At 43.5% G+C, this 72,089-nt stretch overlaps 1 protein-coding gene across 1 annotated transcript; it reads left to right on the forward strand.

Annotated features, from left to right (window-relative positions):
- The first annotated feature begins 2,465 nt into the window (after positions 1-2,465).
- On the forward strand, positions 2,466-41,112 carry CMPK1 (cytidine/uridine monophosphate kinase 1). Its single transcript, XM_021683890.1, is given in 7 exon segments — positions 2,466-2,765; positions 32,308-32,454; positions 36,797-36,928; positions 36,930-36,950; positions 38,247-38,323; positions 38,567-38,663; positions 39,570-41,112. Coding segments are annotated over 7 exon segments (687 nt in total). The 5' UTR covers positions 2,466-2,594; the 3' UTR covers positions 39,612-41,112.
- Positions 41,113-72,089: the final 30,977 nt, after the last annotated feature.

Below are 72,089 nucleotides of genomic sequence, written 5' to 3' on the forward strand. Positions count from 1 at the left end.
AAGAGAACATGGTGGGGAGAAGGACAGAAAAAGAGAAGAAGATGGGGAGAATGGGAGGAACTTAGAAATGGGAAAAGAAAGGGAGGAGAGATGGGAATAAGTAAAAAAAAAAGAGAGAGAGAGAAAGAGAGAGGAGGGAGGGAAAGGTAGGATGAGATGGGGAGGAGGCTGGAAATAGTGGGTGGGGGGAAAGGAAAGGAGTAGTAGAGGAGAAAGAGACTGGGGGTAGGCTATATCACCCTCTCCCCCTCCTGTTTGCTATCATTTACCAACCTTCTTGTCACCTTGTCTTCAACAACTTAGTTCTTTTGTAGTTTCTCTCTTCACTCTAATGCTATCTGATATAAACTTCTCCTTGGATGACAAATCTAACACCCTGGCCACTCGGTTCCAACCACAGGGCATGCTCTTGCCTCAGCCTTCTACTCCTGCAGTCTCACCCAGCTTGGGCCCACTCTGAATCTCAAGAGTATCAGAAACTTACAATCTCTGAAATCTCAATTCGAAATATCCCACTCAGAGCACTGGCATCTGTACTGCCAGTTCACTTGCTCAAATACCCCACTGCAGTCATTCTTCAACATTGATGCTTCTAATACCTTGGCCCCCTTCCTGGCTCTCCTCCACATCCCCACTGTCAGCCCTCATATGCCATCATTTGCTTTCTTTCTTTCTTTAACGATTTTATTTATTTATTCATTAGAGACAGAGAGAGAGAGGCAGAGGGAGAAGCAGGCTCCCAAGGAGCAGGGAGCCCGATGCGGGACTCGATCCCAGGACCCTGAGATCATGACCTGAGCCGAAGGCAGACGCTTAACCATCTGAGCCACCCAGGCGCCCCATCATTTGCTTTCTATATGGTTTTGATTCCATATACATCATTGCAAACATTCTCGTGCAAACACCATGCTGGTCCTCTCTTCCTCTGTTGTGCTTGCTTGGCAAAAACCCATCGCTGGATGACCTCAAGAATCTGTCTTCTCTCTGCCTGCACCTGAACAAACACCTTCAAATTTAAAATCCATGATCTCAAATACCAAGTGAGCTCTTAATATTGCTCAGAAGTCCTGATTATTTTTCTTTAGAAAACTTTTCCAATCTTAAAAAATGTCTATTTCATACCTTCTCTCTCCTCAAACATCCTACCTCAAAATCTTTACCCTTAGCTGATGTTGCCTTTTCTTTACTGAGAAAATACAATTTTCAGAAAGGAACTCTTCCTATCTTCAAACTTTCTTGCAACTGTGCCCTTCTTGCAACTCCTATTGCAAATCCATGTCTTTGTCTCTTAAAACCTTGTTTTAAAAACATTTTTAAAGATTTATCTATCCACGAGAGAGAGAAAGAGAGAGAGAGGGGAAGTGTGTGTGGGGGGGAGGGGAGAGGGAGAGGGAGAGAGAGAATCTCAAGCAGACTCCCTGCTCAACCCCACCAACCTGAGCCAAAATCAGAGCTTAACCAACTGGGCCACCCAGGTGCTTCTGTCTCTTAAAATCTTTGAAGTCATCTAAGGACCTCCATTTGCCCCTTGAAGCCCATCTGATTGTTCTTCTCAGGGGGTTGCCTGTCTCCCTTTCTATCAAATCATTCCCAGGAGCTTAAATACAAGCTCTACTACAGCACTGCCCAGTAGAACTTATTGTAGTGGGTATGTTCTGTATGAACGCTGTCCAATACAATTGCCACTACCACATGTGACCATTGAGCACTTGAAATGCGGTTAGTGTGACTGAAGAACTTAATTTTTATTTGTATTTAATGAGATTTTTCTCACATGCAGGCAGCAGAGAAATGGAGTTAAAGTTAAAGGGCTTCCCAATGCAATTAGAATATAATCCCAACTCCTTTCCATAACCAAAGGGCCTGAACGATCTCCCTGGGCCTACCTTTCCCACATTCCAGTCTCTGCCTCATTCCCACAGCTCTGGTCTCTCCGTCTTTTTCCAACACAAGCCGTTTTAGGTTTTTTTGCACGCGCTTTTGTTTTTGTGGGACACACTATTCTAGTCTTACCTGCTTTTGCTCTTCCCTATCCTTATGTCTGGGCTTAAATGTCACCTCTTTACAGGCTTTCTCTGACTACCCTCTACAAATCACAACCACCCCTTGTTATTCTTCCGCTTTTTTCCTTCAAAGCCTGTGTCGCTTTCTCCCTTCCTTCTTGACTATCTACCTCTTCTTATGTTGGCTTGTTCAGCTCGGCTACCGCCCCATTGGAATTTAAACTTCTCGCGAGCAGACAATAGGTTTCCTCTCGCGTGCGTCGCGTTGCAGACGCCAGCACAAGCCCGACACAAGGCGCGCGATGAAGGATCTGCGCACTGGACGAACTACCAGCGGAGGGATGAATGAGCCGGCAGAGGGGCGGGGACGAGAACAGGCGCGGGCCCGCACGGGGGGCGCTCAAGCGCAGCCCCTGAGGGGGCAGCGGAAGCCCCGCCCCTTCCGGCCGCGGCGCGGACACCTCGGCAGCCACGGCGGCGGGGCCGCGGCGGGCGCCGACTCGGCCCGCCCTCTTCCCCCCCGCCCCGCCCCGCGCCGCCGCCGGCCGGGCCGCTGTCAGCTCTCCTCAGCGTCGGGCCGAGGGGCTGTGTATGCTGAGGCGCTGCGACCGCAGTCTGCTGCACGTCCTGGGCCTTAGCTTCCCGCTGCTGACCCGCCGGCCGCTTTTCCTCTGCCCTCACCGCCTCATGAAACCGCTGGTCGTGTTCGTCCTCGGCGGTCCCGGCGCCGGCAAGGGGACCCAGTGCGCCCGCATCGTCGAGGTGAGGCCCGGGCAGCTGGCGCGCTCCCTGGGCTTGACGGGACGCCGGGTCGGCCTGTCCCGCCGTGCCGGACCGGCCTGTCCCGCCCTGCCGGGCGGTCCGCGCCTCCCCTGCCCCCCCGGATCCGCGGACTACGAGTCCCGGCGACCATTGCGTCGCCGGCGTGGCGGTGGTCGAGGGTCCTGAGGCGCGCGGCCTCTCGGGACTCGTAGTCCACGTCCGCCCGCCTCGGGGGCGCCCAGAATGGAGGGGGACCTCTTGGGGTCGCTTTGTTCCCGCGCCCCTCTTCCCTTAAAATTTGGGGACCAAGTTCGTCTTGAGAGTGGTCTGGGAGGGGGATTCAGGAGGATCAGCTTCCGGGGACCCCCGGCGCCCGAGGTCAGTGTGTCGCTGGCTGTGAGGTGGTGGGTGAAGGCAGCAGGAGCATGGGTTCAGGTTAGAGGCAGTGCGCGCTTGCAGCTGTCTGGAGGGGAGACCGGTTTATCCACTCCGCCCCTTCCTGCAAGCCCTCTGTAAACACCAACACCTCCGCTAACCTAACCCTGGTCTTAATCCTGGAAAGGAACCCCGGGGGGCAGGGTGTTGCTTAAGGTATTCTGTGATCTGCCCGGAGCACTTTTCTGACCCTGTCAACGGGCAGTACCAGCTCTAAGGCTCAGCCCGGATTCGTGTGGTCGAAAAGCCGAGGAGCAGAGTATGAGTTCAAGCTTCAACCTCTGGTCCCGCTGCCAACTCACGCTTTGTCCATGGCCAAGTCACTTCCTCTCTCCGAGTCTCAGTTGCACTCTAGACCATAAGAGCTCTGCACCAAGATTTAAACTCAGTGTAGAATACCCCCCAGCTCTAAAATTGTGTTACTTTTTTTGTTGTTGCTTCACGACGCGTTAAGGTTACCGGTTCAATTCTGTTAATTTTCGAAAGATAGACGTGGTTAGCTGCAGTGACACTGTGAGGAGAAAGGCTTATTGGAGAATCTGGGGAATGAAGTTGAAAGGAAAACAGGATATCTAGAAACAAGAGGCGACCAGTGGTCCTGTAAAACACCCAAACAATACCTGTAAAACTCGTGGACCACAAAAGTTTTGACCCAGAACTTCTAAAATAATGCCCTCCTCTGTTCCAGGACGTGGCTTATATTAGGGTTGGACTTTCGTTCCAATCCTGTGTTTGTACAATCCACTCCTGTCCTATATTTTATTTTTTAAAAAATTTTATTTATTTGTTTGACAGAGAGAGCAAGAGCAGGAACACAAGCAGGGGGAGTGGGAGAGGGAGAAGCAGGCTTCCCGCTGACCAGGGAGCCCGATTCCTGTCCTATATTTTATTCTCTAAAGAGCATCCAAAGAAAGTCAAATGGTAACATCTACTTCACTACTGTTTTACAGCTGTATTGATAATTACTGATCATTTTTAGGAATAAAAGTGGAACTAATTCAACCAAAACCCCCGTAAATATTTTTCTTCTTGTTTTTGTTGATTCTTTTAACTTTTTAAGACAAGTGGCAATTGAATGATATCGGTGTTTTTTTTTTTTTAAATATCTGAGATGACTCTTTCACGTATATAGCATAATAGGGGACGGAGAAAAGATTTCAAAGTCAAACACATATGGGTTCTAAATATCTGAGATGACTCTTTCACGTATATAGCATAATAGGGGACGGAGAAAAGATTTCAAAGTCAAACACATATGGGTTCAAACCCTAACTCTGTCGTTTACTGTTTTTCTTTTTTTTAAGATTTTTTTTTTTTAGGGGCGCCTGGGTGGCTCAGTCGTTAAGCACCTACCTTCGGCTCAGGTCATGATCCCAGGGTCCTGGGATCGAGCCCTGCATTGGGTTCTCTGCTCAGCGGGAAGCCTGCTTCTCCCTCTCCACTCCCCCTGCTTGTGTTCCCTCTCTTGCTGTGTCTCTCTGTCAAATAAATAAATTTAATTTTTAAAAAAATTTTATTTATTTATTTGACAGAGAGCACACAAGCAGGCAGAGTAGCAGGTAGGAGGGAGAGGGAGAAACAGGCTCTCCGCTGAGCAAGGAGCCGGATATGGGGCTCAATCCCAGGACCCTGGGACCATGACCTGAACCTAAGGCAGTTGCTTAACCAACTGAGCCACCCAGGCACCCCAGATTTTATTTATTTTTTAAGTAATCTCTACACCAACCTGGGGCTTGAACTCACAACCCTTTGGTGAAGAGTTGCATGCTCTACTGACTGAGCCAGCCAGGTGCCCCCACCCCCCCCCCCCCCTTCCTTTCTTCAGACCTAGGGAAGTTGTTACTTTTAGCTGGCCTTTCTCTGTGAAAAGAAAGAAATAATACCTATCTAGTATGGTATTTGTGAATATTAAATGAGGTAAAATATCTGGCACACACAGATGCAGATAATTTTTTTCCTCCATTTTAGACTTCCTGTTCTTAATTTATGAAGTTGGTTATTTCTACTTTGAAGTAATATTACTTTAAAAATTGGTTTATGACTGCTATATTTGAATGCATTTAAATATTTTGTTTCTGAATCATAATGTGGCTTTAAATATCCACACCCAAACTAATAATACTCAAATTACTCCACTGCTTTAAAAATAATCTATACATTCTGTAACTAGCATTTATTCTTTACTCTGTTCAGTAATGGCTAATAATGTTTTAAACCTGTTAATTATCAACTATAAGATTTCCATGATTAAATGTTTCATAATGTATTATTCTTTAATATTTTGGCAGTTATATAAGCTTAAATTGTTTTAAACTGTCATCTTCTTTAATGAAAATCATTGCTCTTGATTCCAGTTGCTGTAAACAATTAAATTGATTTCTACAAATTCCAAATAGCTTATAATTTAGCAATTGCTATCTCCTAGCTGACTAAACAATGGAATGTCCACAACAGTTAAGTCAGAGGTTTTTTTTTTACTCCTCCTGAGTCTTTTGAGATTTTATTTATTTGACACAGAGAGAGATACAGTGAGAGAGGGAACACAAGCAGGGGGAGTGGGAGAGGGAGAAGCAGACTCCCCGCCAAGCAGGGAACCTGATGCGGGGCTTGATCCCAGGACCCTGGGATCATGACCTGAGCTGAAGGCAGACGCTTAGCAACTGAGCCACCCAAGCGCCCTTCCTCGTGAGTGTTTTGTATTTTGACTCAATTTTTATTTCATAGGCAAATAGAAACTGAATCCTAAACAATTGTAATTTGGGGGACTAAGTTTTTTTCTGTAGGGAAAAAGTTCTGTAACTCAAGGTTAAATTCCCTATCATGCCAATGCTAATTTAGCTCACAGGGTACCTGAAATATGGCTGAAATAAAATTTGGGAAGGTGGGGAATTACATTGATTTCCAACTCAGGCTGCCAGAAGTACCTATTTGGGCCTGGCTATAGAATCTGAGAATATCTGGCCCTCCAGTGTCCTGGGGCATTGCAGTTAGTTATGAGCGTATAACGGGAGGGAAGCTGGTTTGTATGTATATATGTATTTATTTATGTATTATCTATCTCTTTCTTTTCTCTCTTCCCTCCCTTCCCTCCCTCTCTTCTTTCCTTCCTTCAGGTGAGTTGTACCTCTGTTACTTACTCTCCCAGACCTTGAGGAAGAAAAGGCAAATCTGATTCAGTATTTTGAAAGTGTTCTGAACTGGGATGGGAGAATTTGAGGGAGATTTGGGTGTTGGCTTCGCCCATTTATTTGTACCGTCTTCCTCAGTTTTGTTTTATTTTCTAATTGTTTCTAAGTCTGTGTCGTCTTGTACTCAATTTGTTTTTGAAAATTAGCAGTTTTCCAAATCAGTGCAATCCTTTCAGAGTTAAGTGCTTAGAGTTATTGTGGAATAACTTGTTACTAAAAAATCGTGGGGATACTAAATTTTTTAATTTCTAAAATTAAGCTTTATTTATATTGTTTTGGCTCAAGAAAAATAATGGTGCCATAACCTAAATTTTTCTTTCACAATAACCACAATTTTGCATGTGTTAGCTGGAAGGATATTTAAACCTCCCCTCTCTCTTTTTTTTTTTTAAGATTTTTTATTTATTCATTTGAGACAGAAATACAGAGAGAGAGAGAGCATGAGCAGGAGAGGGATAGGGAGAAGCAGACTTCTTTTTTTTTTTTTTTAAGATTTTATTTATTTGATAGAGACAGCGAGAGAGGGAACACAAGCAGGGGGAGTGGGAAAGGGAGAAGCAGGCTTCCCGCAGAGCAGGGAGCCCGGATGCAGGGCTTGATCCCAGGACCCTGAGATCATGACCTGAGCCGAAGGCAGTCGCTTAACCGACTGAGCCACCCAGGCGCCCCGAGAAGCAGACTTCTTGCTGAGCTGGGAGCCCACTCCAGGCTGGATCATAGGACCTGGAGATCATGACCTGAGCAGATGGCAGATTCTCAACCATCTGAGCCACCCAGGCGCCCCTTAAACCTCCTCTCTTTTAAAGATTTGCTTACATAAACAAATTATGCTGAAGCTTATCTCAATGCCAAATTGCTTTCTTTAGTACCCCAAAAGCATTCTTGTCATCTTCTGTGTCATAAGTTTCTCCAGGGACTATATGGGTAATTCATACTTTGTATGATCTTCCTACCTACTATGCTTAGAACTTTTGGGATGGTATTAACTTTAAGCATGTAGAAATCAGAAAATTGATTTTATTTGCCTTAGTGTTTCTAGTGCTGAACATTGTGCCTGGCACATAGTAAAGGCTTAATAAGTATTTTTTGAATCAGTGGTTTTAGAGGACACTAGTTTGTACTGTTGTAAAAAAGTTTTAAAAATTTGGTCCCCAGGGGGCGCCCAAGTAGCAGTTAGCTCTCCCAGTTTCAGGACAGAAATGCTTGAATGAGACCTAGCTCTGTCATACTCAGATTTCTTATGTAACACTTCTGCTTACTCTCAGTGAATAAATGGTATGGTTGTGAAAATCTGCTGAGTATTCTAAAATATCCAAGCTCCTGATTATAAATCCCCAAAGCAGATTATGGCTCATAGAAGAAACTTGATAGGAAGATCCACTGAACATTAAGCTTGTTTAAGAATAGGCCTTTCTCTCCTTTTGGTGGGATAGGATAGAGTAAGAGAGGTTTTTTTAATAATAGAAAGTTTAAATTATCTGTAAAAGAGATAGTCCACAGAATTCTTGACTCTTCTGCAGTACTACCTTTTTATTAAAGGTGGTTGTAACTTAGAATTTTTTTTTTTTTTGGTTAAGAACTTGTAGAAGGGGAGAATATATTGAGATATTACTATCATTACTTTTGAAAACTTCCTTTTTTTTTGCCTTTCTGTTTTTAATTACAAAAGTAATACATACTTGGTTGGGAAAAGTAAAATCCCCTCTAATTCTGATGTCACTCATATTGGCTGTCTAGCTTTAACTGCTTCCATGTCTCTTTCTCGATATTCTTAGAAATAAAAATGCCAGTGTATATATATTTTTTTACCTCCAGATGGGATTCTTCTATTTTCTACTGAATGTATCATGGATATCCTTTCAGGTCTTTACATATAGATTTAATTCATTCCTTTTTTTTTTTTTCTTTAAAGATTTTATTATTAGAGAGCTTGAGCTTGAGAGAGAGCTGGAGCAGGGGGGAGGGGCAGAGGCAGAAGCAGACTCCCCGCTGAGCAGGGAGCCCTAGGCAGGACTCCATCCCAGGACTCTGAGATCATGACTTGAGCCAAGGCAGACGCTTAATGGACTGAGGCACCCAGGCACCTGATTTAATTCATTCTTATTAGTAGCTGTAGAATATTCCATAATATGCATGTTCTATAGCATGGTTGTACCATTCCCCTATTGATGGACATTCAGGATAGTCTCCAGGAATTGTTTTGCTATTGCAAACAGTACTTCAGAAAACTTCCTTGTAAATATAACATTGCATATGGATACTGTTTTTGTAAGTAAAGTCCCTAAAAAGGAGGATTGTTGAGTCAACATTTTTAAATTTTAATTGATAATTGTCAGAATACTTTTCAAAAACATTATACTTATTACATTTCTGTCAGCAGTGTATGGTTTTTTGTTTTTGTTTTTTTTAAGATTTCATTTATTTATTCATGAGAGAGAGAGAGAGGAGAGAGGCAGAGGGAGAAGCAGGCTCCCAAGGAGCAGGGAGCCCGATGTGGGACTCGATCCCAGGATGCTGGGATCATGACCTGAGCTGAAGGCAGACGCTCAACCATCTGAGCCACCCAGGCGCCCAGCAGTGTATGGTTCTTTATTAGCACGGGATGGTTATCAGTCACTTTAATTTTTGCAAACTTGTAAATCTCCTTTCTAAAATTTTTCTGAGTAAATTCCTCATTTTTTCCAGTAAGTCCACAAAGGTGAAAAGGCATTATTTATTTATTTATTTATTTATTTAGAGATTTTTATTTATTTATTCCTAAGAGACAGAGAGAGAGAGGCAGAGGGAGAAGCAGGTTCCCTACTGAGCAGGGAGCCCAATGCGGGACTTGATCCCAGGACTCTGGAATCATGACCTGAGCCGAAGGCAGACGCTTAACCATCTGAGCCACCCAGGCACCCCAAGGCCTAATTTTAAAAATTTCCTTTTACTTGTCATTTATTCAGAAAACAGTTTTTTGAGAGCTAGGCACTGTGATTGTTGCTGAGATGAATAAAGCACAGATCCTGCTGTTGAAAGCTTTTAGTTAGTGTGGAGGCAAGAAAGTTAATTGGTGACTACATAGAGTGGTAAGTTCTATGATACAAATGTACTAAATATACCATTTAGATAAGGGACATTTAAATTTCAGTCCAGTGGGTCAGGGAGGTCTTCCCAGGGTAGGTGATATGTCTGAACTCAGTTTTGAGGGACAGTAGGAAAGAAGCAGCTGGGAGATGTGGGGGAATAGAGCACACTTAAAGCAGAGTTACCCTTGAATATGGTGATTGGAGATTTCATTTCTGAGAAAAGCCTAGTGAGAGTAAACCTATATGAGGTTGACCCAGAAAACACTTCCTGAGTGCAGACTGTGCTGTTATCTGTGTATGGGGGTATAGGCTTCTAGGGGCTTTCGATTTAGTAAAGATAGATAATACACTTAATAGAATTTTGTGAGAAAAGATAATGAAAAACTTTTGCAAATATTCAAGTTTAACATTACATTGTTTTATTTCTTTTTTAAAGATCTTATTTATTTGACAGAGAGAGACACAGAGAGGAAACACAAGCAGGGGGAGTGGGAGAGGGAGAAGCAGGCTTCCCGCCAAGCAGGGAGCCTGATGTGGGATCATGACCTGAGCTGAAGGAGGCTCCCCTAACATTACATTGTTTTAAAACTGTTTATCTTGTAGTTTTGCTTTCTGAACTGTATTGTAATGTCTTCAAGGGTGGGGACTCTGTCTTTTACTCCTCCTACCTGGTGTTTGAAATGCTTGCTCATCTTTAAGATCTTAGCTTACAGAGATTCCCAGACGTCTCAGTTCATGGTGCCCTTAGTGCTCAGTAATTTTTTTCGCAACTAAATAAGTTATATTTGTTAAGTAATTAGATCTGAACAATACTTAGGTATTTTCAAACAACTTGTGATCTTTGTCCATAGCTCCCACACCTCCCAAAACCCTTGGAATTTCCCCAGTGTTGAGAGTTAACAGAAGTGTTTCTTGTTATGTTAATGAGGTGGGAGGGGGTGCTGGTTGACAGGAAAACCAACTGTTCATTCAGAGGTTTGGAACGTTCAGTCTCACCCCTCCCCCTCACCTCCAGGGAGGGGAGTGAGCCTGGATGTTTACTCAATTGCCAATGGCCAGTGATTTAATCAATCAAGACTGTGTCTTGAAGCTTCCAAAAATGAGGACGGGGTTCAGAGAGCTTCTGGGTTGGTGAAAGATTCAGGGGGAGACCACTTGTCTGGAGAAGCATTAAAGCTCTGTGCCCTTGTGCTATGCATATATCTAGCTGTTCCTGAGTTATATCCTCTTTATAGTAAACCAGTGATCTAGAAAGTAAAATGTTTCTCAGAGTTTTGTGAGCCATTCTAGCAAATTAATCAAACCCAAAGAGGGGGTCTTGGGGCCCTCTAATTTATAGCCAGTTGGTCAGAAGTACAGGCAATACCTTGGACATGGGACTGGGCTCTGAAGTGGTGATGGTGGGGGGGCAGTCTTTTAGAACCAAACCTTTAACCTGTGGAAGTTGACCATATCTCTGGGTAGATAGTGTCAGAATTGAGTTGAATTTTCACACACTCTGCTGGTGTTCCGAGAATTGTGTAAGGGGATCCTGTCCCTCAAGTTGGAATTGGGTCCGGGAACCCCAAAGACTACCCCATTAGACCATAAACTCCATATCGGTGGAGAACCCTGAATTTCTGATTTACTCTCATATTTTTAGTGCCCAGCACAATGTCTGGCATAAATTGATGCTCAGTGAACATTTAAGTAGATTTTGAAGCCATTCAGATCTGGGTTCCTGCCCCTTGGTGAGTTACTTAAATTTTTGCTTTTTTAGTTTCTTCCACTGAAAATTTGGGATATTAATTTACTTTTCATGGTGATTATGAGGTTTAACCAAAAATGTCTGGCAGAGTGCCTAATACATGTTATTATTATTTCATATATGTTAGCACCCCCCACACACACTTTTGCCTACTCTGTGCTTAGCCATAAATAGTCAATGAAGGAAATGCTTTGAGCAGTGTAAGTAGCTATACTTTGGGTACATTTTGGTACAAGTAGCTACATTCTTAGTCATTAGACTGAAGAGAAATTGAACTGAAAGGATATGAATTAATGTCAAAGTGTCATACCTATGTATTGTCTGTTAGGCAATATGTAGAGTTCAGATTCTAGAGTCAGACTGCCTGGGTTTGGTTTTCATCCTAACACCTACTGTGTGTATGACTTCAGCCAAGTCATTTAATCTCTCTGGGCTTAAATTTCTTCATCTGTAAAATGGGAATAATAATATATAGTATCTACCTCATGGGGTGGTGTGCAGATTAAATGAGCTAATATATGTAAAGTTCTTAGAGTGGTGCCAGGCCCGTGGTATATCATACATAAATGTTAGCTGTTTTTATTATTATCATCGTCTTTTTATATGTTAATTTTATATATCCCCCTCCCTCATCTGCTTTCTTTGACTTGATTGAGATGCCTACCCCCATTTACTCCCTCCTACTTTGGTAGCTATACAGTCTGTTTTTAGTGTTTGCCCTAGAAATTTTAAGCATACATGTTACTTAACTTAAGTCTAATGTTGATTAATATTTTTACTTCCCCCCCCCAACAATAGAAATACCTTAGGATGCTTAAATGCTATAGTGATTTTTTAAATCCCTACAAATGACGTGTTAATGTTTTATAGCAATGATGTAATGTTTGTGTAGAATAACTCACATGTATACCAATTTGTCTATTCACCATTTGTTTTTGCATCTCAGAATTTCCTTCTCTTTTCCTTAACAAGTTTCTTTAATCTGTATGGGCTTGTGGTTAGGAATTGTTGCTGTTTTCTCTGCATGGTGGGTTCTCTTTTCTAGTAGCCACTAAGAATATCATCCTTTTGGGGTTATGACTTTTTAGCTCTTTGATCTGACCTCCAAACCTATTTAGGCCTCGGTCTTTTCCCTCTTTCCCCAGTCTGTGGGCCATTAAATCCCAGGTTCTAGCCATCAGAAATTTAGGGGTGGGGAAAGACCCTAGGGCGGCCACAACTCTAACATGCACTCACTCTAGATTTGTGCATCCTCAGTTTAGCTAAATCTGAGTTACTCCTTTAATTTTCTGCCAGCTCAGTCATGCATTGAAAAATAATATATCTATATGTATGTATGTATACAGGGTGCCTGGCTGGCTTAGTCAGTAGAGCATGAGATTCTTGATCTCAGGGTCATGAGTTTGAGCCCCACATTGGGTGTAGAGATTACTTAAGAGAATAAAGAAAAAATATTATAAAAAGTACTCCATTTGGGGTGCCTGGCTGGCTCAATGGGTGGAGCATGTGGCTCTTGATCTTCGGGTTGTGGGTTCAGGCCCCATGTTGGATATAGAGATTATTTTAGAATGAAATCTTAAAAAATACACACACACACACACACACACACTCACACATATCCAACTACATGGGTTTGCTATGCAGGGAGGAGTTTCTCTGAATGTACATGTATATCCTACCCCCAAGAAAATTAGATGCCTCTACCTAAGTCTTAGCTCAGAGCTCCTCTTCAATATCCGTTCTTTCCCTTATCCTTACTCTCTTTGAAATCTACTTGATGTACACCCTTTGGGTTAAAGTTTCAGTGACAGTAATGGGTTAATCTAAATACCACATTCTAGTTAAGATTCTGATGGGGAGAGGACTTCATTCCCTGAGGACCTCCCAAAGTCATGTAGGAGTACAGTATTTTTTCTAATGGTTGTCCTGAATTGAAATTCAGAGCACTTCAGAGAAGTTCTCTAGTAGTGGAGACTTTTAGATCAGGTAAGAGAGAAGGGGTGGGCATGGGTGATAACCGTCTTATTCTTCATGTCATGTTGGCCTAATCATACCGACTCTTGTTAACCTTAAAGCTGATACCAGTTGCCTTTGAAAATGTATTTGCTCTAACATTTCTGTTGCTTTAACCTGGCAAATCAAGAACATTTTTAGACTAAACATGTGATAAGAGCATCTAGAATTTAATAGAGATTTGAGTGGATGTATTGTTTGCCAACAGTTTTATGCTGCCTGGTAAATAAAGCTAACAAAACATGACTTTGGTAAAGGAAAAAACACCAGTTGTTACCTACCATTCTCAGAAACTTTCACTTTGAAGGACTGGGTCCCATGAATTGCTTTCTATGCCTGGTTTCCATGTCTTTTCCAGAAGACCCATAAGTTGGTTTTATTCATCATTAGGTTATATCTTATATCAACAAACAATTAAATATGCTTAACTTGGGGCTATACAAAAGACTGCTTCCCTGCCCCCTATCTGTTTGGAACTTCTATCATGTATTTGTCACTGGTGTGTGCCATTGGAAAGTATTATGTGTTTAATTTAACCCATAAGATTTACCTTTATAATTATGTATGGTTTAGGTAGATAACATGAATTAATATTTTCTTGGTGTCTACAGGGAGTAGAGAGACAGCCCAGAGGCTTTGATTATGTGATTGGGAATTGACTTAATGGCTAACATAGGTTTTTATATAGTGGACAATTTTATTTGCTACTTATTTAGTGATTATTGGGTGAGGCAGGTGTGGCAAGTGGAAATGGTAACGGTGTCAGAAGCGGTAGTGGTGTCAAAAGGCAAGAAGTGAAGCAGGGATGATCAGAATCTGGCTGAATGGTAGATAGGCCAAATATGCCTGGCTCTTTGTGTGTGGATAAAGTTCTCCTCTCATCCTATGCTAGGATACGACCGAATGATAAAGTACATCAACTCTGAGTTTCCTTTTTAATTTCTACCAGCAGATTCTGTTATTTAAAGGCAGTAAGTAGCTTGAAGGTGAAAGACTGTCTCTAGGCCTGTCACGTAGGAATTGCCCCAGATGCCCACTGTGGATTAATAGTCAGACTTGGATTCAAGTGCTGATTTCCTCTCCACTAACTGGCAGATCGGTTTATCTCAATGTTCCCTTTCGTAAAAGGAGGGGTATAGAAGTAGGTGGTCTTGCCAACTCTGAAACAAATCTGTATCCCAGGGCTTCAGTATTAGATAGCATGTAATCCAGTGTAGTCACACTCAGAGGCAAATTATCCAGTTGCCATGAATATGTATACCTTCTGTGCCATTCTGTGCTGTATGAATTGTGAGCGTCAAGGAATTGTATTTAATAAATTCCTGTGTATTTCATGTTTACATAGAGCTTCAGGCTGGTAACAAAGAATGTGTAAGGTGGGAAAAGGAATAGCTTTCTGAAATAGAATTGTGTATGTATGTATTTTTTAAATTACAAATATGTAAGAATTGGGGTATTAGGACCAACTTTCTTACAATATAGCATAGAATTAGAAAGCATGTAGACTTTGAAGTTAGATGTTGGTTTGAATCTCAGTCTACCACCTACAGCTGTATTCGCTAACTTCTGATTCTGTATCTTCATTTGTAAAGTGATGATAATGCCAATCTCACTGGGTTGTTAGGAAGATGAAATGAGGTGATGCTTCTACAGTGTTCAGCACAGTACATGATACTGAGTTTATAGGTGGTAACATTTATTACTTTAGAAAAGATCTGTAGGAAAGAGATCAAAAGTAATTTGGATAAAAGTAGTTTTGGGAAGCACTATATTCTCATTGTTGGCTGTAACATAAAGTGATTGCTCGTACTGATCAGTTTATAAATTTTAGAAAATCTGATACAGTATTTAGAGTCTGTGGAATATGAAAGATCTTTGTACTTGGAGAAAATATTTGGAGTTAGCTTACATTTAAAAATCCTAGAAAGGGGGCGCCTGGGTGGCTCAGTTAACGGTTAAGCGACTGCCTTTGGCTCAGGTCATGATCCTGGAGTCCCGGGATCGAGTCCCACATCGGGCTCCCTGCTCGGCGAGGAGCCTGCTTCTCTCTCTGACCCCTCCCTCTCTCATGTACTCTCTCTCATTCTCGCTCTCTCAAATAAATAAATAAAATCTTTAAAAAAAAAAAAAAATCCTAGAAAGGATGAGTGGATTTAAGGAAGTTTATAGTATAAATGCTATTTATATTCAAAATAGATTATTAGATGCCAAATGGAGCTAATGACCTAATGATGGGTTAAGTGTCATAAGCTAATACTATATATATATACTTTAAATGTCCTGTTATTAAAGATGTGCATATTTCTTATTTTGATTACTTTTTTATTATGCAAGTAGTATAGACACATTATTCAAAATTCAGAAAATACAGATACATAAAAATAAGAATACAGGGGCTCATGGGTGGCTCAGTCAGTTAAACATCTGCCTTTGGCTCAAGTCATGATCTCAGGGTCCTGGGATCAAGCCCCACATTGGGCTCCTCACTCAGAAGGCAGTCTGCTTGTCCCTCTCCCTCTGCCCCTACCCCCGCTCATGCTTTCTCTTCTCTCTCTCAAATAAATAAAATCTTTAAAAAAAGGGGGGGGGGGCACCTGTGTGGCTCAGTCTGTTAAGCGTCTGCCTTCGGCTCAGGTCATGATCCCAGGGTCCTGGGATCAAGCCCCACACTGGGTTCCCTGCTCGGCAGGAAGCCTGCTTTTCCCTCTCCCACTCCCCCTGCTTGTGTTCCCTCTCTCACTGTCTCTGTCTGTCAAAAAATAAATAAAATCTTTAAAAAAAAAAAAAAAAGTATAAAAATTACCAGTGATCTTACCATCCAGAGAAAGCTACCATCAATCACTATTTTCGGGCATATTCTTCCAGACATTTTTTTTTTTTTTTTAGTAGGCTCATGCTATCTGGAAGCCTGCTTTTTCACTTATAATATCATAAACATATTACTATGTTAATAAATATACTTATATAATCTATATAACAATATACAGTATAGATTAGATACGTTATATAATTAATTGCCTATTTTGGAAATTTTGTTGTTTGTGATTTTTCAGAAATTGTATTTTTTTTTAAAGATTTTATTTCAGAGAGAGAGAGGAGGGAGAGCATGCATGCATGAGCAGGGGGAGGGGAAGGGGCAGAGGGAGAAGCAGACTCCCTGCTGAGCAGGGAGCCCAATGCAGGGCTTGATTCCAGGACCCCGGGATCATGACCTGAGCTGAAGGCAGACGCCTAACCAACTGAGCCACCCAGGCGCCCCTGTATTCTGTTTTTTTTTTAAATAACTTCATTGAAATATAATTTCCATACCAAACGATTCACCCATTTGAAGTGTATAATTCAGTGGTTTTGGTATATTGCATTGTTAATTTTTTTAAATTGTGGTAAAATACAACTAAGATTTCTCATTTTAACGATCTTAAGTGTACAGTTGAGCAGCATTAATCACATTCATCACATACATTGTGCAGCTGTCACCACTTTTCTAAAACTTCTTTGATACACAAACAGAAACTGTGCCATATAGAGATAAGTTCCCATTCCTCTCTTTTCCCAGTCCCTGTTAACCTCTGATCTACTTTCTCCCTTTATGAATTTGCCTATCTTGGGTTCTTCATACAAGTGGAATCACAATATTTATCTTGTTGTATCTAGCTTATTTCGCTTAGCATACTGTTTTCAAGGTTCATACACATTAGCATGTGTCAGAACTTTCTTCCTTTTTATGGCTAATGTTTCATAGTATGAATATCATATTTTGTTTATCCATTTATCTGTTGTGGGACAGGGCTGCTTCCACCTTTTGGCTATTGTGAATAATGCTGCAGTGAACATTGGCATACAAGCATCTGTTTGAGTCTCTGTTTTGAATTCTTTTGGGTATATAGCTAGGAATATAATTGCTGGGTCATATGATGAGTTTCTCAACTTGTTGAGGAACTGCCAAACTGTTTTCCACAGTGGCTGTTAAGATTTTACTTTCCCATCAGCAATGTGTGAGGGTTCCAATTTCTTCACATCCTTACCAACACTTAATTATTTTTGGTTTAATTATAACCATCCTAATAGTGTGAAGTGGGATCTCATTGTGGTTTTGATCTGTATTTCCCTAATGACTAGCATGAGCATCTTTCCTGGACTTGTCGGTCATTTGTGTATCTTTGGAGAAATGTCTATTCAAGTCTTTGACCCATTTATTAATTGAGTTGTCTTTTTGTTGTTCAGTTATAGGAGTTCTTTATTCTAGATATTAAGAAGCCTTTGTCAGATAGATGATATGCAAACATTTTATGTTTAACCTTTTGAGGAACTGCTTGACTTTCTCAAAGTGGCTGCACCATTTTACATTCCTACCTACTGGGTGTAAGGGTTCCAATTTCTTGACGTACTGGCCAACACTTCTTATCTTTTTTTTTCATTCGTTTGTTTGTTTTTTTTAATTTTTTTTTATTTTTAATTTTTTTAAATTTTTTTAAGATTTTATTTATTTATCTGAGAGAGAATGAGACAGAGAGAGCATGAGAGTAGGGAGGGTCAGAGGGAGAAGCAGACTCCCTGCTGAGCAAGGAGCCCGATGCGGGACTCGATCCTGGGACTCCAGGATCATGACCTGAGCCGAAGGCAGTCGCTTAACCAACTGAGCCACCCAGGCGCCCGTTTGTTTGTTTGTTTTAAAGATTTTATTTATTTGTCAGAGAGAGAGAGCACAAGCAGGGGCAGCGGCAGGCAGAAGGAGAGGGAGAAGCAGGCTCCCTGCTGAGCAAGGAACCCCGATGTGGGACTCGATCCCAGGACCCTGGGATCATGACCTGAGCTGAAGGCAGACGCTTAACCGACTGAACCACCCCGGCGTCCCTGTTTTGTTTTTTTTAATAGCTATACCAGCGGGTGTGAAGTGGTATCTTACTATGGTTTTGATTTGCATTTCCCTAGTGACTAATGATGTTGAGGAACTTTCCCATATTTACCAGGCATTTGTTTTGTTTTGTTTTTTCTTTTTAAAAAATATTTTATTTATTTATTTGACAGAGAGAGACACCACGAGAGAGTGAACACAAGCAGGGGGAGTGGGAGAGGGAGAAGCAGGCTTCCCGCCGAGCGGGGAGCCCGATGCGGGGCTCGATCCCAGGACGCTGGGATCATGACCTGAGCCAAAGGCAGACGCTTAATGACTGAGCCACCCAGGCGCCCCTTGGAAGACTTTTGTATATCTGCTTTGGAGAAATGTCTGTTTGGATCCCTTGTCCTTTTTTTCTTTCTTTTTAAAATTGCATTTTAAAAATTGTCTTTGTTCATTATTTTAATTGGGTTATCTTTTTATTATTGAGTTATAAAGTTGTTTACGTATTTTAGATACAAGTCCCTTATCCAGATAGATATATGATTTGCAAATATTTTCTCCCATCCTGTGGGTTGTCTTTTCATTTTCTTGGTAGTATCCTTGGAAGCACAGTAGTTCTTAATTTTGATGAGGCCTTACATCTTGCACTTAGAACATACGGTATGCTTTCTATTGCCTATGATGCAGAGATTAAAAGACTGATAAGTAAGTTTAAAAAAGGACAGCTGGTAAGTGTATGTCTTGTACTTGGGACTGAGAGTAGGGGATGGATGAGAGCGGGGGTAGTGGTGGATGCAAAGGAAGAGTGGGTGTAACAGATTCTTACTACTTTCTTGACTGATTCTAGGGTGTAATTGAGTCCAAGTTAAGTCAGACTAGTGGGGTGGGCAAGAGAAGTTGCCCATTTGGCAGAATGGTTTCTAGCATTCTTCCTGTTGTGTAGTTATGGCAGGAAAGAAAATTTGCCATAAAATTTCCCATATGTTTACCACTTTTTCCCTTATAGGAAGAAATTAGTCTCTAATCAAGAACTGGGAATCCCTTATATTCTGCTCTACATTATAAAAATGGGTACAGTTATCTGTGGCCAACATTGAATTCCAGGCTGGGCTAGGATTTGATGGCTGTGCCATCAAAAAAGTGTATTCTTAGACTGACTTTGATTGATTGATTGTTGATGCACAATGTTACATAATTTCAGGTGTACATAGTGATTCAGCATTTCTATAGGTTATGCTGTGTCACAATAAGTGTAGTTACCATCTGTCACTGTACAATGCTATTACAGTATTATTGACTACATTCCCTATACTATATCTTCTATTCTCATAACTTATTCATTCCATAACTGGAAGCTTATATCTCCCACTTCCCCTCACCCATTTTGCCCATCCCCCTTCCCTCTGGTAACCATCAGTTTATTCTCTGTATTTGTAGATTTGATCCTGCTTTTTGTTTATTCATTTGTTTTTCTGACTTTAATTTTAGATTCAGCAAAATGTAATGAAACTACACTTTATATCCCAAATTTTAAAAACATGTACTATCTTTAAAAGCCAAATAAATAATAGTTTTGGGATGCCTGGGTGGCTTAGTCGGTTAAGCGTCTGCCTTCAGCTCTGGTGGTGATCCCAGGGTCCTGGGATGGAGTCCCGAATTGGCCTCCTTGCTCCACGGGGAGCCTGCTTCTCCCTCTGCCTGCAGCTCCCCCTGCTTGTGCTCTCTCTCTGGCACATAAATAAATAAATAAAATCTTTGAAAAAAAATAATGGTTTTGCCCACACTTTCTTCTATTAGCACAGGTTGGTGGACTAAAATGAAGATGATTCTTTGTTAAAGTTAAGCAAGATTAATTATGTCTAAAAAATCAGTTGAGAGAGGTTGCTTGGCACAATAAAGTTCTGAAAGTGCTCCAAAGGGTTATTCTGGAGACTAGAAGTAGTATGAGTATATTGTCTTTGCCATGAAGGTGTCATTTCCAGAACAACTTGCTTATAATTTTGAACTCTAGTGCCTAGAGTAGGGCTTCTTTGGAATCGGTTTCCTTTTAAACCTTTGCTGCTGTGCCTTTTGGATTCTCTCAACTGAGTGTTGTCTCTAAATTTTCATCTGCTTCTAGGCTATAAAACTGAACTGTTTTCTGTCTCCTTCTGTAACTCTTGACTTCATGCCCACGCAGTATGTTTTTGTGTTGCTATATTATACTTTAGTTTCTCTTTTGTTTAAGGAATGGATCACTTTACAGAAAAATGTTTATTCAAACATTTGAATTCGTTTTTGCTACTCTCTACAATGATTTATTTATTTTTTTAAAATTTTTTTAAAGATTTTATTTATTTGCGAGAGAGAATGAGAGACAGAGAGCATGAGAGGGAGGAGGGTCAGAGGGAGAAGCAGACTCCCTGCTGAGCAGGGAGCCCGATGTGGGACTCCATCCCGGGACTCCAGGATCATGACCTGAGCTGAAGGCAGTCGCCCAAACAACTGAGCCACCCAGGCGCCCCTCTCTACAATGATTTAGTTTTAAATTTTAAATAAATATTTGATTGTACAGGTCCTCTTTCCCTTTTTTCTTGAAATTACATTTTCTTTTAAAGATTTTTTATTTATTTATTTGACAGACAGAAAGAGCACAAGCAGGCGGAGTAGCAGGTAGAGGGAGAGGGAGAAGCAGGCTTCCCGTTGAGCAGGGAGCCTGATGCAGGGCCTGATCCCAGGACTCTGGGATCCTGACCTGAGCTGAAGGCAGTTGCTTAACCAACTGAGCCACCCGGGCGTGCCAAATTACATGTTTTTTTATATAGGGATTTTATCCTTCGTGTGAGGCTTTTTGAATTTCATTTTGCTGTTTTCTTAGAATTTTATATATACATATATATGTACTTTTTTTTTTTAAGATTTTTATTTCTAAGTAATCTCTACACCCAATTTGGGGCTTGAACTTATAACCCTTAGATCAGGAGTTACATGCTCCACTGACTGAGCCAGCCAGACGCCCCAAGGATTTTATTTTTTTTATTTTTATTTATTTATTTTATTTATTTTTTTATTATGTTAATCACCATACATTATATCATTAGTTTTTGATGTAGTGTTCCATGATTCATTGTTTGCGTATAACACCCAGTGCTCCATGCAGTATGTGCCCTCTTTAATACCCATCACCAGGCTAACCCATCCCCCCACCCCCCTCCCCTCTTGTTTCTCAGAGTCCATAGTCTCTCATGGTCTAAGGATTTTATAGTAATAAAACATTTAAATCATTAATTTTTCTTTGTGGTATTTGCCATTTAGAGATGTGTAGGTAGTATATATGCTTTATGTAAAAGCATATATATTAAATTAAAACTTTAAAAAGCTTATATGTATATGTGTACATTATAAAAGATTCAAACATTTTGAAAGTGCATAAAGTAAAAATGAAAGTTCTCCTTAATCAACCTCAGAGTACTCCTTATGTAATCACTTAAAAATTTTTTTTGTGTGTTTCTGGTCTTTTTTTAATGTAGGCTCCACGCCCAACCTGGGGCTCCAGCTCATGACACTGAGACTAAGAGTAGTGTGCTCTACCGACTGAGCCAGCCACGCACCCCTCTGGTCCTTTTTTTGATGTATCTATACACAGATATAATGCATGCACACCTATGTGCACACACCTTGCCTGTTGTTTTGTGACTTGCATATTTTTGCTTAACAGTGTATCTTGGATAGCTTTCCATATAGATAGCTCTACTTCATTCGTAATACATACAGTGATCTATTTAACCTCTTGTACATTGGTGAACATTTTGATTTTGTTTACAAATGATGCTGTGAACATTCATGTACAGAATGTCTTTTTTTTTTTTTAAGATTTTATTTATTTGACAGAGCACAAACCGGGAGCAGCAGGCAGAGGGAGAGGGAGAAGCAGGCTCCCCGCTGAGCAAGGAGCCCGATGTGGGACTCGATCCCAGGCCCTGGAACCATGACCTGAACAGAAGGCAGATGCTGGGGGCGCCTGGGTGGCTCAGTCGTTAAGCGTCTGCCTTCGGCTCAGGTCAGGATCCCGGGGTCCTGGGATCGAGTCCTGCATGGGGCTCCCTGCTTGGCAGGAAGCCTGCTTCTCTCCCTCTCCCACTCCCCCTGCTTGTGTTCCCTCTCTCGCTGTGTCTCTCTCTGTCAAATAAATAAAATGTTTAAAAAAAAAAGGCAGATGCTTAACGGGTTGAGCCACCCAGGCCTCCCTGTACAGAATGTCTTCATGCGCATGTGCAACTCTTTCAGTAGCAACAGCTCCTAGAGACAGAAGTACTGAGCCAGAGGGCGTGTAAACTTAAATTCTGATAGATTCTGCTACTCTCAGTAGCAACAGCTTCTAGAGACAGAAGTACTGAGCCAGAGGGCGTGTAAACTTAAATTCTGATAGATTCTGCTACATTGCCCTCTAAAAAGGCTGAACCAGTTCACACTCTTACAAAGTATGAGGATGCTGTTTTTTCCCCACCCCACCCTCCATTCTTGCCATAGCCAGATAGAGCAGTCTTTTTATTTTAACCAATCTGATGGGTGGAAAATGGAATCACATTGGTTTGTTTTTGTTTTTAAGATTTTATTTATTTATTTGATAGAGACACAGTGAGAGAGGGACCACAAGCAGGGGGAGTGGGAGAGGGAGAAGCAGACTTCCCGCGAAGCAGGGAGCCTGGTGCGGGGCTCCATTCTAGGACCCCGGGATCATGACCTGAGCTGAAGGCAGACGCTTAACAACTGAGCCACCTAGGTGCCCCGGAATCACATTGTTTTAATTTGCATTTTCATGATTACCAGTGAATTAAGCATCTGTTCTTTTCTTTTCTGTGAATTGTTTATTCTTATTGTTTGCCCATTTCTGTATTGAGGTTTTTTTTCTTTGTTAGTATGATCTCTTTATGTACAGTATGTATTACCCTTTTCACCTTTGTATGGTGAAAACATTTTCTTCTAGGCTCTTGCTTGTTATTTGATTATATTTATGATATCTTTCTTTGTTCCAAAGTTTTTATTATTTATGTGGTCAGACATAAGTCTCAGCTGACTTGGTTCTTGTTTTAGAATGCCTTTTTTATATCTCAAGATTATTTTTCTCTAGTACTGTCATAGGGTTTTTTCCTTGTGTTGTTTTAGTTTTCATATAGTATGATGCAGGATTCTGATTTAATTTTTTCCCAGATGGGTAGGTAGTTGCACAAGTATCATTTATTAAATAGTTAATCTTTTCCTCATTGATTTTTATTTCATTTAAAAATTTTTTAAAATATTTTATTTATTTATCTAACAGACACAGCAAGAGAGGGAACACAAGCAGGGGGAGTGGGAGAGGGAGAAGTGGGCTTCCCACCAAGCAGGGAGCCTGATGCGGGGCTCAATCCCAAGACCTTGAGATCATGACCAGAGCTGAAGGCACATGCTTAACGACTGAGCCACCCAGTCGCCCTTAAGTTTTTTGGTTTTTTTTTTTTTCAAGATTTTATTTATTCGAGAGAGAGAGCGAGAGCGAGCACAAGTGGGGGGTAGGCAGAAGGAGAGGGAGAAGCAGACTCTCAGTTGAGCAGGGAGCCCAACGTGGGGCTCAATCCCAGGACTCTGAGATCAAGACCCGAGCAGAAGGCAGATGCTTAACTGACTGAGCCACCCAGGTGCCACTTCATTTAAGTTTTCTTTAACTTTTTTTTTTTTTTTAAGTACTCTCTATGCCCAACGTGGGGTTCAAACTCAGGACCCCAAGATCAAGAGTTGTATGCTCTACTGACTGAGCCAGCCAGCCACTCCCCTTATTGGTTTTTAGATGCTAAGTCTATCGTTTCTTTTTAAAGATTTTACTTATTTATTTAAGAGACAGAGCACGAGAGCAGGGTGAGGGGCAGAGGAAGAAGCAGACTCTCTGCTGAGCAGGGAGCCTGATGTGGGGCTGGATCCCTGGGACTCTGGGATCACTACCTGAGCTGAAGGCAGCTGCTTAACCAGCTGAGCCACCCAGGCGCCCCAAGTCTATCATTTATTGAAATCCCATTTACACCTGGGTCAGTTTTGGGACTGTTGAGTCTCATTGTTCTGTTTGCGTATTTTTATACTAGTGTTATACTGTTTTAATTACTATAGTTTTATAATATGCTACCTGGTAGGACAAGTTTCCACTTATTGTTATTAAAATTATTTTCAGGTTTGGCCATTCTGCTCACAGTTACTGTCTGATAAACTTGAGGATCAGTTCATTCTGTTTCATTAAAAAAATTAATTCCAGTTGAATTTTGATTGAGGTTGCAATAAATTCATAGATTAATTTGTGGAATTTTAAAATATTTACAGTATTGCGTCTTTCTGTTCAGGAACACAGAAGCACAGAATGCCTTCTTTTTACTTATTTATTTTTTTAAAATATTTATTTTTTTAAGTAAACTCTTTGCCCAGTGTGGGACTTGAACTCATGACCCTGACATTGAGAGTCACACGCCCTTCCAATTGAACCAGCCAGATGCCCCAAATGCTTTCTTTTTGTGATAATGGTTTTAAGGGTTTTTAATTTCTTTATATGATTTTTATACATTAGTTTTAGGTTTAATCCTAAATTTAAGTTTTTATTGCTGTTTTGAATAGGATCTTTTAAAATGTATATTTTCTAATTATTGCTAGTTGATTGGAAAGCTATTGATCTGTTTGTTTATAAGCAAGATAAATTCCTGTTCTCATAAATTTTTAAATGTACTCAAATATATCTCTGATGCCAATTTTTGGAGCCTCTGTGTTTGAGGCTATTTGCATAGTGGATTGGATTGTCATTTATCATACTATACTTGTTCTGTAGTTATTCGTTGACTTTGCTCCTTTCTTGTGTACATTTGTATGCTGTTGAGCCTGTTTGGTAGTTCTTTTCCTTAATTAGTATGTGATTTGTAGTTTAGCCGCTGATTATTTTGGACTTTGCTCCAGGAATAATCTGAATGTGTTTGTTTAACTTCTCCCTGACGTGAATGCTCTCATAGTAGGTCTTAAATCTAGCAATGTAGACCATGTATTTAGGAGTATGTTCTTAAGGAGATGCCTCTAGTTGTAATAGCTAATAACAATACTTTGCTGTAGCTGATAGTGTAGTGTAGATATTATTTCTGATAGTAGAGATATTGTGTTTTAGAAATGAAGAAGCTGAGATCTAAGAAAGGTTACATAATTTTCCAGTGTCACACAGGGTTGTGACAGAGTTTAGTCTTAAAACTAATCCCTTAACTTTCAGTTCAGTGTTCCGAGGATGTGACTTCATGCAAAGTTCTTATGTCCTTGTGGTTCTTGCTGAATTCTTTGTTTCTCTAAGTGCATTTCTCCATTAGTTTGATAATTTTGCAGATGCTCAAATGCTATGTTTGTATATATTATTGAATTCAGAGTTTGGTATCCTTTGCACATTTTACTCAAGAGTGGATTTGTAAATCCAAATAAATTCTAGCCCTTAAGGAGAACCTGAGCTGTTAAAATGTTGTTATTTTGTGATGAGGCTTTTTACAAATTGCATTCTCAAATAGTTATATCTCTTAGGGTGACTTTATTACTTTTGGTATTCCGTAGGTAATGATATTCTGATTTTAATGTTATTTACTTTTTAAAAATAATATATACAATTAGGCTTGCTTAATATTTTAAAAGCCTCTCTTTTCTAATGTGAAATAGAGGCAAGGGCTTCATATGAATGGTTTGATATATGTCCTCCAAGTGTTTTCACAGGAAATGACTTAACTGAACTCTAGGTTCTTATGCCACCTGCAACAATATTTGGGTTGTAGTGGTATGAGTGTATAGCTTGTAGACCCTACAGTGACTGTATGAATTGATCATTCAGTTAACAAGATCAGAGAATGTTTTCTAAGATTAACAAGACTTCTGTGCCTGTTCATTAGTGTTGAAAGTTTTCAAATTATTGCTTCTGAGCTCCTGGAATCCCAGGAGGTTTCTGGGCCTGGTCTTCATCTTTGACCATTTTCCATCTCCTTGTAACGTAGGGAATACAGATTGATTAAGAATGGGTGAGATGAATTAAAAGAGAAGTACTGGAAATGACCAACTGGAATGAAATTGGAGTGTGAAAATTCCAATTCACAGGCTGTAGGGGCCATTCGGTATGTAAATCAGGTACCCAAATCCTCAGTTATCTGAGAGCCTTTTGCAAACTGTTGGAGGGATATGCAGGCTTACACAGGTGGGGAAACAGTGTTGGGTGGCTTCTAACTCCCCCTTGCTTTAAGTTTTATATATTGTTCTGTCTTCTTGCCACCCCCTCTGAAGAATCAACTTCTTCCCCAAGCAGACGGTGCTGGTAAAGACTGAATTCCTTAGGAAAAGTTGTTCAAGTATGAAGAATTACCTTATTAGTTCATAGTAGGGCTCCGGTCACTTTATATATGCAGGTCACTATTACATCCTATTTACCTTCCCTGAATCAGCACATGACCTGGCACTTCCTAGACACTCAATAAATATTTATGGGTTTAAAGTAAGTTCCAGGGGCGCCTGGGTGGCTCAGTCGTTAAGCCGTCTGCCTTCAGCTCAGGTCATGATTCCAGGGTCCTGGGGTCGAGCCCCACATCGGGCTCCCTGCTCAGTGGGAAGCCTGCTTCTCCCTCTGCTTGTGTTCCCTCTCTCGCTGTGTCTCTCTCTGTCAAATAAATAAATAAAAATGTTTAAAAAAAAAATAGAGTAAGTTCCAAGGATTGCCTGAATTAAAGTTTTCTTATATGAAGAGCAAAACATCGAGGAAAATGAATAGTGCTATAATTGTGTGCAGCTGAATGGATTATATCCCTCCTCTTTTCAGAATATAAGCTTTTAAAATATCACTCTTTAATTAGAAAAAGAAGTATGCTTCATGTTAATTTAAAATCTGTCTGTTAAAGCTTTTTGTTTAAGAAAAGATTTAGCTCAGTTTATAACTTCCATAGTTTATAGTTAATATGTAGATTTGCAATTAAATAGGCGTGTGAAATACAATGAATACATTTGGAAATACAGTGAGGGCACACTAAAAATGAGATTGTAAATCCTCTAGCAACTTAAGTCAACTATTACACTCAGCTTTTCTCACACTGGATAGTCTTTTTTTTTTTCTTTTAATGCTAACCTTTCTTTAATGGTGATTATAGGGAAGACCCTTTTTCAAACTCTCTGTGGGTGAAACTGGAAGGAACCTTAAACATTTGACCAGTTTTAAGCATCTGGGCACTGTGTCGGTTTTTACATTCAAAGTAATGTAAGTTCCGAAGACTGGCAGATTCTGTTCTTGGAAGATCCTTACCAATTTAGAGTAATTGGAAAAAGTTCTATTGGAAAGCCTTTGAAATGAATGATAGGCGTACATAAAATGTTGCTGGGAGGCTGTAGGCTCTAAAGCTGTTGTTTGCAACAAGCACCAGACTGGTGAGTATGGATGGCTTTGGATAGTCCTTGCAGCATTTCTAGGTGTTTTGCTGAAGGTGCATTGTTGATAGTACATAACCAAAATTAAGATTTTAAGGTTCACTAATATTCTAGGGAATGCAAAATACACTTAGCCTTAAATGCTTCATAGATGTGTCCACTATTTAAAGGACACCCAATAATTTTAACGCACACAGTTGCATTAAAAATATATTTATATCTAATATATCTGCTATGTGCCCTTTCTTGTGAGGCTCAGAAGCAGTCCCGTGGTACTTTCTTTTTTTTTTTTTTTTTAAAGATTTTATTTACTTATTTGACAGAGACAGTGAGAGAGGGAACACAAGCGGGGAGAGTTGGAGAGGGAGAAGCAGGCCTCCCGCCGAGCAGGGATCCCGATGCGGGGCTCGATCCCAGGACCCCGGGATCATGACCTGAGCCAAAGGCAGACGCTTAACCGACTGAGCCACCCAGGTGCCCCCCGTGGTACTTTCTAATTGCCACACTAACTGGAGGAGGTGTCTGGCATCTGGATCTCTTCTTGCCTCCAAGGACTTGTCATTTATGCATCATTTTTACCCTTTTTTTTTTTTTTTTAAGATTTTATTTATTTATTTGAGAGAGACCACGAACTGGGGCGGGGGGGGGAGTGTAGGGGGGGAGGCAGAGAGGGAGGGAAAAGCAGGCTCCCTGCAGAGCAGGGAGCCCTATGTGGGGCTTAATCCCAGAGCCCTGGGATCATGACCTCAGCCCAAGGCAGACACTTAACCTTAATTGACTGAGCCAGCCCAGGCACCCCGCATCAGTTTTATCTTGAACTCTTTTTTGTTGTTGTGGTTTTGTTTTTGATCGTTTTTATTGTTGTTTTTGTTCACATAGAACCACGTTACCCAAATTAAGAAAGAAGGATGATTGCTAAGAAGTGAAAGAAGTCCGTCAAGATGATTGGAGATTTGATATCATAAAGTTGTCAACATTCACCTAGTAAAATAGAGTGCCATTCTGTCCTTATTGAGAACATGGTGCTTTTTTTTTTCTCCCTCCAAATCTTAGTATGTGGTTTATGAAAATTTATTGAGTTGTTTTTTTCAGTTTCTTAAAGGAGAAAATGAAAGTAAAAAGTTTAGACCATTACTCTAAATGAATTGAGTTTATATATTTGTCACTAGAAAACTATTTTTATTTTTTTAGTTGAATAGTAGCTTGTAATTGTATTTATTGTATTTTATAGTATTTATAACCTGCTGTGGTTTTGAATGTTATTCTTAAGACTGCAGTTAGTGACCCACTAGGTTTTAATTGCTAGGAAATTTCAGAGAATGTGAAAAAGTTTTGGTTAAGCCTAGGAAATAGCCATTCTTGCTTTCCTCAAAATTGGCATCCCTGACTACTTAATGACAACAGAATGCTTTAAAAACATGCTCCTTAAAGTCTAGCTGTTATTAAAATACCATAATAGCTAGTGTGTAAGTGATAGTTGCTTTTTTGTTGTAGAAACTCTGTGGTAAGAGGAAAGCTTCAGCAAAATCCTAAAGAAAAATATAGTATAAAAAAGCAGTAAATAGAGGATTTTTAAAAATGGAATGTGGATGAGAAATAGGAAGACACATGTATAGATCTGACATGGTTATATTTATTTAGATTCCTTGTTTCCTTAGACTTTGCAGATAAGGTTGTTTTCTCTCTTTTTGACAAACTATGTGTAGTTGTTTTTTAAAATATCATTTGTATACCTCTACAGTTTACGCCTGGTTTCTCTTTTTAAAAAGTAATATGCCAAAACCCATTTTAATGCAATATAAAGCTTGCAGATTTGAGTACACCAGTGTCAGGAAATCAACACCTATGTACTGATTTCTAGATTAGTAGCTGGACTTCTAAATGTATGTTGTTCATGCAGCAGAGGCAATCCCTACAGAGCAGTCTGCGTAGTTGGGTGGTTCACTAAGCATTTGCCATTGTTTAGTACTGTTTGTCTCTGCATTTATTCAATATTACCATATGCTATAATCTCTAGACCAGATGAGAATATCCAGCAAGCATAGACTTCCAAGTAGGAAACAAAGTAAACTGTAGAAAATGGAGCTGCTATAAAATTTTATAGACACTAGTTGCAAAATGCTTTTTGAAAATTATAATAGTGAGTGGGAACGTGGGTCACGCCTCATTTTTTATAGTCTTTTCTACACCCATCTTTCAGAAGTTTCCTTATGCTTGGTGATCAAAGTAGCATTTAGAAATGGTGTGGTGTGGAAATAATTTTAGAATAACAGTTTAAATAATTAAAAATTTTTTATTTCCATTTTTTTGTAAACATGGGGGGGTTTTTTTTTTTTTTTTTAAGCCTATTACAACAACAAAATACACTTTTGATTATTCTAATGGAAGGGGCTGTATGACTAAGAGACACGAGTGACACTGTGGTTTTGTTACTTCTCATCCAACGTTATGCCCAATTTTAGTCAGCAAATAAACTGTTTAGAGTTTGTTTTCCTTTGCTGACTGCCTTGCCGCTTGCTTGCTTACTTTAGTCAGTGAGAACAAGCTAGCCAACAATGTTTAGAATCAAAAAGGGGGTAAAGAATGTATGGCTTCTGCAATCCAAAGAAAGAAGTCTCACCATAATCTGTGTAATTGAGAGCTTTCATGAACTGTGCGATTGAAACATTCTACTTTAAAATGGGAGTGGGAATGTGGGCTTCATCAAATCTTAATATTGAAATTAATAAATTTAAGACATTAAATTTTTATTATGCACTTAACTATGGATGAGATAAAAACCCATTTAGGGAGTCTTAAGAATTTGGGGTGAGATGATTGTTGTAACTGAAAATTGAATATAGTTCTGAGTGCTCTGATATTTGAAAGTAAAAACTTTTTTTTTAATATAAAGTGTTCTTTTTATTTACTTATTTAAAAAATCTCTTTAAAGATTTTTATTTGAGAAAGAGTGAGATCGAGCAAGTGGTGGGAGTACAGAGGGAGAGGGACAAGCAGACTCTGCGCTGAGCATGGAACCAACTTGGGGCTCAATCTCATGACCCTGAGATCATGACCAGAGCCGAAATCAAGAGTCCTCGGCTTAACTGATTGATCCACCCAGGAGCCCCAAAAACGTTTTCTTTCTTTTTTTTTTTTTAAAGATTTCGTTTATTTGACAGAGACACAACGAGAGAAATAACACAAGCAGGGGGAGTGGGAGAGGGAGAAGCAGAGTTCCCGCGGAGCGGGGAGCCCAATGCGGGGCTTGATCCCAGGACCCTGGGATCATGACCTGAGCCAAAGGCAGACGCTTAACACCTGAGCCACCCAGGTGCCACCCCAAAAACGTTTTTAAAATAGATTTTATAGTTCTTTTGATTTAATAACAGGGAATGTGTATGTTCATGTGGCGGAAGAAGCTTTTCATTATTCAGGATTGTTTCTTAGATCTGCATTGTTTTTTCATTCCAGTCATGGGGAAATGGCAGAACAACACTACAGCATCTCATATGACTTAGTTCAACTATTACCCTATACCCTGACCTAATGCATCATTTGTAGTCCTACATAATAATGATCGTCACAATCATAATAATACTATTCTACTGACCTTTCATAGGCTATTCATACCTGTTATTTCACTTAAGCCTCTTGATTGGTCTTTCCATAGAAACCATTAAAGTGAGTACATATGCAGGTCTGTGCATGTATATGTGTGTGTGTGTGTATGTATATATAGAATATAAAAATGGCATATATATACATATAATATAAAAAATGCTTCTAGATTATTTAAGATAAGTATCTTCATAACGGCAAGAAGGTAATTGATGACTTTTATCTCATACTATGCGTCAGGCTCTTGGTAGGCAGTTTATGTACGTTATCTCATTCAGTCATCACCACTAACTTATAAAATAGGTATCTGTATTCCCATTTTACAGATGAGACCTCTAGTTGCAACTAGAGAAGGAGGAGATGGACTTTTAAGAATGGTAAGGAAGGTACTGGTCTAGATAGACAGTGGTACTTGAAGACACTGTTTGATTATGTGACCACTTTCAAGAGTGGTCAGGAAAGTTAATTTTGTGGAGGAGGTAGGACTTGTGCTATTTACCAAGAAAGGGAACAGACCAGAAAAACAGGGTTAGTGTAAATGCTGATGAATTCAGTTTAGATGTGCTGAGTTTAAGGAAGGGAAGCATTTTGTAGAAGGTGGGTATAGCCAGCAGTGGTGAGTTTTTGTTTTTTTTGTTTTTTTTTTTTTTGCCTTGAATTATATAGGTTTTTGTTAGGCATTTCTTTGGACATTATTAATGACATTTAAACTTTGTGTTTGTTTCTGAAGGATTACAATGAAATGTTAATGCTTGAATAGTTACATAAATTTTGGGATGATTTCTTGGTGTGTGAACATTATAGCTACCATGCCCTACCAGGTTAAGAATGTTTTTTAAGCAAACTTGATTGTATGAAATCTCTTAAAATTTGTTTATTAGTTTAATATACAAGCAAATCTTATTTATTGTAGAAAAGTTAGACTGTAGAAATTAACATGAAGGAAAAAAATTGATAGTCCTACCACTAGGTTGAATGTGTTCTTTTTTTTTTTTTTTTGAGAACGAGAGAGAGAGAGCGCGTGCGTGTGCGCACGTGTGAGCTAGGGGAGGAGCAGAGGGAGAGGGACAAGCAGACGCCACACTGAGCGCAGAGCACTGAGACGTGAGGCTCGATCCGAAATCATGACCTGAGCCGAAATCAAGAGCGGGATGCTCAACCGACTGAGCCACCCAGGCATCCCTGGGTTGAATGTATTCTGATTTTTTCCCCTATGTGTTGTTTCTTTCAGAAATACGGTTACACACACCTTTCTGCAGGAGAACTTCTTCGTGATGAAAGGAAGAACCCAGATTCACAGTATGGTGAACTCATTGAAAAGTACATTAAAGATGGAAAGATTGTGCCAGTTGAGATAACCATCAGTTTGTTAAAGAGGGTAAGGAGTGTGAATGCCAACCAGTTTAAACCAGCAAGGAAATAAGAAACTAAATCTGCCTTTCCTTTGAGTAATGAAAAAAAAAATGAGAGTACTAAATTTCTTTCTTTTGGTAGGTGGTCATGCTGTTTGAGAATGGTAGTACTGGTCATTCTACTTTCACTTGGGAAGAAATTGGACAGTAGCAAGCATTCTCTGCCTTGATCTAGGATCAGCTAGCTCAGCTTCACATCCATGTGTGTGTCCTTGATCCTTCCCCAACATGCAGTGTCTCACTTCCATTTCTGTTTCTTCTTCCTTTTCTCCTTCCCCTCCTCCTCTTCTTCCCGCCTCCTTTCCCTTCTCTGTTTCCTTGTAAGCCTTCTTTCTTCCCTCCCTCCTTTCCTTCCTTCCTTCCCTTTCTTCCTTTTTCAACCATGACCCTCCTGTTGCCGTTTTCTCAATTTTGTTGTCCTTTTGTGGTGAATGTGTCACCATCTTCAGTATGAAATACGGAGATTAACAGCTATCAAAATATGTCCCATCTTAAAAACAGGTATCTTGCATTTATGTGGCATCTCTCCATTATAGATTCCCAAGACGAATTATTAACAGGTATTTTCACATATAAGAAACAATGAAAGAGAAATGCAAGAGCGAGAACAGCAAGAAATAGTTGAAACTCAATGGAAGAGAGATATATGAGCACCTGGATGGAACCACAGAAACTTGAGGAGGAGGAGGAGTGACTCATTTACACACATTCTTACCTTTTGTTTCAGAGATGGGAGTAATGTGCTTCTATTCCAGAATATATCCTCTCTCCCTATTCTCTCTCTTTTTTTTTTTTTTTAAGATTTTATTTAGTTGACAGGGAAAGAGACAGCCAGAGAGGGAACACAAGCAGGGGGGAACAGGAGAGGGAGAAGCAGGCTTCCCGCTGAGCAGGGAGCCTGATGTGGGGCTCGATCCCAGGACCCTGGGATCATGACCTGAGCTAAGGGCAGACGCTTAAGGACTGAGCCACCCAGGCACCCCCTCTCTCCCTCTTCTCTAGATTTAATGCCCTTTCTCCACTTTATCACTAAACATTGTGAAAAAGTGGTCTACAGTTTTCACTTTCTACTCTTCAACCCTTTGTAGTGAGGTTCTACTTCCATCTTCATTGAAACTGTTCTTGCTGTTGTTACCAGTGATCTTCCTTCTAAAATCTAGGGGATATTTTTAGTCATTTTTCTTTTTTTTTTTTTTTTAAGATTTTATTTTTTATTTATTTATTTGACAGAGAGAGAATGAGAGAGAGAGCACATGAGAGGGGGGAGGGTCAGAGGGAGAAGCAGACTCCCCGCTGAGCAGGGAGCCTGATGCGGGACTCGATCCCGGGACTCCAGGATCATGACCTGAGCCGAAGGCAGTTGCTTAACCGACTGAGCCACCCAGGCGCCCTTTAGTCATTTTTCTTATAGCATTTAACTCTATCCACTGTCTTTTCAAAACTTCTTTGTTCTCTGTGACACCATTTTTCTTGATTCTTTCCTGCTTCAACAGCTGTTGTTTCTTACGTCTCCTTGCAAGTTTCCTAAACCATGATGTTCTCCAGGTTTTATCCATGGTTCTCCTCTCCTTTTTTGTATTTCATGCTGGATGCTTTTAGCCATGCCAAGGCTTTCATTATACTAACAAATGCTAAAATCTATAGCTCTAACACACACCTTTTTTCTGAACTTCAGACCTACATTTCTAATTACTAGACATCCATCTGAATATTTGACAAGTGTCTCAGCATATCAATGTATCATCTAAAGTGTGATCACCCTTTATCTCCTGTCCTGGTTAATGGTTCCACCATCTGTGCCCAAGCCAGAAATCTGGGGACCATCCTGTATTTTTCACCTCTTTCTCACTTTCCCAAATCAATTCAGTGAGCAGATCTTCCAGTTATCTTTCTCTTAACCCTCTTTGACTTAGTGTTTTTTCTCTTTTACCACGTCACCTTAATTCAGATCCTCTTTTCCTTACCTGGAGCCTCTTTATGAGTCTTTTTGCCTTTAATCCATGCTTGTCCCCTTCTAATTCACCCTTCATGGTGCTGTCAGGGTGATTTTTTTTTTTGAGGGGGGAGAGGGGAGAGAGAATCTCAAGCAGGCTCCGCACCCAGTGTGGAGCCCATCATGGGGCTTGATCTCACAAACCTGAGATCACGACCTGAGCCAAAATTAAGAGTCAACGCTCAACAGACTGAGCAACCCAGGCACCCCAGTCAGTGTGATTTTTTTCCAGAAGGTGATGATAAGCATATTCTGCTTAAAATTCCTTAGTGGTCCTCGGTTGCTTCCAGAATAAAAACCAGTTCCTTAGTGTGGCATAATAAGCTCTTCATTAATCTTGCCCCTACCTACTTTCTAGTCATATCTCCCACCATCTGTACACGTGTCCTAATATTCAGCTGCCTCAGCTTACTTGAGATTCATCAAAGCTATTATGCTTGCTCATTTCTGAGCCTTTATATATTCAGTTTACACTGTCTGGAGTACCTTGATCCCCGTCTGCTTGCCACTTCATTATTTAGGACTCAGTTCCACTGCCACCTCTCGTAAAGCTCTCTCAGGCTGTCTTCCAGGTAGTTTGTGCTTTATTTCTTTGTTTTATCATAGCACCCTTTTATATGTCCTCCTAGAACTTAGCACATTTCTTTACACATATTTATTACCTGCTGAACCATGAGCCCCCCAAGAGCCATGTCACTGCCCATGTTCCCTGGTAATAGGCCTTCAGTAAATGTATGTTGAGTGAGTAGAATATTGATGTACCTCTTCAGATATCTTCCTCTACCATAATTGGGATAGAAATGCTATAGGACGGGACCAAAAACATTCTGTGAAAGTTTTGTATTATTGGAGAATATTGGAGAAGCAAATGCTGGGACAAAGCCAATCCTCAGATGAAGGAATTAGAGGGCCTGACAGCCCTTGTTCTTCTTGAGGAACAAGGAGATAGTTTGAGTACTGAGGGCCTGGCTGTTGGTTAGCTTTGGAATAGAGGCTTCTCCAGAGTTGGTCATTGTCACGCATCAGTGCATACCCCATGGTGGCTGGCAGTGGTGAGGATTTGGAGACTAGAGATCTGCATCTCCCATTCACATATTTCAGCATTCTGGCCTCAGACTTTGGGGGAGGATGGTGAAGCGTGCTACTCTTGCTGTCTTCCTTGACTGAATTCTTTTCCTCTGCTACCTGTGTTATGGGGTAGCTAGTGGCATTTAAAGTTTAATTAGCTTCAGTCAAAAACGTATTAACTTTTATGCTAATAATTAATGCTAACAATATCTTTACATTTGTCCAAAGCTTTGTGCAATTGGACTTGAATTGCGGAGAATCTGAATACCTGCAGAAGCAGCATACTTCTTCCTACAGCAAAATGACTTGGGAGTGGGGAGGGGAAGGCAAGATAGGGTCTCTAGTGGCTGGAGCAAAGGTACTAGTTAATGCTTATTTCTTTTTCTTTTTGCTGTTCATAACTTTGTGAATGTATATGTAAAAGTAATAAATGCTTACTGTAGAAAACTTAGAAACTGCAGAAAAAAATTTTATGTGTGTCTGTGTATAAATTGGGAAGGGGTACATACCTGTAACTCCACCAACTTGCTACATTGGATCATTTCATTTAAGTCTTTTTTTTTTTTTCTATGCACCCTCCACTCTTTACTAATGATGTAGGGAATAATACTAACAAAACAAACACTCATATCTCCACCACCCTGCTTAAATAATTGCATTTTTGTTGGAGGGGAGGGGGTTGGGGGGATGGGGTAACTGGGTAATGGACATTAAGGAGGGCATGTGATGTAATGAACACTGGGTGTTATGTAAGACTGATGAATCACTGAACTCTACCTCTGAAACTAATAATATACTATATGTTAATTAATTGAAATTTAAGTAAAAATAAAATAGTCTTAAAAAAAAAGGACTTCTCTACCCTTTCACCCCATTTTTCAACTAATCTTTTTGCTGCCAATTTAAAATGAATAGAATTCTGTGCCTCTTTATATTTTAATTTCTTGTGTTGTCAGTCAGCATTTTGTAGTCATTTATTATATCTACCTTATGAGCTTTTTCTTTTTTTTACATTTCTGCTTATGCTTCATTGTTTCAAATACCCCCTCAAATAGACATCATTCCTGAGTCAAACCTTTTCTTACACCCTCACCCCATAAACCTTGTAAAACTAGTCACTCCTTCAGTTAGGCTACTTTTGTACCTAGCATATGCTTTTATTAAACATGTTAACACTGAAAAAAAAAGAAAAAGAGAAATTGCATTTTGTTGATGTCCTGTTGAACCTAAATCTTCTTTTCTTTTAGGAAATGGATCAGACAATGGCTGCCAATGCTCAGAAGAATAAATTTTTGATTGATGGGTTTCCAAGAAATCAAGACAACCTTCAAGGTTGGAACAAGACCATGGATGGGAAGGCAGATGTGTCTTTCGTTCTGTTTTTTTGACTGTAATAATGAGGTAATGAAGACCTTCATCTGCTCACATGGGCTTTAACCAATTGATGGTCAACTATTAGAGAAAGACAAAGTGACTTTTTACTTATATTTACATTTTATATTGGCAGCAGTTTTACTTTGAACTGATAAATTGGATGGATGGAACAGCACTGTCTTGCTGTTGGACTACTAAAAACTATTTGGCATCAGCAACCTAGTGGACCTAAAATTTGCTTTATTTTCAAGATAACAAGTATTTGCTTTGTTTTTAAGTAAGAATTGACTTGTACAATAATGTTAGGTAATGAAGCTGTGCTGTTACCTCTTAGGTATGCACTCTTACCAGAGAGTATTGCCTTAGGATGTTAGGGAAACACTTTGGGGAAGTTGGGAAAACTTTCTGTTTTAAAGAAACATATAGGATAGCTTGATTTGGGGGGGAAAAAAAGATAGCTTGATTTTTATCTTCTAAGAGTAAAATACCTTTCTTCTTGAAAAAAGCAGGAAAGCGTTCTTTTTCTTCCTGGTACTTCTAATAACATACCCAGACATACCTTTGAATAACTAAATGAATTTCTCAGGATCATTTAATTAAAAGACCTGTTTGACAGCTGTAATATAACTTCATTAAATTAATGCCAACAGCCTGAAAGAATAAGAATCTAAAGTACTGCCTTGAAGGAAGTTGGCTATTCTTGGGTTGAATTGCAAATGTGCCTCTCGTGGAGAGACTTGCTGCAGCTTTGAGTTGTTTTAAAATCTAACTCTCTTTTTCCAACCCCCAAAAATATGTTTTCACTTATTCTTCAAAGTGAACTTTAGAATGTTACCGCAGCTTTATAACTAAGGAATGTTTATTCACGATTAACAAGGGATACTTTATTCAAATGCAAATTTGTTGATTCTTAAATATTTGGATATTTATGGAATTATCAAAAAGTAAGCAAATGGAACAAAGTTTGAGGCATGTAATTCATACCTAATAAGTTAATAATATGTCCTAGATGGAAGCATACACACACAGATCTTCTTTTTATTGCGGTTTTAAAAAAAGTACACAGGAAAAACTGAGTCATGAATGAATTCTTATTATGCTCTGTACTTATTTAACCTAGTTTATATAAATTGAACCACATGTTTAAATTTAAAAGGACTTTGCATGTTGATTAATGAATTAGACAAATTAGTTTTAATGTAGGGGGTTTTTTGTAATCTCTTCAAACTTTGTTCTCCTTTCAGGTTAAAAGAATGGCAAACATGAATAGCAAATTCACATTTTTTTTTTTTGTAATAACTTTTTATTTATTTCTCTTTTTAGATCTGTATTGAACGATGCCTTGAGAGGGGAAAAAGTAGTGGTAGAAGTGATGACAACAGAGAGAGCTTGGAGAAGAGGTACTCTGCAGATTTTACACATCGCCACCTTAGGCTCAGTTTGGAATTTGAGGAACAGATTAAATACCTGCCTCAATTTGCCCAGAAAAAGAAAGTGGCATGCTTAAATATGTAAAATATCTGGTCTAAGAAGATGGCAAGGGAGTCGGTTGGGTCAGATCTGGGTTGTGCTCCAAGCAATCCTATAACATGGGGGAGAATGGGTGGATACTTAGAACCTTACATTATTTGCTGCTTTTGCAGAATTCAGACCTATCTTCAGTCAACAAAGCCAATTATTGACTTATATGAAGAAATGGGGAAAGTCAAGAAAATAGATGCCTCTAAGTCTGTTGACGAAGTGAGTATCCCTAGCTTGCCTTAAAAGTCAAGTAAAAATGTGATTTCATGGGGCAAGGGGGTAGGTAGGCAGGAGAAAAAGAGATCTGACAGATTAGTTTGTTTGCTTTTCAAGACCCTGGAGACTAAATGAAAAATGAGATTTTTTTTCTCTTTTTTGAATAGTGTCTAAAATAGATTTTACAACTTCAGACTTGTTCTTCACAAGAAGTGGGTGGTTTATTAATTCCAAACCTCTTCTCAAGCACTGGAAAATTGGCATTTTGGGAACTGTGATTTGGACCACGTTCATTTTTTAAAATCTCTAATGTAATGGCGAGTCCTTTTAGCTCCCCAGGCTGCTTCTGTCTCTTCATCACAGAGCACAGAGCTCCAGTGGCTCAGGGCTTCCAAACCCAGCCCTCCTCTCTGCCTCTGAAAATCCATGAGCTTTCAGTGCCCAGCAGCTCTTTCTAGTGTCTCTCAGTCCAGCTCCTCTTGCCCTGATTCCCTGAGTCTTCCTTTCTGGACTTTCCTTGTTTATCACATAGTTCTATTGGTTTTTTATCCATTACTCCTTCCCCTAGAGGTGAGGTGATATATCAGGGAACTTAGTGCTTTAGAACCAGAACTAGAAAAATAAGCCACTTCAGTTTACATTTTATCCAGTAATTGCTACTGATCAAGAAATTTGTTTTGTCCTGAAAACACTAATAAAATTGAATGCACTTGTTCACAATTTTATATGTGTTTGTGATATTACATACTACTGTCTAAAGTAAGATAGATGAAACCAAGGAATTACAATATATATTTTAATGATACATCTTGAAAATTAATAGAAAATTGACTTTTTAACAGGAACTTAGCCATATAGTGTTTTAATAATGCCTTCTTTTTAAATTACTATTATTTTTGTCCTTTACAGGTTTTTGATGAAGTTGTGAAGATTTTTGACAAAGAAGGCTAACTCTAAACCTGAAAGCATCCTCAGAATCATGCTTGAATATTGCTTTGATAGCTGCTATTACAACCCCTTTTTAAGGCAATTTTAATCTTTCAAAATTACATCTCAGTTAATGGCTGGAAAATATGTAGTAAGACAAATTAAATTTTTTATCTTAGATTTTTTTGGTTATAGGAGTAGACAGTGAATTTGGGTCTAACTTCATCTTAGCTATGGTGCTCACAAAACAAAGAAGGATATCAGCTTAGTTCTTTGTTTTTACTAAAAAAAATATATCCCTTTTATAGTTTGTGCCTTCTGTGAGCAAAACTTTTTAGTATGTCTGTATATCCCTTTAATAATTACAACATGTTAGGATTAGGGATTCCCCACTTCCTTGTTTTCTTGCAGGTTTTAAATTTCCAACCTGTTAAGTGAATTTGTGGACCAAATTCCAAAGGAACTTATTGTGTAGTCGGTTCTTGCAAAATGTGTTTGGTAAACGAACTCATAAAATGAATTCCTAGAAGTGTTTTAGTATTTATCAAATAATTGACCATTTCCTTTAGAAAGATAAGAAAACTTAGGCTTTGTTTTATTACAACTTATACAAAGTTGTGTGACAGGGCATCTTCTTTGCTTCCAGGGATTGGGATGGGGGTCACTGGGGGTTCAGAGCCTGGCAGAATTGTCAGCTTTATTCTGACATAAATCTGAGGGTAAGGGGCAGGGACCACATCTAATGACCTGTGTTCCTGTCCTCTATTATATAGTGTTCTTAGTGATTAAACTGATCTTAACAGAATTCCTAGCAGTGGAACCTTGAAATGCATGTATGAGGTTTATGGTCAATGATTTGATTAGCATTTTAGTAACACTTCGTTCAAAGTGTTTTTGTTTGTTTTCTAGACTAAATGTAGGGTTGGTATGAAGTAAAAACATCTAATGGTTAATTTCCCATTTGTGTTATATTTTCTTGAATACTTTTTTTCAGTTATTTGTTTAAGGAGATTTAAAAATCATTGCACTTTGGTCAGAAAAAAAATAAATATATCTTATAAACGTTTGATTTCCTTCCTGGCTACTTTTATTTAGTATATTCTTTTTTGGCATCATGTTGACGCATTGAAAGGTACAGAATAAAAGAAAGGGCTAAAGAGTCCCAAGGAATTTTCCCTTAAATCCATTCTTCCTTTAAAAAATCTCTGAGAAATTGATTTTCTCCTTTCTTATTTTTTCTGCCATTACTAATGCAGAGTGACTTCCAAGGTTCTTAATGTGAGATTTATTAAAATGTTTCTCATTTTTAGCATGTATGCGATTTGGTATACAAGCTTAAATCAGGTAAGGAATTTTTTCTTTGTGTAATTAGACTTTATATTTACAGTCATTGGGAATAGGAGCACCTGGCTGGCCAAGTGGTAGAGTATGCAGTTCTTGATTTCATGGTCTTGAGTTCAAACCCCACATTGAACATAGTTTACTTTAAAAAAAAAGAAGAGGGGCGCCTGGGTGGCTCAGTTGTTAAGCGTCTGCTGTCGGCTCGGGTCATGATCCCAGGTCCAGGGATCGAGCCCTGCATCAGGCTCCCTGCTTGGCGGGAAGCCCGCTTCTCCCTCTTCCACTCCCCCTGCTTGTGTTCCCTCTCTCGCTGTGTCTCTCTCTGTCAAATAAATAAATAAAATCTTAAAAAAAAAAAAGTATAAAGTCATTGGGAATAGTGAGTGCAATTTATGAATGTTCTTACATTGTAATAGGTTCGTTTATTTCTATGTGTATTATGAAATTCACTTCTTAATGATACATTTTTCAACAAACTTGCCATTAAGAAACAAAGTATCTGTAAGTACTGTAACATATTAGCCCCCAAAATTTGTATTGAGATTATTTTGGTTTCTTGGAAGAGATTGTAATGAATTCTTATCTAGTGATTTAGTCCAGCCAGTACAGAGGGACTTTCCTGGTGGTTTAATCAAACAACTGCAGTATGAAACAAGAGTGAAGACTAAGGTTTTTAGAGCATTCCTACTTAAATAAGTGAAAAAATTCATCAGATAGGGGAATCTAAAGATTTGTATTGATATCGGGAAAGCAAATTTAAGGTTTTTAAGAAGACTGCTGAGACTAGGTGCTTTGCTTCCTTTCATCACACATCCTTCTGTGGCATTTGAGAACAGAAACCAAGAAACAATAATAACTAAATTATGAGCCTTTGCTTATTGTTTGCTTTTGAGTAGAAAAACATGTTGGCAATATTGAGTTTAGGATTTGACTGAGATACATCTGACTTCATTACTTTAGTTATTCCATTTGTTAAAGATACAATAACCAAGAAGTTTTTGACTTTCTTGAAAGACCCCAGTGGAAGCCTTGCCTTTTTCTTTTTTTTTTAAATTAATTAGCCTTATTTCCATTCAGTGATGTTGGATGTGTATGACTCATTTGGTAAATAATTCCAATAAATTTTGTGCTATGGCTTTTGCTTTTTCAGATTTTTGTTCTTTGGAGCATATTGAAAGACCGAGAAGTATCATGTATTTAACATGTGGGTTTAAGGCAAAATCATAGTTCAGGATCCAGGAGAATTTTCTGCTCTGTGTATTATGTTTGCATATTTGAATTAAGTAGAAAGCATGACTTTATCCCATTGCTTTAAGAAGTAATTTGGATTGAAGCACAAGTATAGCATACTTTATTACCTACCTGCAGCATCAATTGCTTGTCTCTTTCAGGGGGGGGATTGGCAGCCAGCAACATCTCAGGATGCAGGGTTTTAGGGGCTGGTGGCTTTGTCACGTAATCTGAGTGGTTGCCTGGCACTCCAGTGGTCTCTGGAGATAATAGTGGCTGAAAGTATTGGCCAGAGTAGGTCAGAACTTTTTCCCTGGAGGTTTGGTCCTTCATCTTCAAACACATACTAATTATACTAGCCATGGTGCTGCTGCAAACATATTCTCTGCCTGATAGGAGTTTTCTACCTAAAACTAACATCCTTATATGGGTAGACCTTCAGATGTCTTCTTTTGGCTAATAATCATTATTACATAGCTTATTTCCCTTCTCCCTAGTCTACCTGCATGCTTCAGCTAAATTAAATGTGCCTTAATTCTAAGCATTTCTTTTTTCTAATGAAAGCAAGGAAGCTCATTTATTGTGTACCAAGGAAAAAGGTAAAAAATGGTCCTAATCACCTATCCCTTTATTTCCTCACCCCTGACTCCAGTGTAAGTGTTCTCTGGATCCAGGTATGCTTTCCTTTGAATGGGTGTGATTATTGTGATTGTGGTGTTAATTCTGGGTCTCAGTTATGTTCTGCAGGTCACCAGCTTTCCTGTCCTGGGGAGAGCCAAAGGATGAAGTTGAATTTCTGGTTGTCACCCTATACCTTTGGTCAGCTATACCAGCTCCAGGCTATCACCAGGGCTCAGATTTTTATGGGGTCCCTGCTGTCCCTGCTCATCAGAGCAGAACCTGGTTTTCTTGAGTCCATCTTCTTTAAAGAGGCTTTTCTTTCATGATTTTGTCCTCCTAAGACCGAGGCATAAGAGAAGATGGTTTAATTATTTTGTCCTATTTAGGGGGAGACAAGGGTCATAAATCAACATTTCTCTAAGTGAGGTTCTTTCAGCCACAGAAAATTGTTTTTTATTTAGGATACATTTTGAAGTTACTTTATGCAACTTCCTAACATTGGCCTTTGATGCCCTAACCGACCACAGGAAAAGCATCTGCACATCTGCAGAGGTACGTTACCACACCTCAACCCTAACGTAGATAATCCAAACCAACTTTAAAAAGTGTCTTCTACACAGTGGAATCGAGCAGTTAAGCAGCCTTCTGCATAGATAGCAGATGCATTCTCTTTTGGTTGAGTAACCACATTTAAAAAAAGAAAGTAGGGCACCTGGGTGGCTCAGTTGGTTAAGCGACTGCCTTCGGCTCGGGTCATGATCCTGGAGTCCCTGGATCGAGTCCCGCATCAGGCTCCCTGCTCGGCGGGGAGCCTGCTTCTCCCTCTGACCCTCCCCCCTCTCATGTGCTCTCTCTCTCTCATTCTCTCTGTCTCAAATAAATAAATAAAATCTTTAAAGAAAAAAAAAAATAAAAAAAGAAAGTAAAATTCAAAAAATATGTATGTGAGCTTTGGAAATACTCTCATTCTACCCTTTAGGAGGCTTCCTGGAAGAAATATACTCTCAGTAGCTGCTTCTATGAAATTAAGGGGGGCAAATTGATACAGTGGACTCCAGATGGACTTCCAAGAAAACCCCTGAATTGGCTGAGATTCCTTGCCAGTTTGTAAACGCTTGCAGCCCTCTAAAGACTCTAGGTGGAAGTGGCCCTCTCACAACCACCTGGCTCCAAAGGCTTCCAGAACCAGAGGGAAAAGACACTGAATTGGTTCAGCAGTTAGAAGCACGAAGCTGTTGTGCATGGGTCACTGTAGGTTGTTCATTAGTTTTACAGAGAAACATTTTCACAAGTGGCTCCAAAGCAGCCGTCAGAATCTGGCCAGAGTTATCTGTGATTGCGCAAGGCTGCATCAAAATAGCCTTGTCACAATGGAAACCTACTTTTTAATTACCAGGTAGCGCACAGCAGGCACTACCGTTATCCTATCCTGACCTGGGAGAGTGGTTCCAATAGACACATTGTTTACATGTTTGGGGGGGAAAATGGTGAAGTTTAATGTTTAACTTTCATGTTGGGTCAAAACACTCCTATCAAATGACCATTTTAAAAACAGCTGCATCAAAATCCCCCTGGTGTCAGGGACTGTGTCAGAATGTCTGTGTCATATCCAGCATCAAACATGATGGAGCAGAGACTGTTCCTCTGTTTAGGGCCTTTACTGAGGCCTGAATAAGTGCTCTTCAGCGGCGGAAGGCGTGCTCCGTGCTCCTGGCCTTGAGGCTGCTACTGTGTGCTAATGCAAGATTCAGAAACGGAGGGGAGGGAATGGGCTGAGGGCGGGGGTGGGGGGGTGGGGGGGAGTGAATCCATTTGTATAGAGAAGCAGGAGGTGGTTCAGTCCAGTTCTCCTTCATCCACGGTGGCCCTTGTAGGAGACTTCTTCCTCCCATAATCACTCCTACCAACACCATTTCTTCATCTGCCCACAGTTTGCATGATCGTAGGCCACATTCTCACTACTCTTCAGGAGAATTTTGTTGATGAAAGTGGGTTTCAAGAATGTGACTCCCTTGACACCGTCTATCTTCATTTATCCTTAACTTATGGTTTGAGTAATTTTAATGGATATTTGTGAGTTCAGCTTGTGTATATGACTTAAAGTAGCTGTTTAATTTATAGTCATCAGCTAAATCATTGTTTCATATGACAATACACAGACTGGTCATTTGCTGGAATAACAGCTAGATTCATACAGGGGGCATTATTACAGTTTGTAATCACATTAATGCAAGGATCTGCCATCTTAATTGAGCTAACTGATCATGTTAACCAGCTACATTTCAGAGATGCTAGCCCTTGACTGAGATCAGAGAGTTTGTTACAGGAAATCTACATTTTCCTTAGGCAACGTGTCTGTCATCAGACCAAGAAACGACAAGAGCACTAAATGATGTTACAAAAAGTTGGTTGGCCATTCATTCAAAATATGTTTGAGACAAATTAATTAGGAATACCATAATCAGTAATACAGTCCCTGCCCTCAAGCTCACCAGGTAAGCTCAAGTCTAGTGGTTTCTTACCTGTATTGTGCTTTTGTATGGTGCTTTAATGCAAGCATACTTTTAGCTCTGTGATCTCATTTTGCTTTCCAAATTATGTAGGTTGGGATGGCAATTTTCCTGTTTCATGGATGATTAAACTGCAGCCCAAGGAATCCAAATCAATTACCCAACAATCTTTATAGCTAAATAGTTGTGAGTCTTGAGTTGGAACCCCAGACCTCTGGGTCTTACCAGATCTGCCTCCTGTCTTTCTGGTAGCCCACGCCTCCTCATCACTAGCCTATTACCCTTGTTTATTTTCCCTATTGCACAGATCTGCTGTTTGTGAGGTTACTTTGTTTACTTATCAGTGACCCCCCTTGCTAGATTCTAAGTGTCAGGAGAGCAAAAATGTCTGTTTTCATCTCTGTTTCCCAATGGCTGTACATAGTAGGCACTCAATAAATATTTCTTGAAAAAATAAACTGAAAAGGAAAATTATTTTTGGCTATAGCTATAGCTACAAGTTACATCACTGAACTTTGGATCCTACTTGGGTCTACCAGCAATTTCCTTATGTTTTGTGTTGTTTTTTTTTTAAAGAGGAAGAGGGGGGAGGGGCAGAGGGAGAGAGAGAATCTTAAGCAGGCCTCATGCCTGGCATAGAGCCCGACGCGGGGCTCAATCTCACCACCCTGAGACCATGACCTGAGCCGAAATGAAGAGTTGGAGGCTTAACCAGCTGAGCCACCCAGGGGCCTCTCCTTAGGATTCCATTTTCATTCCTCCTGGAGACTGGATGCTGATAAGAGGAATCTTTGACTTCATCAGCCTCCCTCTATTTGTAGCACACAACTCAGAGAAGACTTAAAGTGTGACTGACTGTCTTGGAAGGAAAACCAGGAGAGAGAGGGACCAGAAAACAATGTTTTGGTGAAAAATCTAACCACCCACGCATAGTTCAGTCTAGTTGATTTTTGACCTATTGTACCTTTGTTTTAATGTTCCTGTGTTATGACTTAGAAAATTTCTGCTTTATGAAGACTTTTGACAGTTTTGGTTCATGCTCCAGATCTGAAACTGCTTAGTATAAATTTCTACTGGAAGCCTGGTAAGACTATGGTGTATCCTCAGCACTTGCACTGACTGTGTTTACTGGACTGGGAAAGAAGAGGAGAGGCTTTCTGCCTATTTTCTCCTCTATGGGTGTGCATCATAGTTCTTGATGCATGGAGTCTTTGGGAAAGAAATTTTAGAGATCTTAGCTGTATTTCTGTATTCTCTTACTGACCTGGCACAGAGTAGATTCTTTTTTTTTTTTTTTAAGATTTTATTTATTTATTTGAGAGAGAGAGAATGAGAGACAGAGAGCACGAGAGGGAAGAGGGCAGAGGGAAAAGCAGACCCCCCGCTGAGCAGGGAGCCCGATGCGGGACTCAATCCTGGGACTCCAGGATCATGACCTGAGCCGAAGGCAGTCTCACCACCCAGGCGCCCACAGAGTAGATTCCTAATACGTTTTATTCTTAATACATTCTCTTGGATATTGAAGGACATGTCTTCCTCAAAGCCCTTCACATAGGGACGCCTGGGTGGCTCAGTCGGTTAAGCATCTGCCTTCAGCTCAGGTCATAATCCCAGGGTCCTGGGATCGAGTCCCACATCGGGCTCCTTGCTCTGCAGGGAATCTAATCTGCTTCTCCCTCTGCCTGCTCTGCCTGCCACTCTCCCTGCTTGTGCTCGCTCTCTCTGACAAATAAATAAAATCTTAAAAAAAAAAAAAAAAGCCCTCCAGATAGTAGAGGAACTAGGCCTAGAACTCAGCTTTCCTTTCTTCCAGCACACATTCCTTAATTAACCCCAACATGATTTTATCCACTGTCATTCCTAACAACAACTTGGAAAGGGGAAAGGCAAAGTCGTATCTTGTGATGCTCCAGAGTCACTCATTTAATAGGATTTCATTTGATGTGCAGAACATCTGTTGAATGTCCTTTAAACCTTTTTTTTAAACTGGTGCCTCAGGCATCACTCCCAGAAATTCTAATTTCATTTTAAAGACTCCCCAGGTGAATCTAAATCAGTGGTTCTCAAACTTTCAAGTGCATCAGAATCATTTGGAGGGCTTGTTAAACCCAATTTGTGGGGCCCACCCCAGAGCTTCTGGTTCTGTAGATCTGGGTATGGTCCAAGAATTTGCATTTCTTATAAAAGTTCCAGGTGATACTGATACTTTGAGAATCACCGTACTAAATAGTGACCGGAGCTGATATTGGAAACTCCCAGTCTTGCATCTTTGTGAGCAAGGGACCAAGCAAGTCTTCTTGGTCTTCTTTATATCCACAGTGCCTAACATAGAGTAGATACTTAGTGCTGGATAGATGACAAATTGATAACAACCCTAATGAGAGCTCACAAGTCAAACAGTTGCCTAGTCTGCCATTCCTGAAGCTCCTGGGTTGGTCAGGGGGAGGAGAGGAAAAAGGACTAGGAGAAGATCACAAATATTCTCTCCCTAAAAAAGTTGTCAGGTGGGTACTAACTTGACAATGTAGGTGGCTCAGCTCACCAGCTGCCACTGTCTTAAAAGGTGAGGAGAGCCCTGGGGGCTGCTCTCACTGTCCAGACTTCTGAAGGGAGATGTTGTAGATGTGTTCAATGTGGGCTTGAGGGCACAGATAAGACCATGGAAGCAACTAGAGGAGTCCTTTTAAATTTAGAGCCGCGCAGGGGCGCCTGGCTGGCTCAGTCAGTTAATCTGCTTTCGGCTCAGGTCAGGATCCCAGGGTCCTGGGATAGAGTTCCGTGTCAGGCTCCTCGCTCAGTGGGGAGCCTGCTTCTCCCTCTCCCTCTGCCTGCCGCTCCCCCTGCTTGTGCTCTCTCTGTCAAATAAATAAACACAATCTTAGGGGAAAAAAAAAAAAAGCTGGCCAGCAGTGAACTGGGATAACTGAGGATGTGAGTTCCCCATCACTGGAGGTGTGCAAGCAAGCCCGGATGCCTACTCAGCCGGATGTTTTAGAATCTTCCAGCCCTTAGGTTCTATGGCTTGTGGACCATCCTGTTCAAGTTGTAGCTATCTAAGTCTGAGGTCCACCTGGAACCCCAGCCACATTCTCTGGGCCCTCTTGAAACCCAGGACACAGAAGAGCTCCCTGTCCATAGAACCAGGGAGGAAAGGCTGAGGAACATCATGGAAGCCTGTGCCTTCCCATAGGAACCCAAACACTGAGAAATTTCCTTAAGCTTCTGTTTTCTGCCTCCTGGGGCCCCTCCCCAGTGTCTGGGTTAGGTACCCAACAAAGTTCTTTGGGGGTAATGCTGCTGGTGGTGAGGAGGTGCCTGCTTCGCATCAGAGGAGAGGAACAGCACTAGCAAAAGCATGGCAGGATGAGTGAGGGGTGGGGGAGATGCGCCCAGCTGGACAGGGTGGACGTCCGTGTACCAAACAATGGGAGACAGGAACATGCAAAGACAAGGGGGGGAAATGTAATGGACAAACTGTAAAGGCAGGTAAAAGAATGTGGACTTGTGTCTGTTTAGTCAAGTCCAGACTAGGCTAACTACTAGGCTGGATGAGGCAGTTTGACAAAGGCTTCTCAGATTTTGGAGGCTGCTCTACTCCTCACCCCCTCCTCTTTTTCTCCTCTTTTTCCTCCTTGCTGTAGCTGTCCCTTGAGTTCTATTCTGAACCCTTAATGGTTTTTTCCATCTCACTAGGGACAGTTTGCAGACCCTCCCTGGCTTGGCCTGGGTTAGGGCTGGGCCGGCAGCCTGCCTGCCTGAGCCGGGGAGAGGAGGCGCCTCCTAGCAATAAGCAACCCACAGAACTGTGTCTGTTATTTAAGAAAAGTTTCTGGGTTTTCGGCTAATTGCAAAAATACATAATGGATGCTTTTCGCATCTGCTAGTTATTCTGGAACAGGCCTTCATCCAAGAGCAAACTTTAAACAAACAATAAGATTATGGAGCTTAACTATTTCAATGTGTAACAGAAAAGAAAGCCAAGGCCCCAAAAGTTACATTAACACACATCCACACAGACACAAGCATGGTACCAACGGATACACATACATACAAACCTACAGATGCACCTTCTGGTTCCAGTGCTCACAATGCCCCATCCCTGGCCCCAGTACACATACTCTGAGACACAGAAATACACATGCCTAAATTCATGTACACGTGTACACCTACCCAGCTGGGCAACACAAGCACACAGACACACAACCCCAGACACAGCTGCATTCACACAGATCATTTTCACTGCAACAAGTGGTCCTCTTGTGTGAGCAAGAGGGAAGTGAAACAGCCGGGTACTGGCTGAGCCTCATTGGAATCAGGTGTGGTTATTCAGTGTGGCCACCAAGGGGCGCCCGTCATCCATCGTGCATCCACCTTCCGCGGGTTCCGCCAGCCTGTCGATTGTTTCTGGGCCCACAAGCCTGCACCTTCCTGTTCCGGCTCCCTGCACAGAGCTGGGAGGCACCTTACTTCCAGCCCCAACCCTCTGGGATCCACTGTACGCATTCCCCCCCCTTTCCCTCTCCCAAACCACTGAAACAGCCACAACCCCTCCTCCCGCCTCCCTCCTAGCTGAACAAACATACTTCAGAGCCCCCTGCTCAGTCCTGAGACTTCTTGGGAACTTGATCTGTCAGGTCTTAATCATAATGTGGCCTCTACCAAAAGCTTCTCCCCCCGGGAGCAGCTGTCCAAATCTCATCTCTTTTTCAGAGCCTGAGATAGCATCTCCCAGGGCAGGATTACCAAAGTTAACAATCCATGTTAAAATAATTGAGTGAGTTAATGCCCAACTCAACAACTTCCCCATCAGCTCTAGCTGGAGAGATCTTCCACACCCAGCTCCTGCCTCCCGGCTTCCCCCCCGCCTCCCCCCGCCCCGGGGGTCTATGGAATAAATCCTGGCTTCAAAACATAAGCTAGGGTAGAAAGACCTAGTGTGTCACGAAGTCAGTCTTTTTCAGCATCCCTGACAGGTAGCTACCCTAGCAACAGATTGCTCATCCCTCCCTAAGCAGTTGTCCTCACTGGGTGGCTCCGACTTCTAGGAAGTTTCTCTATGTTCCGTCTCCATAAACATTCCCAGAGCTCCTTCTTCACGACAGGGGCTGTGGCAGGCCTGGATTTCTGCCCTTCCATGAGCTAATAGTCTGGAGAGAGCATTTAACCAGTATAGCATGAGACCTGCTTTCATGCAGCAAGTACAAAGTGCAGGGGAGGGTGTGAACTTTCCAGAGGAGTGAGGCAGGGAGTCAGGGAGTCAGAGGGAGTAAGAGCTGAACAAAGAAAGTGAATAAAACGATAGTTACAATTCTGTTTATTGACTGCTTACTGTGTTTGTGACTACTAACCCTCATAGAGGAACAATTCTAATCCAGGTCAGCCTGCCTGCAATCTGACAGTTTAACCACTAGGCCAAAACATCTCCTATAACAAATAAAATAGGAGTTTAGGGGCAGACATGCCAGATGTATTAGTTTTCTATTTCTGTGTAACGAATCATCACAAACTTGGCAACTTTAAACAACACCCACGTGTTACTTTACAGTTGTTCCGAAGTCTGGGTTCTCTGCTCACAGTATCACAAAGCTGAAATCAAGAAACCAGCTGGGCCGGGCTCTCATCTGGAGACTCTGGAGAGATTCTACTTCCAAGCTTACCAAACTCTTGGCAGAATCCAATTCCTCGCGGTTGTAAGACTGAAGTGCCTGTTTACTTGCTGACTATTGGTCATGGGGCACTCTTGGCACTAGGGGCTGGGCTCAGCTCCCTTCCACTTGCCCCTTCCAAGATAGAATGCATATAGATGCATCCAAAATTTTAGAAACTAAGAAATTTTTTTGTGTAATTGTGTTAGTATCAGTCACTGCAGAGCTGGTAGTTACTAGACGGCATTTTATTTATTTATTTTTTAAGACTTTACTTATTTGAGAGAGAGAGAGCACGAGCAGGGGGAGCAGCAGAGGTAGAAGGAGACGCAGACTGCTTGCTGAGTAGGGAGCCCGATGCGGGGTTCCATCCCAGGCCCCTGGGACCATGACCCGGGCTGAAGGCAGATGCCCAACCGACTGAGCCCCCCAGGCACCCCTAGAAGGCATTTTATTTCTTACACTACTTTTCTTTTCCTCTTTTCCTTACTGCCTTTTTAAATCTTTTTTTAAAATTAATTAATTAATTAATTTGAGAGAGAGAGAGAGAGAGAGAAACAGCATGAGAGGGGATAGGGTCAGAGGGAGAAGCAAGCTCCCCGCTGAGCCGGGAGCCCGATGTGGGACTCGATCCCAGGACTCCGGGATCATGACCCGAGCCGAAGGCAGTAGCTTAACCAACTGAGCCACCCAGGCGCCCCTCTTTTCCTTACTGCCTTTATCTCTCCCTCCTGTTTATCCAGTCTCTCTTTCATTCAGCCTCCCTCTCTTCCCAGAGACCTCCTTTCAAGGCCCCCTACTCTCCCACTCCAGTCTCCTCTGCGAGTGTCTCCACCTGCCGGACACCTGTCAGCCTGACTTCCCCTCACAGCTTCTGCACTGGGGTGGGGTGGGGGGCAGGGGGAGGGTCGGCGGCTAGTCTTTTCTGGAACTTAGTTTTTTTTCTTCCATGGCTCATTTCCATGTTTGGAGAAAACCCTCCCAGTAATCACCTAAGGAAGGGTGCATAGGACATAAATATTCTGACTCCTGATATGGCTCCACATGTCTGTACTCTAGCCCAGTTGACAGTTCAGCCTTTATAGAGCTCTAGATTGAAAACTCTGCTCTGCCAGCATTTGGAAGCATTTCTCTGTTGACTGCTAGCATCCCATGTTGCTGCTGAGAATTCTGAAGCCATTCTCATTCTCATTCCTTTGTGACCTTTTTTCTTTTCATTTTTCTCCCCTCTGAAAGCTTTTAGATCTTCTCTTTAATCCCTGTGTTAAAAAATGTCAGGATATTGTTCCTGAGTGTGGGTCACTTTGTCATTCATTTGGGGGCGCATAGCGAACTCTTTTAATATGAACTTTGTTTATGGGAAATTTTCTTATGTGACTTTTAAATAATTCCTCTTCTCCACTGGTATCTATTTGTGCTAGAATTCCCATTTGTTGGATTTTTAACTTCTTAGATTGATCCTTTATGTTGCTTATATTTTCTGTCATATTTTCTTTTTTTTTCAAGTTTATTTACTTTTCTTAGTAATCTCTACAGCCAATGTGGTGCTCAAACTCACAACGCCGAGATCAAGCGTTGCATGCTCTTCGGACTGAGCTAGCCAGGAGCCCCATTCTTTCCTGTTTTCTACCTCCTCATCTTTTTATTTCACTTTCTGAAAAATTTCTTGAGCTTGAAAACATTCTATTCCTATTATATAGATTTATATTATATATAAGTTATATATAATTTACATAATATATAAATTAATTACATAATTAATATATGCCTATAATATAAAAATATTTATATACCTAATATATACATATAATATAAATATATATATTTTTTTCCAAGAGCTGTTTGGTTCTTTTTCTTTATACCATCCAGTTTTTATTTTAGGGATACGATACCTCCTTGAATCTCTGTGAGGTTATTAATAGAGTGTAAACTTTTTTTTCATTCTTCTCTGTTCCTTGCATCATTTCCATTTCCTCTGAGGTCATTTGATTTGTCTTACGTTCAGTTTGGAGGCTTTCCTCAAATGTGTGGTAATCTTTGGCTGTCCATTCATGTTTAAGAATGAAGAACTCAGCAGCTTACTGATTAGCTGGCATGCCTTAGTGGATGAGGTGGTCAGTCAGTTACTACAGCAGAGGATTTCCTCCCCCCATTCCCACCCCAAGGCCAGTACATGAGGGTCCTTCTTCTGGGGACATTAGATTTCTCCAGAAACTGCCTGCTCCCACCTGAAGAGCAGACTCTGACCTCTTGGTGCTCTGTGCCCAGGTGTGGGGAGGCCCTGTCCAGGGTACAGATTTTCATTTCATCTGCTGATTTGAGCTCTGTGTCTTGCTGGTTCTGTCAAGGATGCCTGCCTCTTTCCTTGACTGTGTCTTCTCTGCATGCTCTGTGCTAAGGCTTTCTGTGCCCTGCTGCATCAGTTACCACTCTTCCATCTGCTTTCTGTTGTCCTGAAATTTGTTGTAGCGTCTCCCCTACTGGTGGTACCTCACCCATTATTTTTATTATTGTGGGCTTACATCCTCTTTATTTCTTAACAGTCATTTTAGAGGGCTCTCAAGGGAAAGGGAAATAAGACGAGCCATCAGTGTATCATCCCCAGTGACATGTCAGCTCTGGCTCTTTCTTCTATCCCTTATATTACCACACTGGCCCAATTGTGAGGTCCTCAAAAGCGTGCCTCAGGACTCCTGTGCTTGCTCCCTTATCCCTGAGCTTCAGGCACCTCTTCTTCACCTTTCGATGCTCTTTCCTCCACAGGAAAGGACTGTAGACTTCTTCACTCCGAGTGTGCATGTCAGGTGAGAGCTTCTGGGAACATAGTACCTATTGCTTCACACCTCACAAATAAAGAGTGAATGGTGGTATTTCAGTTCTACGGCTTGATTTGGGAAAGCTATGTCTCAGGCTTGAGCACCATTCTTACACGTCTTGAGCCCTAAAATGATCTCATGTTACTCACTGGTGATAATAGCACAAGAGTGAATCTCTCAAAGAGCTGAGACAGGCCAACTGTGCTGGAGAGAAGTTGTTGTTACTCCATACTGTACCTTCTGTCTCCAGGCCTGGACATGCAGCTTGTGATCACTGAGGGGCCACTGCTGTCCCTGACCTATAAGGGCTATGAAGCCTGGTGGCCTGGAGGTGGCTCTGCATCAAGAGCCTCCAGCGGACAGACTACTTGGCCGGGATGTTATCCCTTACACTGGGACACAGGACTCCCTGAATCTTGGAGGGCTCCACCTAGAGGATCCCCTGCAGACAGGATCTGACCAACCATCCTGGTTTGCCCTGTAGTGAAGAGCTTCTCAGGATGTGAGATTTTCAATGCTAAAACTGGAAAGTCCTGGGCAAACTAGGGCAAACTGGTCACCCTACCTGCAGAGGACTGTTCCCCGTCCCAACCTCAGGTTTCCATAGAGGAAGAGTTGGGGGGCCTCACAGACTGCTCTTAGCTATTGTTTGGGGTCCCAAAATAGGCTCTTCTCCTTAGCTCCCAACTTACAGGCCACTCCCACCTCTTCCCCATCACTGAGCTGTACAGGACAGTCCAGCTTCTCCCAGGGCCCCTCAGCTCTGCTTTTGGCCCCAGAGATGGAAGAGGCACATCCAGAGGCAGCTATGTCTCCCACAAAATGCTTTCCTGACACTTCCCCCTCAGTGGTCTCAGCGACAACATCGGGAACCACACAAAACCAACTGGGTTACTTTTCTGCCTCTCAATTAATAATTTGATAAAATGGTCATGATAAATGACATTTAAAAATCACTATGCGTCAGGTCTCATGCTAAGCTCTTACTATGTGTCATCTCACTGAATTCTCAGAAGGGCCTTAGAGGCAAATATTATTATTATGCCTATTTTATAAATGAGGAAATTGAAGCTCAGAGAGGCTGAGTTGCTCAGAGTCACACAGCTAGTAGTAATTGCAGAAATAGAACTCAAATCTAGGCGTATTTGACACCAAAGTGTAAGAACTTGAGATGGTTTTGAAATGTCCAGTTTAAGTCCCACCTTTTCCAAGAAGTCTTCCCTGATCAGATTTGCCTCCTGCTCCAAATTTGGACAGAAAATCCAACTCACAATGGCTTAAACTTTTAGGACATTATCTGTTTACTTGAGAAGTCCAGAAAGGGTAGTCCCAGGACCAGTGCAGTGGCTTATAGATAAAAAGGACCATGGCTCTTTCCAGCTTACCACATCATGGCCTTCAGGGTGTGGGTGTGGTAGATTGCATTTCCCAAAGATGGACAGAACAATATCTCCCACGCCACTTGGTCTTCTGCAATGTCACTTTGCCACTCCCTCTCCTAGAGAGTCTAATTCTCTTCCTCTTCAATCTGAGCTGGCCTTAGTAATTAGCTTAACCAATAGCATGTGATGGAAATGACATTTTGAACTTTCAAGGTTACATCATAAGCCTTGTAGCATCTGTCTGGGCCTCTTAAAATGATTAGTGTTTGAACACTTGCCCTTGGAAAACAGCAGTCATGCTGTGGGACACCCAAGCCATATGGAGAATCCCTATGCAGGTGTCCTGGTCGGGGCTCTAGCTGAGCTCCCATGGGGTATCCAGCATCAACTGCCAGCTATGTGAGTGAGCCATCCACGACATCCAGCCCCATTGAGCCTTTGGAAGATTGCTGTCCCCAACTCTATCAGATTGCAACCACATAAGAGACCTCAAGTAAGAACCATCTAGTCGAGTCTGGTCAACATACAGAATGGTGACAGATGATAAAGTGTTCCTTTAAGATACTGAATTTTGACAGTATGGAGGTTCTTCAAAAAGCTGAAAATAGAGCTACCATATGATCCAGCAATTGCACTACTGGGTATTTACCCCAAAGATACAAATGTAGGGATCCGAAGGGGTAGGTGCACCCCAATGTTTATAGCAGCAATGTCCACAATAGCCAAACTGTGGAAAGAGCCAAGATGTCCATTGACAGATGAATGGATAAAGAAGATGTGGTATATCTATACAATGGAATATTATGCAGCCATCAAAAGGAATGAGATCTTGCCATTTGCAACAACATGGATGGAACTGGAGAGTGTTATGCTGAGCGAAATAAGTCAATCAGAGAAAGACATGTATCATATAATCTCCCTGATATGAGGAATTCTTAATCTCAGGAAACAAAGTGAGGGTTGCTGGAGTGGTGGGGGGTGGGAGGGATGGGGCAGCTGGGTGATAGACACTGGGGAGGGTGTGTGCTATGGTGAGCGCTGTGAATTGTGCAAGACTGAATCACAGAACTGTATCTCTGAAACAAATAATACATTATATGTTAAGAAAAAAAAAAGAAGAAGGAGATAGCAGGAGGGGAAGAATGAAGGGGGGGAATCAGAGGGGGAGATGAACCATGAGAGATGATGGACTCTGAAAAACAAACTGAGGGTTCTAGAGGGGAGGGGGGTGGGAGGATGGGTGAGCCTGGTGATGGGTAGTAAAGAGGGCAAGTTCTGCATGGAGCACTGGGTGTTACACGCAAATAATGAATCATGGAACACTACATCAAATACTAATGATGTAATGTATGGTGATTAACATAACATAATAATAAAAAAAGATACTGAATTTTGGGGGGTGATTTATTATATAGCAATAGATGACTGCAGGAGTTGGCTTTCTTCTAGTTTGTTGCCTCAAGTTACAAGATGGTTGCCTCACCCCAAGGAGCACTACAAAACACCAAAGGTAAAACAGGAGTGAGGGAGTTAAGTATGGAGCAAAGGCTTTCTTCTTGAGTAACTAGAAGAGGAAGAAAATCTACCCAGAAGTCCCCCAGAAAAATCTCCCACATGTCTCATTGGCCAGAACTGGGTCATGTAGTCTCTCCCAACCACAAGACAGGCTTTGCACAGTCTCTCTAGCGGGAGGTAGGCAAAGGCAAAGGAGGGATGGGAATGACCGTTGGGTGGACACCAACAGTGTCTGCCATATTGTTGACACTAGCAGTTGTTCAAGGAGAAAGAAGAATCAGGTGGAAAAAATGACCCCATGTTCAGGAAGGAGCCAGCTTTGCTTCTGGAAGGAGCAGACCCCTTTAGATGGCAAGTATGGTGTAATGGTTAGTCTCTCTCTGGACGGCAGAACCTGGCTCTCTTGCTTGCTGGTGGTGCGTAGTGGTGGATTGGTTCCCCATTCTGTGCCTCGGTTTCCTCATCTACACAATGAAAGGAGCCCCTCCAACTCCTTCAGGCTCGGAGAAACCAGGGCAGAAGGGAGGTGCCAGATGCTTCCTGTGTGTGGAGGCCATGCGCTGCCCAAGTCAAGCTCCGCAGAGCCTGCCTCTAGCCACAGATGTTGGGATTTGCCAAACAAGCCCTAATCACTTAATGAGAAACGAAAATGGTGCCTGGCTCCTCCACTTAATTGCCCCTTTGAAAACAACACACGGGAGATTTATAGTAATCACCATAATTGCCTCATAAAAACCCGAGAATTTAAAGACTGACATGCCTCATTTCTGGGAGGAATTAGAGGCAAAAATTAAGGCAAGGAATTCCTGGCCCGCCTTGGCCTTGGCTCTCTAGAATCCGGGCCTCTGCGCACAGAGAGCCTGCCACTCCGGACAGCCCCCTGGCCCCAGCCAAATACCACTCCAAACGCTCAGCTGCCAGCATCACCGCAGGCTGGCTCCCAGCCCTCCTCTGTCACTGCACCACCCAAGGCAGGTACCAATCATAGCAAGAAGGCTCGACAGCCCTGGGGGTCAGATGAGGTCCGGGAGGAGGAGACAGGAACCTTGCTTCACCCACTTGCACCATCTGAGCTAGAGGACAGGAGCTGAGGGACACACAGGCTGTCCCTAGCCCACGGAGGGCCACAGCCCACAGTTCTGAGGCCACCAGCGCTTGAGTCGCACACTTCCCCTGACAAGGTATTATGACCTCCCAGGACATTTACTAAGATAGCCGGCCAGCTCGGCTCAGCGGACATTCATTCTCTTTCACGTCTTCCTAACTAAACTCAGAAGCACTGAGTGTCAAGGTCAGAAGATTCCTTCAGGTTTGCCTCTCCAGCTTCTCCCCTCCACAGCAATTCTTTCCTTCCTTCCTTCTCACTCCCCTCTGCTCATTCATTCGAAAACACCTATTAAATCCCTAATGTGCGTCAAAACTATCAATTCTTACCACAATAGCCAGAGTGGTCCTTTTAAAGCCTAAGTCAGATCAACATACTTGTCCACCACTCTCCAGTGGCTTCTCAACTCAGAGGAAGGGGAAGCCCTTATGGTACCCTGTGCGTTCCCCTGCCCTGCCCCTTGGCGCACTCTGCTCCAGTCTTGCTGGCTTTCTTGCTGTTGTCCCTGGAAAATGCCAGGGACCCTCCCACTTCCGCACTTCTGTACTTGCTGTTCCCACTGTCAAGAATGCCCTTCCCTCATATATCCAAACGGCTCCCTCCCTTATCTCCTTCTAGGCCCTTCCTGCCCTCCCTACATACAATCACACCCCTACTCTTTCTATCACCCCTCCCCCCACTTTATTTCTGTCTAGCATGCTTAATACCTTCGAAGACCTAACACACTATAAGATTTACTGATCTTCTGTCTATGACTGGAGGTAAGCTCCAAAAGGCAGGGATTTTTATCATTTTTTTTCCCAATAGTGAATACAAAACACCTAGCACAGTGTCTTTCACAGAGTGGGTGCTCAATAGATATTTGTTGAGTGAGTCAACAAATGGGGTTAGAGCAGTGACAAAGATAAAGCCCCTACTGCTGGGGGACTTAGAGTCCAATGGCAGAGGCAGACATTAGACACATAGTCACCTGCAGGACTAACTGCTGGAGGGAAAGGGGCAGTCGTGACAAGGGTGATCTGACTGTCGTCTAGGAGGCCAGCCTGCGGAGAGCTGTTTGTGAAAGAGGGGGGCTGACAAGCGGGGGGCTGAAGGTCTGGGGCCATGAAGCTTCAGGAGCAAAGGGTGCTGCTTCTACACCCTCTAAAGACAATGGGACTCCCTGATGAGAAGACGACCATCTGTCAGTGGGGTTCAAGTCCCCGCCGGGCCACTTCCCAGCCATCCAGCGCAGGGCAAGCCACCTCAGTGCCTGGGGACTTGTTTCCTTGCCTATAGGACGGAGAAGGGATGACCAGCTGCCAGGCTTGTTGGGAGGAACAGATGAAATACGTAGCAGAGCTGGAGCCCGTAGGTACACAGAAAGTGCTCACTCATTTCCAGCTCATTTCTTCTTTGCCAAACCTTTTAACAGCTGGTCTCTTCATCTGGCTGTGCCCATCTCTCTCCTGCCCCCTTGTGAGCCTTAGGGTGCATCTAATTAGCCTCGATGTAAAACTACAGGTTAACAGAGATGAACCAGATCTTTCGGGAGCACCATCTGACAGAAGATTAGACCAATCTCTACTGTGCCCCAGGCCCTCCTGGGCTCCAGGCCAAACTGGGTTGGCTTTGGAGCTATTGACTATATAGTCCATCAGCCTCTGGGCCCGATGCCTGTGACCCATAGGACCATGTGACTAGAATGAAGAGTGGGGGCCGGGGGTGGCCGACACAGCTGGGCCTGTAACGCTGCCAACCGCTTTGCTCTCAGGGGGCCCTCCTTGACTCACGACCTGGAGCGCTCCCTGCACGTAGCCGCATACATCCGTACCTGGGCCGTACGCTGCGCACCCACACGCAGCTCCCCACGCCACAGCTCCCTGCCCCCTCCAACCTTGCTCTCTCTCCTGATTGCTAAGTCGGGGACGGAGTCTGGCAAGGAGGCAGCAGACACATCACTTCTCCCCGCGCTTAGTGTGGACAGTGGGTATGGACAGGTGTTTAGCAAATTGTCCCCACTGTGGGCCAGCCCCAGCACTGGGCTAAGAGAAGCCGTGAATCCCATCTGAGTTGCTGGCCTCAGGTCTCACATTCTAGTGGGGACAACAGATGCACAGGTCAGTATAACATAAGCTACACAGTAGAGGAATCCACAGAAAAAGAGCCTGGATTTCACTTTGGGGGGTGGGGGCGAGTGACAGGAAAGGCTGTCAGGGTAAGGTCGCCTTTGAGCTGCACCGAGAGTGGATGAAGGGTAGACTAGGCCAGACAACCGCACAGTGAGGCAAAGGCACAGTGAGGGGCGGGGCAGGAAACGGTGAGCTGTCAGCTGTCAAGCTAGATAGAGCACCGGGGGATATCATTGCTGTCACCGCAGTGATTTGGTTTGTAACCAGGCCTGAGAAACCCTCCCAGCGCTTAATCTTCCCAATCCCTCCCTACATCCACCCAACACCTTGGATGGCTTTGGATGGCTCCTCCCCAGGAGAGCAGGCTCCTCCCCAGGACCAGAAGACCACCATCTTTCTTGTTTGCTACTTTACCTCCCTGCTTGGTCACACATTCAACTCCTTCAGATCAGCCTCCCTTGCATCATCTCAAGCGTCCCCTCAGAAGCATTCCACCTCGTCTCTCCCTGCTTACACGAATCTCATCCTTCGAGGACAGAGGAGTCCTGCTTGTTCCGGGGACACCCTCCTGACCACTCCAGCCCCCAATGGCCTCCTCATCAGACCACCTAAAATGACTGAAGTAACCCCGTGCTTTCATGGAATGATTCCCTTTCCAGTAAATGTTTGGCTACATGCTATATTCGGATGCTATTTTTACAACAAGAAATCCAACTTGAGTCAGTTTAAACAAAGAAAAGGGGAAGTGATTACAAGGGACTTGGAATCTCAAGCAACCTAACGCAGGAAAGGACTTTACCCAGCTCAGCGATCCAGGGCATACGTATCTCTCTGCTTCTGGCTCTTCCCAGGCTGGCCTTCTCTGCCCTCTACCAGAGGAGGGGCAACATGACTGCTCACAGCACCTGACAGGTCCAGCCATCTCCAAATCCCAAGAGAAGGTGATTGGCCCAACTGAAGTAGGTGCCCCACTCTGGCCCACTCGGCTTTGGGAAGGAGAATGGGGTCACGTGGTACTAACAAGGCTGCTAGGCTATTCCTACTTCCCCATAGTCATGGGGATCGGGGGCTGGGCTGTTCTGACAGAAGGGACATTGTCATGAGCAGAGCAGATAGCCCAAAGATGTCGATTACATATCTATAATGTAACATGACTAAATGCTCATGACTATCCTACTCACCTACTCTGTGACTTCACGCAAGTCCTTCCCCTCTTGGGCTGCGGTTTTCACTGGACACAGAGGAGGGGGGACTAAGTGTTCTGTTGGACTCCTTAACTCTCTGGGACTTTGGGCCAACTACTTACCCTCTCTGAACCTCTTCTTTCTCACCTGGGAGTAAAATGGGAGCAACGCTACCCACCTCACAGAGTTCTCATAAGATAGCATGCCTGAGAATGCCTAACATGGGCTGGGTCCTGAGATGCTCCAGAAATGCTCTTGACGCTAGTAGATTTAAATTGGGGTAGCCTCCCAGCTTACAGTGATATCCCCGCCGCCCCCCATGGTCATGGCTGTGCTACCCCATGTGTTTGGGGGAATTGTTTCTCCTCTAGCTGGAATCTGCCCCCCTCCGACAGTTATTTGTCAAGGGGAGAGCGTGTCCCAAATTGGATCCCTTGGAGGGCTTCTCTGGGGCTACCCCCCCCCAACTGCAGCTCTTTTGTCTCTGTTTACAGAACTGTAAGGACGGGACTATAAAGCTGCCAACACCCAGGTCCCCAACCTCATGGAGGAAGTGGTCTTTGAAATTGAAGCCAGCATGAAGAGGATGTTCAAGTACTTGGTTCCCAGACATTGCCAAATCCTGTTTCATCTTTACCATAAGTTATGAGCCAGTGCATCCTCCTCATTTCTCTTAAGTTGGTTTGAGTTGGTGGTTCTGTCGCTTGCAAGCAACAACTCCAGATAATACTGCTCCTCCCTGCGTAAACCTCAGAATCCTGACCTATAAAATGCTGGGGTTGCAGCCTGCCCCTTCATTTCTGATGCTCTATTACTGCATCCATCAATTTCTTCATTTCATCTGTCAGTCCGTTAGTCAGCAACTGCGTGGCATCTGTTCTGTCCCTGGCCCTCTGTTGGATGCTGGGGGTCTCACTAGGGGAATAACTCACACCACCAGTTCCGGAGACTTACAGAGTCGGGAGGGGCCCCGAACAAGCATTTCATACTGAGCGTGGTAATGGCTGTGTCGGAGGGAAGCACAGGAGCTGTAGGGAAGTCAGAGAAGGAGCCCAGGGCTATTTGAAATGCTTCCTGGAGGAGGTGGCCCGAGCTGAGTCTTTCAGATGCGGGTGGGAGCAGAGAGAGGAGGAAGGGCAGGCATTCCAGGCAGAAGCAGCTAACTCTGTAAGAGCCCAAAGGAGAATGAGGGAAAGTGGCAGCCTGGGGCTGGAGGGAAGGGACACAAGGGATGAATTTATTTGTATTTTCCACCCACGTAACTTCTGCGGGGAGAAAAAAAACAATAACAAGACCTCCATTTTTTAAGCTGGGAAAATCCCTAGGGTGGAGTCTTTGAACGGGGAGGAAAGAAGTGACTCCTGGCCACAGTAAAGCGCTGGAGCAAATGATCCTTTCCCTTGCAGGCCGCCCCACTGGCCCTTGGTCCCCCAGGGAAGCCATGCTTGCAGTTGCATCCAGAGGCTGGTCCTGAGGCTGTTGGACCTGTCTAAAAATAGGAAGGCAGGGAGCCTAACGCCAAGCAGACGGCAGAAGAGCAGGCCTGGGAGGAGCGCAAACATCCCCCCTCCTAGGAATCATACTCATTACATTCTGAGCAAAGGCGGTTCACAATGCATCCTGGAGAAAATATGCAGTTATTGCCCCCAAACATGCCAAAGCTCGACTAATGACTGCACGCCTGCTCCAAAGGCATAAACTATTCCAGATGCTACTTCTTGCCTCTGTGAGAGCCCTTCTTTCTTCCAGCCTGAGGTTCTGGACTCTTCCTTGGGTTCTAGTCCTTTGGGAGACACAGGGTCAGCTGAGGGTCTTGGGGTAAGTGATCACCCTCTCTGGGCCTCATTGGGGCATTCTACAGGATCTTTGCCTTAACAGACCATTGTGGAGACTAGGCCACCCTGGCCCATGTGGGGGTTGGTGGGAGAAGGGGGCCAGGTGGGAAGCTGGGAGCCGGTGTCCTAGGTGATCTGGGTGAGGCAGGGGTTTCTGAACCTGAGCGAGTTCAGTTTCTGTATTTACCAAGTGGTAATGAGTCTGCAGGAAAGCAGTACTTTGACAACTCACAGTGTCAAACACACTCAGGGATTGTGCCAGCTGGAGAGCCCTGCAGCTTCGGCCTGTCTTCTGGCTGGGTGCCTCCGGGCAGCTCCCTCCACTCTGTGGCCCTCCGCTCCCTCGTCTGTGAATTGGGAATGGTTTCTGGTTAAAGAAAACCTCCGGTTAAAGAACTCACACATGCTTATTGCCTAATTTTTAAAAATTTAATCAACCCGTCTTTGAACAGATGATACACTCACTGGATTCCAAGTTCAAAAGATGCAAATGGTACAGAGTTAGTCTCCTTCTCACTCCTGTCTCATAACTGCACCATTTTCTTCCACTGAGGCAACCATTGCTATTGGTTTCTGGTGTATTCAACATGTATAAGTTACAAGAATTTTTATTGCAGTATTACCACACACACACACACACACACACACACACACACACACACAGCCAAGTGAATATGTCTCAAAAACACAACTTGGTGAATAATATTCATAGTTCTAATTCCTAAAGAGAAAAAAAGGAACAATACCTGAAACTCATCACGTACAGATAAAACTGTTGATATTTTGGTGTATTTTCTTCCTCTTCCTTCCTGTGTATGTACATACACATAAACATCAGAACCATGCTGTATACTTTTGTACCCTGTTTTTTATATTTAACCTATGCCACAGACATTTCCTCACGTCATTAAAAACTCCCCCCCAATTTTCTTTCAATGTTTGCCTAATGTTTCAAAGAATGGACCCAACCTTCCTATAGGGCATCAGGTTCAATTTTTCCCTTTTAGAAATAACACCGTGATGACCATCCTTGAACATCCATCATGAGCACATCCCTCAGGATGAAGTCCTAGCAGGGGAATCACTGAATCAAATAACACGAACTATAGTATTAAAACTCAGGAGAAAGCAAGGAGGGTCAGGCCTGATGCACAGAACTGCCCTGTTAGAGCTGTTATGTAAGGCTCTGTCCTCCTTCTGGGCACAGACACAGGGCTCCATGAGTGTGAGCTAGGCCTTCGTCCCTCGAGTCGCCCCCTGACAGCCACCAAGGAGCACCTCAGTCTTGTCTGAGCTTTATTATTTTAATCTCTGGAGACTTGCCAAATGGTGGCCTGGTGAATGTTTAACAGCTGGCTCTTGGAGGGGAGGTAGGTTCTGATTTGTGGCATTTGCCCATTTCTGTGGTGTAAAACCTCCCACTGTGGCCAATTTCAAACTGCCAGCATGTCGTGGAAAGCAGAGTTGGGATGAGAGGCACCTAATCTCATAGGCTGGTCGGAGCTGACTTGTCTTCTTACCTGCCCTTGGCTTCCCCTTGTCCCCCTTCCTCCTTCCTGTTCATCCCCCTCCCTGAGGCTCATCCAAAGTGATAGGGAATGAATATTCTGTGGGGAGGTGGATGTTGCTGAAGAATGAGAACATCTTCTCCCAGTTCTCTAAAGGAGAAACTGAGGCGCAAGGAGGTCCAGATGACTGCCCCAGGTCACCCAGCCAGATGCTCTTCCATAGGGGTGTTACTCCCTGCTCGCTGCTTGGGACACTTCTCAGATGGGAGTCCGTGCTTCCTACTGTGAAAATACACTGCCTTTTCTAACACTCCTCCTCCTCTTCTTCCTCTTTGGGGACTCCTGTGCCAGGATCCACAAGAGCACGAGTCCCAGGCCTTGCCCTCCAGGAGCTGAGAGCCAAGTGGGGAGGCAGACGCACGCGGGTGGTTTATACCAGGCAGACGGGTGAGTGCCCTGTAGGAGCTCCCCTGTTCAAGCGACTCCAGTTGCTCTAGAAGCTTCCATGCTTCTCTCTTCTCTCTGGGTAGCAGACACGGTTGAGGACTTCTCTTCCTCCTTCCTCAGGGAACCTGTTTTTTCTCAATATCTACCTTCTTTCACTCAGCAACCCATTTCAGGAGCAAGTCAGCCATCCCCAGCTGTGGGAGTGGGTAGGTTCTGATCAGTCTTGATCAAACCTGTCCTTTATTCTTCCTTGTCAGAGATTGTTTAGGAATGGGAAGTGATCCAATTCTGGCCAATGGGCGCTGAGGAGACATGGGGAGGGGGTAGCGGGGGCAGGGGGCCCTGCATAGAAAGAGACAACCTCTCTTCTTCTGGATACTTGGAACTCAGTGCTGCAGCTCTGGGTGTTGTAATTATCTTGTCACCAGCCTGAAGATGAAGCCAACCCATGAGGGATAGCAGTGCCAAGAGAATCACAGATAAGGGGAGCCAGATCCCTAACTGCATCCTCCCTCTGACTGTCTTGTTACAGAGAAAACAGATTTCCTTCCAGCCTAAATCACTTTGAGTTGATGTTTTCTGTTACTTGAAGCCAAAAACATCCTAGATGATGAAACACTTCCCGTCCATCGTCCACACAGCAAATGCAGTGGTTACTCTACAACGGGGATCTTATCACATCGCTTCCTGATTCCAGTCCTTCAGCGGCTTTTTAGGAAGTTAGGACAAAATCTGTGTTCACTGTGTCTCTTCCTGCATCACGCCTACCCACCTCCCAGCCAGCGTCAGCCCCTGCAGGTAGGACAGTGGCTCGGCATCCCCGGCTCCCTGGCGCCTGGCATAGAGTCTGCCGCGAGGCGCGCCCTTGATGAACACCGTGGAGTAAGTGCGCAGGAGAGGGAGCTGGGGGTGGGGGTGGGGTAGGCGGTCAGAGTCCTAGACTTTGCACTGACTGACTTGTTCTGGGACTTTGGGTGCATCTCTCCTCTGTCTGGACCTCAATATCCAAAACTGTAAAGAAGGTACACTGTGGACTAAAGCAGCAGCTTAAGAATTGGGATTCAAAGTACCTCTCAGTGACTCCGTATAATAGCAGTCATGCTTTCAGTGTCCACGGACTCAGAGCTTTACAACACGGGTGTTTGCCTGTCACGGTAGCATTGATGTCCATTTGGAAAGCCTTCCTCCTTGTGTGTGACAGCACTGGGGGCCACGTGGTTTCCAGATGCCTGCCCTGAGCTAAGGGGCCCGCGGGCTCGGAGCCCCGGCCTGCAGCATCGCAGAGGTCCTCAGGCACTAGGGGCTTGTGTCTGGCATGGGCCAGAGCAGTTGTACCTCTTGCTCAGGGTCACACAGCCATTAGCGGTGGATTCAGACTCACTCTTCTCCCACCTGGGCTCCTTTGGCTCAGCCAGCCTGGCCCACAGCACCAGTCCCCCTCAGTGTCCCTGGAAATGAGAAGCAGGGAGGCCTGTGAGCCCTGAGATTGCCCAGGGTGGGGGACGAGGTAGATGGCAGAACACAGAACGCTGACAGCCCCAAATGACAGGGAACATACTTCAGATGCCGGGGGCGTGGTTTAGGAGCGGCTGGAATTACACCCTCAGGGGCTGAGCCAACATGGTCTCAGTCTGAGCCTGAACCGAGTCTGGACCAGGCAGAGGCAGGGACCCCGTGGGGGTCCCGGCCCAGGGCCGCAGGGCTGAGCAGAGAGGCAGTGGAGGCAGGAGGCAGATTCCTAGCTGGAAACCAGGCACCGAGATCTTCTACCTTTCTAGACATGTGTGGTCATTTGTTAGTTGTTCATGCATCATTCATTCGTTCCTTCATTCACTCAGCCACGTCCTCAGTCACTCAACAATGCTCACGGAGCTGCATCACCTGCAGCCTGGCATCGGGTCCGAGGAGGAACTGGGCACAGAGGGAGGGAGACGCAGAGCACGTGCTCAAGTCTCTCTGGGTAGGGTCGGGCCAGAGGCGCCGGAGGGCCTTCTGCCTGGGGAAGGGCGAGGAAGGGGAAACTGGGAAATGTGTTCTAGGGATGAAGTGTTTATCTTCTGAGAGTGGTCCTCAAAGGACAAGGAGGAGTACACCAGGCCGGCCAGGGGGTGTCTCTCAGAGGGGAGAATGGCACATCTTGTTCATGAAGGGCTTAGGAGATCAAGGGGCTGGTTGGAAAAATAAATGAGGCTGTATTTGTATCTGAAGCTGGCAAAGCGGGCTGTGCTCATTTCAGTTCGCAAAGGCTCAGAGCAGGAGAGGACCTTGGCTGAAAGCAAGCGGCTCTGCAGAGAATGTGTGTATGGGGAGGGGAAGTGGGCACAGGGGCCTGGGGAGCAGCGGGGCCGCAGGTCCGGCCATGGGGCACCCGCCAGCCGGCCTTCCCAACAGTGTAGTCTGACTCCAGATGGGAGCCAGGGAGGGGGGCCTCTGAAGGTGCTCAAGCAGGGCTGCAGAGGGGGCGTCGCTCTAGCTGCTGAGGAGAGGTGGAATTAGAGGGGGAGGCTCGGAGAGCAGCCAGGAGGCAACTGCCCTGGGCACTGTTAGAACTGGTATTGGCCTGAACAACCACCAGGACAGAGGTACAAGAGCAGAGGACGGATCTGAGAGAGACTGCTGGGAACTGACAGGTCTGGGTGACTGGAGGTGGTCGGAGAGTGAGAGAGAGGGGCCCATGGTGATGGACGGGATGATGGCCAATTCCTGGACTGTGTGGCAGTGGATGTTTAAGCCACTGCCTGAGATGGACGGCTGGAGGGTCCCTCTCTGTCTTGGTCTGGAGTGAATAGGAATGAGGGGTCCGATGCTCCCCCAGAGCCAGAGCTTTGGTTCACACCTCACCGTCTGCTCAGCCTCCCATCTGGTCTCAGCCTCCAGCCTCTTCCCTCTGTAGGCTCTCTGCGGCCACACTGATCGCAACAAGGGATCTGACCATGTCACTCCCCTGCTGAAAAACTCGAGGGTTACCTGTTGTCTGGAAAGATCTGAGCTCCTTAGCCTGGCAAATAAAGTCATCTACAGTCTGACCCTATCTACCTTCTCTGTCTCCGTCCCTTGGCACTCTCTACTAGCTACAGTGAATGATAATAGTAACAGCAACAAACAACAAACAACAGCTAACACACAACATTGATGTATGCCAGGCAGTGTCCCAAGAACTTTACATATATTCACTCATGTAATTCTTAGTTGAAAAACATGGCGAATCTTGGACTTTCCGGAATGGGCCATATCCTCTTGCTCTCAGATCTTCGTACCTTCAGTTTTCTTGTTCTGGTAACCAGCTGTCCTTCCAGCCATGTGATATGTATTTATAGACCATTGGCTTGTGCCAGGCCCTGTACTAAGTGCCCGGGATCCCCATAGGAGTGAGATGTATACGGGCCCTCAATGCATAGTCTAGTGTGGGAGACAGATCCATGAAGAGTCAGTAAGATAAGTGCAGTGACAGAGAGGATGGGGGCACAGAATGAGCCCTAATCCAGCCTGGGGCCTGCCAATCTGGACCACTGGAGCTTTATCCTCTCCAGGAAGCTTCCCTGACGTTGCCAGGCTGGCTGAGGTCCCTCTTCTGTGCCCCTACAGTCCCTTCTCTGCCCACATCACACACCAACCACTGTGTATGGGGAGTGTCTGTGTGGCTGCACCCTCCTGAGCATAGTGAAGGCAAGAACAGTCTGACTCATCATCGACACAGCCCCCGAGGCAGCCTGGACACAGATCCTTAGGATTTGCTGAATAGAAGTGCTTGAAGGATGAAGAGTCACAAAGAGGGGCATCCTCCTCTTGGGTTGTTCTCTGATGCTCTCCCCAGAGACAAGCCTGATCTTATTTCCTTTTCTGAGCCTGGCTCAGGCCCCTTAGCCCAGAAGACACCCCAGGGTCAGGCCCTGGGGGTAAGGCTGGGGCTGCTGCCTTCATTAACTGGTTCAGAAAAGGCCACACCAGAATGGGGGCCCAACCACCCCCAGCCAGGTTGGAAGCATCTGCCCCAGGCTCCTGAGGGAGGAGCAGTATTCTGGGTAGCTCTAGTCTTGGGGGTAAGAGGGAAGAGGCCCTGCAGCAGCCCTCAGAAGCTCTGGGTGGTTGGGGTGGGGTGGGGTGTCTCTGAGAGTTTCTTTGGTTCCTGAGCCCCCTCTGCAGCCTCTGGGCTATGGGATCCGTGGATGCTATGATGAAGGGCTTAAGGAATAAATGACTCTAGAGTGGTCTCTAGGGGTATTTGAGGAATATTCCAGGAAGCCTTATGAGGCCTGATGACAGCTCAGGCTGGCCCCTTGGACTCTCACTGGGTTAACATAGCTCTTTCTCCCCAGAGCTCTGGAGTGGCAATCATGGGCCCTCCTAGAGGGGCTGTGAATCTCAGGGCAAGGACCTGAAAGGACTTTCCCAGGCAGAGTGGTTGGGAAGGTCTGGCCCCCACCCTCTGCTCCTTGCCTCGAAGCCCATCTTGGCTCATGGTGCCTCTGCAGGGGTGGGGCTGGGGGCAGGGAGCCTTGGGGGCTGATGCTAACAGCTTTGGACAGGGTGGGAATTTCCATTCCTATCTAGGCAGCCATCAACGCTGTGTGCCCTGACCTGGGCCTTTGGCCTCCAAAGGGCAGTGGGAAGGCCGGCCCCAGGGCCAATCCCTGGCCATTAATCCCTCCTGCCAGCCTGAATATCCACCCAGCGTGGTCAGACAAAGGACTGCCCAGTCCAGCCACTGTGTTCCTCCCGCCCCAGGGGCTCCACTCAGACGCTGGGCCGCCTGGAATCCAGGCCCATGAGAAAGGGGCCGCCTTCACTGGCCATCTTATGCCCGGATGCTCAGTCGCATCCCGTCCGGCCCAGGGCCTATGAAAAGAGGGCCCAGCCACGCTGAAAACACGGATTAGCCCTTGCCCACCCCCCCCTCCAACACCGGCCTGCTCGGCTCCGGGAAGCAGGCCCAATGGAGGGGGCCAGGCAGGCACAGAGAACTGGAAAAGTCTGGGTTCTCACCCCTCTGGCCCCATTCCCTGCCCCCACCCTCCCCAGGATTAGCATAGCTAAGTGCACATTCAATATCATTTATTGAACATATACTATGTCCGAGGCTCTACACATGGATTGGCAAATTGAAAGTACAAGAAAATTACAGTCAGCCATGGAAGGTAATTAGAGCCACTCTCTGTAACTCCCCACCCCGTCCCCACCCCTACCAAATCCGTAGGGGTGAGACAGGTTGTGGTAGGGGCCTTCAGAGGGGCCTTCAGCCCCAAGGGAAGGTGGGAAAGACTGTGGCTCTGGTTCTGTGCCTGAGTCCAGCTGCAGGCTTATGCTGCACCCGGTTGAAAGTATGCAGGCTCTGAAATCACTTCTTGGACTGCCTCTCTCCTTCCCTTCCTGCTTTAATACTGGAAATGCAGAAAAAAATCTCCTGTTACCAAGTGCCATTGTGGGCCAAGCACCTTTCATACATGATCTCATCTGAATCTCATAACAATGTGGACAGGGCTCATTATTGCCCCCATTTGGCAGGTAGGGAAACTGAGGCTCTAATGAACAACTGGCCCCAGGTCACGTGGCTCTTGCAGCTGGATTCCCTGCGGCTGCAGTTGCTTGTCTTGTCTTCTCTGAGCTGTTCACGGTGCCCGCCTGCCCGTGTCTTGTGTTCTGTAAGGCCTGTGCTCAGGCAGGAGTTCCCCACAACGCAATGTGGAGAGGTCACAGGAGCAGAAACTGTGTGCCTACAAACCAGGCCAATCCTCACGATTGTAGGGTTGGGGGGTTGGCTCTCAGTCGCTGAGTGTCACCTCCTCCTTCCCCTCTGCTTCTACAGCCCTCTCTGCCCACCTCTCCCATAGCAGTAATTATCTGTGTCCATCTCCCCACCAGATCAAGAATCTCGTCATCCCGGTCTTCCCTGAGTGCTGGCCAAGGGCCTGGCATGGAAGTGCTCAGTGAGTGATGTGGGCTAAACTGAGGCCAGGACACCCGGAGGAGGGGTGGATTTGGGGTCCATGTGGCACTGACAGGACTTGCAGATTGCTGGGAGGGAGGGCGTGACGGGAGAAGAGGAGGAGCCCAAGATGATGTTGATTATTTCTGTTCTGGGTGGTAAGGGGCAAGGGCCCATTTGCTGCAATGGGGTTGGGGGTGCACAGGGTTGAGGCTGATTACCAGTGTACACTGGATATGCTGACCTGGAGGTCAGGAGAGAGGCTAGGCATCAGCTCTGCAGCCAAAGTTGTTGAGAGCTGGAAGAACTCTAGACGAAGTCATTTCTACAGTCGCACCTTTAAAATACGGTGTTCTTAGGAGAGTCATGGAGCTGGTGCTCTAAATTCGGGGGTTAATTCCGGCCCTGCTACGTACTAGCTGTGTGAAGTTAGGAAGGTCTCTTAACCTCTCCAAGCCTTATTTTCCTTCTCTGCAAAACAGAGATTGTAACAGCACTGACCTCACAAGGTGTTTGCACTGAAGCGAGGTAATGCATGTGACGACTTTGCCTCCAATGAAATACTCAGTAATGGTGGCTGCTACATTATGCAGCTGGAGAGTGGGGGCCTTGAGCTTCCAGTTCGGCTTTGGAAGCCCTCGGCCACAGGCCTGCAGTAGCTAGCTTTGGTCATTTGTACCCCAGGGCTCTCCACATCAGAGCCAGAACTGGGATGAGGCATCTAGGGCCCCCAATTTAAGGAGGCCCTGGCTCTCAAGCGCCAGTCCTGCACTCACACCACCCTGAGAGTCAGTGCCCCCTTAAATTTTGGCCTTGGGCCCTTCACTTGCCTCACCTACCCCCAGCCCTGCTCCCTTGATCTTGCCTGTCCCCCAAGACAAGCCTCTTTAAGGCAAGCCTTCTTCACTCTTTGGTGCCCTTCAAGCTAGGTCTGGCTCTCCTGTCACTTTGAAGAGATTTCCTAAAATAAGCTCAGGGAGACATCACCTCTGGATGGTGGTAGTAGGTGGTGTTTCCCAGAGTGAGTTTTTTTTTTTTTTTTTAAAGATTTCATTTATTTGACAGAGAGAGATACAGCGAGAGAGGGAACACAAGCAGCGGGAGTGGGAGAGGGAGAAGCAGGCTTCCCGTGGAGCAGGGAGCCGATGCAGGGCTCGATCCCAGGACCCTGGGACCATGACCTGAGCCGAAGGCAGACACTTAACGACTGAGCCACCCAGGCGCCCCCCAGAGTGAGTTTTTAATAAAAACCGCTGAGATACCCCTCCCTCCCCATGAGATGTGAGTGTGGCATTTCTGGGTCAGTAAGCAGTTTTCTCAGATCTCCAG

Source organism: Neomonachus schauinslandi, chromosome 4, assembly GCF_002201575.2.
Source record: "Neomonachus schauinslandi chromosome 4, ASM220157v2, whole genome shotgun sequence".
Lineage (NCBI taxonomy): Eukaryota > Metazoa > Chordata > Mammalia > Carnivora > Phocidae > Neomonachus > Neomonachus schauinslandi.